The 72,089-nt window shown below is 22.9% G+C and overlaps 8 protein-coding genes and 1 pseudogene across 9 annotated transcripts; 3 read left to right on the top strand and 6 right to left on the bottom strand.

Moving 5' to 3' along the window:
• Positions 1–25,107: 25,107 nt before the first annotated feature.
• On the top strand, positions 25,108–25,321 carry LOC128961093 (small nucleolar RNA U3; annotated as a pseudogene).
• Positions 25,322–33,484: 8,163 nt separating this feature from the next.
• On the bottom strand, positions 33,485–35,445 carry LOC128957402 (EH domain-containing protein 3-like). The gene has a single exon (XM_054303149.1). The coding sequence runs from the start codon at positions 35,285–35,287 to the stop codon at positions 33,599–33,601; it is 1,689 nt and encodes a 562-aa protein (XP_054159124.1). The 5' UTR covers positions 35,288–35,445; the 3' UTR covers positions 33,485–33,598.
• Positions 35,446–35,900: 455 nt separating this feature from the next.
• On the top strand, positions 35,901–37,341 carry LOC128960019 (potassium voltage-gated channel subfamily KQT member 2-like). The gene is made up of 3 exons (XM_054306084.1): positions 35,901–36,252; positions 36,313–36,748; positions 36,804–37,341. The coding sequence occupies exons 1-3, from the start codon at positions 35,901–35,903 to the stop codon at positions 37,339–37,341; spliced, it is 1,326 nt and encodes a 441-aa protein (XP_054162059.1).
• A 188-nt stretch (positions 37,342–37,529) lies between these two features.
• Positions 37,530–38,054, bottom strand: LOC128960009 (E3 ubiquitin-protein ligase MARCHF2-like). Its single transcript, XM_054306074.1, has one exon. It carries the CDS (start codon positions 38,052–38,054, stop codon positions 37,530–37,532), a length of 525 nt encoding a protein of 174 aa, XP_054162049.1.
• Positions 38,055–38,312: 258 nt separating this feature from the next.
• Positions 38,313–38,789, bottom strand: LOC128960000 (E3 ubiquitin-protein ligase MARCHF2-like). The gene has a single exon (XM_054306062.1). It carries the CDS (start codon positions 38,787–38,789, stop codon positions 38,313–38,315), a length of 477 nt encoding a protein of 158 aa, XP_054162037.1.
• A 1,579-nt stretch (positions 38,790–40,368) lies between these two features.
• On the bottom strand, positions 40,369–41,157 carry LOC128959992 (uncharacterized). Its single transcript, XM_054306048.1, has 2 exons — positions 40,867–41,157; positions 40,369–40,766 (listed from the first exon to the last, which is right to left on the bottom strand). The coding sequence occupies exons 1-2, from the start codon at positions 41,138–41,140 to the stop codon at positions 40,369–40,371; spliced, it is 672 nt and encodes a 223-aa protein (XP_054162023.1). The 5' UTR covers positions 41,141–41,157.
• Positions 41,158–56,403: 15,246 nt separating this feature from the next.
• LOC128958507 (protein maelstrom homolog) lies at positions 56,404–57,846 on the bottom strand. 2 transcript variants are annotated; one of them, XM_054304379.1, is made up of 2 exons: positions 57,832–57,846; positions 56,404–57,679 (listed from the first exon to the last, which is right to left on the bottom strand). In XM_054304379.1, exon 2 carries the CDS (start codon positions 57,574–57,576, stop codon positions 56,530–56,532), a length of 1,047 nt encoding a protein of 348 aa, XP_054160354.1. In that variant the 5' UTR covers positions 57,577–57,679; positions 57,832–57,846; the 3' UTR covers positions 56,404–56,529. The 2 variants fall into 2 exon arrangements, with proteins under 2 accessions (XP_054160354.1, XP_054160361.1); XM_054304386.1 differs by lacking the exon at positions 57,832–57,846 and having other exon boundaries at positions 56,404–57,569; positions 57,619–57,738.
• A 1,674-nt stretch (positions 57,847–59,520) lies between these two features.
• LOC128959983 (testis-specific serine/threonine-protein kinase 2-like) lies at positions 59,521–60,797 on the top strand. Its single transcript, XM_054306037.1, has one exon. It carries the CDS (start codon positions 59,574–59,576, stop codon positions 60,795–60,797), a length of 1,224 nt encoding a protein of 407 aa, XP_054162012.1. The 5' UTR covers positions 59,521–59,573.
• A 276-nt stretch (positions 60,798–61,073) lies between these two features.
• Positions 61,074–62,095, bottom strand: LOC128958499 (testis-specific serine/threonine-protein kinase 1-like). Its single transcript, XM_054304366.1, has one exon. It carries the CDS (start codon positions 62,010–62,012, stop codon positions 61,134–61,136), a length of 879 nt encoding a protein of 292 aa, XP_054160341.1. The 5' UTR covers positions 62,013–62,095; the 3' UTR covers positions 61,074–61,133.
• Between the last annotated feature and the right edge of the window lie 9,994 nt (positions 62,096–72,089).

Genomic DNA, 72,089 nt, shown 5'->3' with positions numbered 1-72,089 from the left:
TAAAATATTATGTTTTGATAAATTAATTTAATAAATAATATATTTTTTGTCATTTATATTGTGTGGCAATTATTTATTTTGTATTTGATCATTATATAATAAATTATTAGCTTTATTATAATTAGATAAATACTATTATTACACATTAGTTTAGACTATATATTATAATAATTAACTTAAAAAATATAAATGTCATTAACTAAGTTGTTGCGGCTTTTAGTTCAACAAACCATAAACTTATAGATAATAACAATTATTTTTTGTTGCATTAAATAATTACAAATTCTTGTCGTTTTTTCCCTAAAAAACTAATAATCAAAATAAATTCATATAATCTTTTACATCGTTTTGATATATTTATACAACAAAACAATGTATTGCATAATTTAAAAGCTAATATAACAACAAACAACTAATAATAATAACAAGACATCAACAAAATTAATCGACAAACTAAGTAAACTAATTTGATAAACAATAATAGTTTAGATAAGCTAATACACGTAAATGACAGCTAATGTCAATTGACTTATAAATTATTATTACATTTTAAATATTATTTGCAAATATCATTGAACTTTAATTACCAGACAAATATGTAATATATTTGATAATTATTATTAAAAGTAATTACAATTTTTTTATAACTTTAGTATAACTAATGCATAACTTAAGTATAAAAATTGTATAAGATATAAGTAGGTATTGATATTTAGGACCAAAAAAATAAACAATTTATAAATAGCTATTTGTAATCATTGGTAATCTTATATTAGTGTAATTATTAGCTTCATTAGTCTCTATTTATTTTATATAAATTAAGCAGTTAGCAATTTATTAGTAAGTTACAAATACATTTATGTATTAAAGTTTAAATGATGAAAAAATCAATTAATTGACAAAACAATTTGTATAATGATAAACATTAACAATTTAACTTATATCGACGCTTAAATTGCTTTACAAACGATTAATAATTGAGGCATTTAATGAAAAATTAATTGTTTTTTGTGTTCAATCAAAGTTTACCTCAAATTTGTTTTACTTTATATAAGATATTTTGTTGTTGGAGTGGCCGTTGTCTTAAATGATGAATGATTTATATACTATACTTAAAAACTAACAATACAAACAAACAAACAACAAGGTCATAGCATATGAAACTATCTAATTAAATTTTAAATTTTGGTTTAAATGTTTATACTTTAAATACATTGAAAATATATACATTAGTATATAAATAGGCCAATCAGGTCCATGAAAGTAATAGTAGTTAATACCAGTGCTGACAAATATTGCTCTCTAACTGTCAATCATTTACGATATTAAGAAATAAATGATTTTAAAATAGATAACGTTAAAAGCAACTAATTTATATAATATATTAATAAATTAATATTGTTAATTGTATAAAATAAATTTATATAAGTAAATTTACATTATTACTTTATAATTAATATTTTTCAATAATTTTTTTTATTAAATTTAAATTATTATAAAGTCTTCTTAAAAATATCAATAAAAATACTAATTATATAATATTTATTATAAATAATTCAAATTATAAAAATTATAAATTGGTAATATAAAAACATTTTAATACATTTTTATTAAAGATATTATATTGATAATATTATTTTATAAATACAATAAAAATGCTAAATAATAATAGAAATTTTATTAAATTATATTATATAATAAAAACAAAGCAAAATGTTTTTGCATCAAACGGAAAAATTACAGAAATTGTAAAATTTATTTAATTTATTCATAGTTTATAAAAATATTTCCGATACTTTAATATTGTATACAACAGTATATTTAATATTAGGATTAGTTTCAATTATTATAAAATGTTAAAGTATTGAAAACATTTTTAGAAACTATGAATAAATTAAGTAAAGTTGACTATAAGCTCATAAATTTATAATTGTTTTGTCGCTGTACTACAGTATATATCAATAATAAATACTAAAATATAAAATATTATAGAATTACATAATCTAATGAAATATATTTAACAAATTTTATGTTTTATAGTTGTTTATTTTATTGCAAAATTAAAAAATAATTTCCGATAATAATAAAATTATATATAAATTTATATATAAGAAAGTAATAAAGAAAGTAAATTTAAATTAAAAAATAAATTAAAATATTATTTATTGATACTTTTAATAATTAATTTTGATTAAAATACCTTTTAAATTGACACAAACTAATAGTGCATAAATTTTTTAATAGAAATAAATAATTATTAAAAAATTTTATATACATATTATAACAATTAATTTTATTTTATAATAATACAATTTTATAGATTTAATAACATAACATTTTAACGACAATTTTATAAAAGTTTCTTTAAATTAGCAAATAATAGTTTTTAAAAATATTCATAAAATGTGTATATATTTTTGATAATATTTTTAATATATAATTTAATTATTTATTAATTTTTTGTAATGTTCAAAAATTATTAATGATTTAAATATTTATAATTAAGTTTTATATTTATAAATAAAATAATAAAACCGTGTTCTACAAAAATGAGTATGACATTTTTTTGTTTATTAATTAATACAAAAAATTAATGTAAGATTAATGTTGTAAATATTTATTTTATCGAAAATAATTAAATAAAATTGTATTTAACAATATTTAAATGTAAAATTTTTTATTATAATTATAGTACAGGTTATACATAAAATAAATTAAAAATTCATATAATAAATTAATCTTATTTATTAAATATAAATTACAATTAATTATAAGATACAATTCATACATTTAAAACAATATACAATACTTTGTCATTAAAATATACAATAAACTAAAATTTATACAAACAATTATTATTACATGTTAAACGTTTGGCACATAAAAGGCTAATAATTAAATCAATAAATGTTGATTAAAATAAATTTTTTATTAAAATAATTGCCTTTTTGTTATTATTGTTATTGTTGTATCTTTTTGTTTTGTTGTTTCTTTGCTTATATTTTAAGCAATTTTAATTTTATAAATAATAAATACATTATTTGAATCAATGCTTTATTATTAAGATATATTTATGGAAATTTTATTATATTTATAATTTTGTATATCTTTTATATTTGTTAAATGAATTTACATTTAAAGTGTTGTATATTTTCAAACGCCATATATTAACTATCATTAATAACTAAGTTATGATTATTGTAAATGTCTTTTTTTTGCTAAATTGTTTTTTCAATTATTGAAATTCACATTTATTTAAATGTAAATTAAATGCTTTCATATATATGAAAGAGATACACATATTATTAAAAAGCTAAATAATAGTGGTACTATTGAATTATCTATTTATTTATTTGATTTGCATTTTTAAAATTATAAAGCTTATAAATATTATGGCTTTTATAATACTGTACTATTTGTATATAATTATATTGTAAGTTCATATTGAATAGCACATACAATCACAGTGTTTTAAAAAATAACTTTTTAAAAGCTATTAATAAATATACAGTACTTTTTTCAATTCAATAGACATTATTAACGCCTATTTATGATAAGAAGTTCCCATTATTTTTGCTGTTTTGTATGTTTGGGCCAAACTTTGTGATTACTAGTTTCACATTTTCTATATGTGTTTTATATGATTGTTTGTGTGTTTGTGTGGGCAGTTGTTTAAACCATCAATTTGTTGCTCTCTCTCTCTCTCTCTCTCTCTCTCTCTCTCTCTCTTTGTATGTGTGTATAGCACACTGTGTACAGTGTGCTATACAACGTTAATCATTGACTTATGAGTTACACAAACAATAATTATTGTCTTAAAATTTTTGAAACCCATGTTTTTGTTGTTTAGTCCAAAGATTGGCAGTCAATAAACCAAAACATATTAAGCCTTTTAACAGCACTTTTAACATAAATATAGTCCGTTTAAAAATATTAGAGAAGTCAAGTGTCAGAAAACAAATCTAAAATCTAATTACAAAATACCTGTGGATTCACTAAATTGTATAGATTTTTATCGATAATTGAGAGCTATTTGGGAGGGCATCAAACATAACTAACAGTGCTTCAATATTTGCAAGTAAGTGTGTGTGTGTGTGTGTGTGTGTGTGTGTGTGTGTGTGTGTTAAGGATTGATTAAATTATTTTTTGGTTATATTTTGAAACATTGTGATAGTGATAAAAGATATTTCTTATGTCATATTAAGATTAAGGATAACTATCTCTATCTCTCTCTCTCTCTCTCTCTCTCTCTCTATATATATATATATATGTTTAGCTATACATTGACTGGACATTCATCCAATCATCGGTTGATTATCTGCCTTTCTGTCCGATTTGAGGGCTAAACATAATGATTGATAGCAATTGAATGGTATCGAAGAAAATCATATAATTTGTTTTATAAACAGTTAATCACAGCAAATACCCCGTATGTCAAAATGTATGCGTTTGTGAGCACAGGTATAACATACATAAAATCATTGGGAGGGATCTAAAAACCATCAAAAAATAACACAAATGTATATATATATATATAATGTAAAACACATATAAAACAATATTGTTTTTTTGGTGGTGATCTTCAAACGTGTCTAATGTGGTGTACATATTTAACTAATGTTAAGAAGTATATCACAATCACTATATTACTAATAGTGGCGCCAATTGTCAGCAGGTGTTCCCCGCACTTGTATCGCCCTCGAGAACAGGCATAACATGGAGAGAGAGAGAGAGAGAGAGAGAGAGAGAGAGAGAGAGAGAGAGAGAGAGAGAGAGAGAGAGAGAACCATTTAACAGTGTTTTCAAGTGTTTGTTACAAATCTAAATGTTTAGCCAACTTTCCTTAAGTCCCTTTTTCTTTAAATAATTTTTTTTTTGAAAACTTCTACTACTTATTAATAACAAGACATACGTCAACCTAACCTCTAACCTCTGTCACAAATAAAAGCTTAAACAGAAAATAATTTATGTTTAATTCAATGATCCATTCGGTCAAAAAAATGTGAACAAATCTTAAGTCAATGGTTACCTCCGAAAGGAACGACACACTAACATAAGCTCATAGAGAGACCACCATTGAATAGAAATCGTTAGCTGACCGGCCAAACCAATTGACTGTTACAAACTTCACGGATCTGTGCCTAAAGCTTGCATTACATGAGCGGACAGTTAGCATTTTTTACAATAGTTGTGCACATGTATATATTTGAGTGAGGGAGTAAATGGAGTATCTGTGTGCACTGGTATTATAATAATGTACTATATTTTAGATGGTAATGAACACATATTAAGACAATATTTTAATACTGAAAAAAGAAAAATAGTAAACTAAATGTTTTTCAATGATTTTAAATAGAAAAAAGTGGTAATAATTTTAAGGCCAAAGTATTATAATTTTGTTGAAAAAATTACAATCATTGGTCTAACACTAGTCTATCATTATATTTAATAAACTTTTCTCTCTTCAATTTGAAGGGTAAATACATGTTTTTAAAATACACTTAAATAGGTGTAGTGAAGGAGCATAAAATCATAATAATAATCTCATATATAGTATAATCACGCACTTGTACTCTCACTCACAATAAACCCTTTCCCTATTTTATCCTCCCTGAGCCTCATAAAGTTCATAAGTGTCAGCTTTAATAATAAACTTTAAAAAGTAATTTATATGTTTTAAACAGACATCTGAGGAGTATTTTCTAAATAATTAGTGATTATTTCAATATATGCTATATTGTAGTCATATATATATAATTATAGATTTTTTTGCTTTTTTCTCAATCTTTAATATTTATGTGTATTTCCTTTTGTTGTCAAACCTAAAGTACTATTAATTTTGTTAATTATTTTTCAAAGTATTTTTTTAATAACAAATCCAAATTCTTAGTGTATATTATATACAATATATACCTTTAAATGTTGTTTATTGTATTGTTGTTTTGAATTGTTAATTAGTTTTTTTTTGCAATTAAATTACAGCGCAAAACACTTATATAAACATTTGAGTCGACTATATGTGTGTAACAGATTGTTATACGATTTTCGGGACTCATTTGACACTAATTTACTTTGAAATAAGAGTATTAGTTATTAGTTTTGTAATTCAATTTCACGCTAATTATGCACACATTTTGACTCAAATTATGCTAATTTTTGCTGACACTAAACGCTCGTGTCTTACAATATCACATATGTTTGCTATTTTGTGTATACATTCATAAATAAAAAATTTTAAAAAAACTGAAACATTTTTGAAACAAAAATATAATTCTCAACACTTGATGACTATTTAGTTACTAATGAATTGGAGAGTCAGTCAAACAAAAATATTTAACTTTTGCAACAAAAATGTTAGTAAAGGCAACAATGTGTTTGGTTTACTGTATAAAGTATTTATAATAAATTATCCAAAACGATAAAAATATTTCAAAAATGCATACTTTAGCTTATAATATAAGTTTTTAAATGTGTGTATTTAACAAAATTATTGGGACTCAAATTTCAGTCACAAATTGATCACTAAGTGAATTAAATTGAGTAGTTTTCATTTTTTTCATTTTTTTGTTGTTGTTAAAATCTGGTATTTAATTTTATTTACTAAATATAAAATGCAATTTCTATAAAAATATTTAAAATAAATATATATAAGTAAAAGTTTCATAATAATTAATTAAATTACATGTAGATATCAAGTATTGTATTCATTAACGTGTTTTATAAAATGTTAATAATTAACTAAATACAGTAGTATTTAAAGTGTTTGTGTTGTCACTCATGTCATGCATTGAATGAATATTTAACTAATGAAATGACTGTTTGAGTGGTTTTAACACAATAACACTTAATTTTATAAAACTCAATGACATTTAGGACTGTAAAAGTAGACGATTGTTATAATAATTTTTGTAAGTTGTATCTCATAATTAAAAATAAAAATTTTGGGTCCTAACGTTCATATGAATATCATCTACTAGTATATACTGTAATGTTGTTTAGTATGCATTGCATATAATGAAAAAGAGTTAGTAAATCATCATTTAAACAATTTTTCAATTGTATAATAAACTATCAAACATGCAATTGTATATATTAACTGATGGTCTATAATTCATTAATGGCTGAGTTATAGTACATTATACTGTATTTGCATACATACTGTACTTGTGTTTCATTGGCAAAACTCATGCAATACTTAAAACAGTGATTTGCTTTACAATCATTAACCCAAGTGTTCAACTATTCTCACATTTATATGTAATGTTGTAATTCATTTCTAATGGTATTTACTTGTGTTTCACATAAATATTATTAACTTCACAATAAAGACCAGACTTTCTCTGATAATAATTATTAGATTTAATGAGACAATACAACCGACGTTTTTATAATTTATTTATTTAAAACAAAACTTTATATATATATATATATCATAAATAGTTTAGTAAAGTATTTAATTTATTTGTAAGTTTATACAAATTTAAGCAACTACAGTATAATAAAACAAATAATTACAAAATTTTATGTAATGCTAAATTACTAATGTATTATGAATTTTATTTAAAGAATTATTGTTTATTATTTTTTATTTATGCCATAATATTCAATATTACTAAATAAAATATTTAACAAAAAATATTATTAAGAAAATAAAATAGTATTTTAATAATTCAATAAAAGATAAGAATTTCTTAAATTTATATAATAAGCATTTGTTTAACTCTTCATTACATTAATAATGCTTTTTCATATTCAAACTATAAAATTTAAATTATTATTTAAATAATTAAATAATTATACAACTATTTAATAATTATATATATATTATGTTTGTTAAATTAATTATTAAAATAATTTTATATAATTGTTTGCTATTATTAATTAAAATTATATTAATGGTATAACTTTTCAAAGAAATTACAATTGAAATAAACTTTTAATAGTAAAAATATAAGATATAAAATAATATTGTTTACACAATAAATATATAATTGAATATTAAATAAAATATTTAATGAAATAACAAATTTCTTTAATTATTAAAGATTACATGTCAGGGACGAGTACTAAAGGATAATTATATAGAGATATATGAATTAATGGTTAACTATAATTACAACAAAAATAATTAAAATAAATAAAAATAATTATTATTAGATTTTAAGTAAAGTTGTAACTAATAAAAACAAATTATTTCACAAAAACAAAGGTTGTTGAAAAAATATTGCAAAATGTGTTAATTAAAAAATTACTAGTTTTCTAGATAACTATCGTCTATATAAAAAAATTTAATCTGATGACTGATATGTTAGAAGTTTTTTTTAAAAAAACAAATATAAACAATAATTTTTTAATCATTATTATTAAACGTGTTAAATCAAGTATGTAAAGTGTTAATAATGTTGGTAACGATATCTATATAATGTGCATGATTTTTGTCTAAGTAACAACATAATTAATATAAAAAACTAACTATGCTTAATTAAATATAAAAAATTACAAAACAAATTATATATGAGATATTGCAATCTTAATAAGTAATTAAATTATGAAAAACATTGCTCTTATATTTTTGATGCATCTAATATGCTAATATAAATAACTAAATAATAAAAATTATCAAATTAAATAATTAATATTTATACAGTATTTATATAATAAAGTAAATTATATTTATATATATATCAATAAAAATAAAAATATTAGATTTCTTAAAGTATTTATTATACAACATAATTCAATTCAATTATAAAAATAAATCTGATTTAATGTAATTATTTGAACACAATTTAATATTAAAAACTTTATATTTATAGTCTTTTAATAGATTTTATAAGCAGTATTCTTAGGTATGATTCAAATAATTTATTACAAAATACAATATTAATAGACAGTTTTAATTTAAATTAATTGGCCACAAAAATTAAACTATAATAATGTTTCTATTTTTATATAATTTAATAATTTTTGATTAATTTCTAAACAGTAACTCACGTTTTAAAAGTTTTGCTATTATTATCATAAAAAATTAACATTAATATAATTTACATGTTTATGCTATATGTTTACTTTAATTAAATTATATGTAAACTATTTGTATGCATAATTTTTTTAATTAAAAATAATTTTCCGTATTTTTATACAAGAAAAATGATTTTCAAATTTAAGTTAATTACTAAATGAGGGGAGTGTTTGTAAACGTTTTTAATCATTTTATTAGTCAAACGTTTAATACAAACTTAATAATAGTGTATAATATAGCTATACTTATTTAAAATTGTTCATTGATTTCAACATACCGTAAAGCAATGCCTCAATGTTTATGAAAAATTGATTCATTTATCTTAATTGACTTAATTTGTTGGACAGTATTTAGAAAACGATTGAATTTCTAATAATGCTTTTTACTCAAAATAAGTCACGTTTTTTCGTTTACATAGATTTACGCAAAATATTAATTTTTTATTCAATGCTAAAACAATATAATTAAATAAAAACTTATGTAATAATAATATAGTGTTTATAAAAATATAATATTGATTGGTTGCGTGTAATTTGCCAAAAAAATATATAATAAAATTTGTTTAATATTTAGCACAATTAAAAATTATTAAAAAAATTTTATTTTAAAAACTTACACGACTAAAGTCAATATATAAAAACAAAATATATTTAATATAAAATTTAAATACATAGAATCTATCACTATTACATTGTTTATTTAAATATAATGTAACATATTCCCATTTGCTAAAATTAAATTTTGTTATTACATATTAATGTATTTGTAAAAAATTATTTAAAAATATTAGTTATAAACATTTTCAGATTTACTAAATTAACCGAAAAGTTTTGTCAAAAATAATTTTAAAATGATATATAAAAAATTTTAATATGTTTAATAATAATTGTAAAATATTATAGTAATCATTAAATTTTAGAAAAAATTAAATATATTATATATAGATATTTATTTAAAGATAGTTTTAAAATTGCTCAATTTAATAATGATTTAACTTTTTAATAAAAAAAGTTAGTTTGTAAAACAATAATTAATTAATAATATAAAGGTTATCTAGATGTGTTAATAAATTTTTATAACCTTTAATTTTTAAAATTTTTATAGCTCCCAATTTATATAATAAAGCACTAAATTCCAGTGACTGCACAAAAATAATTAACATTTGTTTAAACTTATACAGTTTAAACTGCATTTAAAAAAGTAAAGCAATTTTCTCATAATAAAATATATGACATTTTTATTGATAATTTTTCCTAACATAACCTTAATTAAAGGCAATTTAAAGGAGATTCATGTGTTTGTGTTGTTGGCTAATGACAGACGTAAACCCCTTTTTAGTCGTTTTATACATCTATTAGTCAAAAGTTAAGAAATACGTGATATGAAGGCGTTTATTATTATTTAAAGTCAATTGTTGGACCAAATATTGCCAAACAATTATTATTTATAATATTATTTAATGTCATAAAAAAATAAACTATTTTATAGCCTATTATCACAATATTGTCTCATTGCTTAATCATATATTTGAATAACTCAATATTAGATAAATTTGCTATTTAATTTGTTTACTAATATACCAATGAAATAAAACAAATAAAATTTTTATTGCAAACTCAATAATAGTAATTCTGTATCAGTAATAAACTATCTATTAATTTGTTAATATATGCTAAAGTCATGCAAACATTGTTCACAATTATAGTCCAAAAAGGATTTATTTTTCTTGTAATTGATGCGTGAAATTCATTGATTAGTTTGCAATTCAAATAACTAAAACAATAATATCATAAATAAATTWAAAAAAAAGTCTATTGGATTGCCTTTTGAATAACATTTTCATTGCAATTAAATTTTTAAAAAATACTAACTTTTAAATGATAATAATACATTGTTTTCGGCAATACAATGTGTGTTATCCAGTTTTAATCTTAATTTAATAATATACTTATAACAAATTGTTTGGTTAATACAGTATATTAAGCACTATATTATTATATTATTATTATTAATATTATAACAATCCATAAAAACAAAACAATTACGGCGCTGTAGTTTTGTATGTGATATAAATTCGTGATTGCAATAAATATATGTGTGTTTGAATTTATGCCGTCAAATGCAATCAAATTATACTAATTTATAACACTTAAATTGTGTAAATCTATATATATATATAGTTTATATAATATGTGATATAATTTGATATTGTTTAGGGGGTCTTTCCTATAGGAATCTTACTTTTATATCAAACAAATTGATGCCATATTTAGATGTTTTTAGTGATAATTTTGTTGGCCATTAAATTATAGCCTTTTAACTAAAGTCTCTCTCTCTCTCTCTCTCTCTCTCTCTCTCTCTCTCTCTCTCTCTCTCTCTCTCTCTCAAAACATTAGATCCTGGATTTTGATTAATAAATATTTTATACACACTTTTCTACAGTTGCATACCATATATATAAATTTATATATAATATATAATCCTATATTATACTCTATACAATACATAATGTAAAATTGTTGCTCTATCGGTGTGATAAATATCAAACTAATAATCATAATTATAATATTACTCCTAAATAGCTAATCATAAGTTTAGCAAATATTTTTACCCTTAAATTAAAGTCAACACTAAAATCACTATGAATTAGAGGCCAAAACAAAAAAAGTAAAAGAAAAACTTTTTAATATTATAATTACAACAATAAAAGTTTAAAATGTTTTTAAACTCTCAACACTTTGAATATAAAAATGGATTTAATTTAATCAAACTTTTTTACATAAAAATTCTTCAAGAGATTAAGTTTTTTAGTATTTAGTTTTTATGCTGTTTTTATGTTAATAATAATAATTTTTTAAGTTATAAATGCAGAGTATTATATATATATATATATATTTATAAAATATCCAATTATTAGCAAAAAATAATTAGTATAGACATAGATATACGCAAACTACATGTCCTCATATTATTTTATTAGACGAATATTTTCTCATTATATATGAATCATATAATATAATAGTTGTTTACCGAGATATTAGACAAAGAGACAACTAATAAGAATAAGTTTTGAAAAAATAAAAATTTTATATTTAAATTATTGTCTTTTAACAAAAAAAAAAGAAATATTTAATAGCACTCTATTTGGACCTTAAATTATTAAATTACATAATAACTAAATCAACGTTAAATTGCCACATAGTCTCTCCCATAAAACAACAGTAAACTATTAGTTAAAATTGTTTTTATTTTTCGAGAGTCTGAAAATTATTACTATAATCATCACTCCGGTATATATCCTATTCCCTATGGGCCGGGAGTGGAGAGACGATTATTTGTATGTGAATAGAGAGAGAGAGAGAGAGAGAGAGAGAGAGAGAGATTCATGTAATGCTATACATCCCGGTGTTGTGCAAGTAATCACAGTTTTTAAATATACTTTTGTCTGTAATTTTAAGTATTACCACAAATAAGACATTTTTGGGGCCAAACGACACTTGAGTTAAAACTGAGACATTAATTGAGTTTTAAAAAATAAGAAAAAAAATTATTTTTTCTTTATTTTGTCATTTCTAGTGTACACACATTTGATTGTATAATTTAAATCTCAGGAATGGCTATTAAGAGATGTCTTAATTTGAGATTAGACTCTGAATTTTATTGCCTAATAAAAGCAATACAAACTAAATGTATTCCTAAAACATATAAATGAAGAGTAATTTGTATTTTTATTATTATTATTATCATTGCTTTTCAATGTATAGTATTATGGCTTTTCAATGGGTATTAAATAGCAAATTCAGAATTAGTTTAAAAACATAAATATGTAAATTATGTGGAAATACTGTACAAAGTATATTGAATAAATACCGGAGCCTTAAGGCGCAACCAATCATTGGCTTAGGCACCGGGCTTTAGGTACCGGGCATTAGGGATCCTTAATAGCCGATAATTTTTATTTTCTCTACTTATATAAGAGATTATGTTTTATGTTTTACGATAAACCCATATCTATGTCTGTCTCTCGCATTATGGGTATATTACACGCATATTTTTAAGCGATTAAATGTTTATAACTTGTATATAATGAGTGAGTGAGAGAGAGAGAGAGAGAGAGAGAGAGAGAGAGATCGGCAATGTGTATGTCTAATAATTTTGTTTATTGGTATTAACAATAACCATTTAATAATAATAATGATACACTGTGTTGTTTTTGCAGACATAAGATTTACAAGTATTTTTTTAATATTAAGTTATTATCAGTTTGTATAATATACAGTATATAATTGTCTAATAGTAGTGTTATATACTCCCGGAGCGGTTATTTTTTATCGGCCGAGCATTTATTCACTAACTTAATGGTCAAACATAACATATATTTTATAAGGAAATAAATTATGTTACATCTCTAATAAAACTAATATCTATTACTAGTTTAGTGAAAAAACTAATTTTCGTGTTATTCACACTTTTATTATAAAAATTTGCCAATAAAAAAGTTTATTTTATTATTATTATACACTACTAATATTTAAATTATTTTTATTATAATCATTATTAGTTTAAATTACTCTTATTTTTAGTAATCAGATAACTTATATTTAGTACATAGTATTTTGATACTATTAGTATTATTACAATGCATACTAATAATTTGCTAACAATTTTGTATAAATAAGATTAATGTTTTGTACATTAAGTGATTCAATCAATAGATTAATTTTATCAATAATAATAATATCAATCTAATAAATGTTTAATATTATAACATTATGTTCAATATATATATATATATATTTAAAATTTTTGGTCAATTTTGTGCTCAATTACAAAGATTTTACTACAAATCCTTTGATATCTGTTTGTAAGTTTGATTTCAGTCTTAGTATTGCTTTTGAATAATATGTAATTTAAATCAAAATAATAGTCAAAAAACAGTTTTATTTCATTTAATGTTTTATTTTGTTGTATTGTATATATTCATAGATAATAAAAATTCAAAATACAAATATTAACAAGTTTTTGTAATTTAGTCAAATATAATGTAATTTATTTTTAAATTTTCATTTTAATTTTTTAAACAACTGAATAATATGTTTACTTAATAAAACCATTTGCTTTTAATTTATAACAAATACGTTTGAAATTTATTGAACATTAGTTTTTTAATAAATTAAATTAAAATCAATGAATCTTTTTTGAAACTAAAATAAATAAAAAATTTTATAGCATATAAAAATTATTTTTAAAATTTATCGTTAATTATAATAATCGTGACTTTTTCTAAAGTCAATGTTTTTTTAAAAAATATATTCACTAAATACAAATCTATTTGCTAAACGTGTTTACATTATAACTCTTTTTCATATAATATTAGATAAAATTTATATACACCAGTATTTTGCACATATTTAGTCTTGATTTATAAAAACAATAATAATTAATTGTTTTTTAATATTGATGAATAGCATCATAATTATGTGAAATTTTGCACAAATTAACATAAAATATTGATTTCATGAATATTCTGATTTATTTTAATTTGTTAATTGAAAAAAAAACATAATAACTATTTATTTGTTAATAAACATTAGTTTAATTTTTTATATTTCAAAATATTTATGTTTCTATGCTGTAGATCTGTTAAACTAATTAAATTAATTTTTATTTCTTCACATTTTTGATACCAAATAAATCGCAAATTTAATTATAACTATTTGTTTGTTATATTTCTTACTTAAAATGTTCATAAATTTGTTTATCGCAAACTTAAATCTTTACAGAAATTTAAAATTTATCAACAATTTTATTAAAGTAAATAATTTATTATTTAGTTCAGTAAATTTAATTTATTTAATATTTATTAATATTAATTTACTTTAAATAAAAACAATACTATTTCAACTTTTTTAATTTTGATAATAATAATAATTTGAATACAAAGAAAATGTCACTAACCGGACACTAACCTAATAAAAATATCTGACTATTGCTTACAACCACTTATTACTAAACTCTAAGTAATTTATATTACATATTGAAGTCAAATAATTATAGCATCCGTTAAGATAATTATTAAATAATTGAAGCAAACTTTAGTTAAGTTAACAAAATAAAACTTAAATCATATGCAATATTAAATGATATTTAGGTAAAGAAAATGTTTCAATGAATTTAATTTACATTTTTTAGATTATTTTAATCTAAGTGTTACCTCACATGGATGTGCAATGCATTAGTAAAATAGTAAATAAAAGTATCATAAAAATTATATAAAATGTGATATAATTATAGTTTAATTGCTATAATATTTGATTAAATCTGAAATTATTATAGAATCATTAAAATCACATTAATTTATATTTTAGATTTTAAAGTTTCTATTTTAACTGTTATAAAATTTTATAAAATTATCGTTTTTAAAATATAAACAATATATTTTAGTACTGTATTAGTAAATATTGATATATATTGTATATATATATATTTTATATATATATATACAGTACATACATTTCTTTAAATGTTATTTAGATTATATGAAGTGTTTTATAAAATTATACTTTAAAATGTCTAATTATAAGTATTATCTCATAGATAATTTACGAAAAATTTATAAAATAACAGTTTAATATTTGTATAAAAATGAAAAAATAAACTTATTAAAATTAGTAAATTATATAAACGCAAAAACATTTAACTAATTTATAACATATATACACTAATTTATACAATACAATTGTACTCTAAATTTATAATACATAATAAAAATATTATTTAATTATTTATTAAAAGTTAAGATTTTTTTTAATATTTACGTTTTAGTATTAAAATTTAATATTGATAAGATCTTTATAAAATTAATATTAAATATAATTCAGATTTATATTAATTTTAATATTTTTTAAACAACAATTATTAAATTAAAACTTACAAAAATAAAAACACAAATAAAAAAATATGAATTAGAATAATAATTATTTATTTTATTAAATTAATAATAAAATAATAATACGCTTCCATATCAGATATTATCAATAAAATGTAAAAATTATAATATTTAAAAATACTAAAAATATTTTTGTCTTAAATTAAGGTGAGTCTATATTAGTAATAATAAAATATTTTTTTGACATTTAAAAAAATACAAAATTAATAATTTAAGTTTGACGCAAAATATTTTAATTTAATATTATATTATTGTTATTTACAATTTGAAATTACGAATAATATGAAAAGTCATCTCAACACTAAAAACAACTAATATTCAAAACATTATACAGTATTTACTTATAGCTATGTTTGAAATTTAATGTGTATTTTAAGGCAAACGCCCACACCTTTAATACTTTAAAATGCGTTACTTATAAGATATTTTAAAAATAATTTTATTGCCGCTAAATAAAGTGTTTTTGTTTAGTGTAAAAATCATAATTTTATTTTTATTATCGTGTTTTTGCTTATTTTGAATAAATTATATATGATATTTTATACTCGCATTTAACTTAAAAATATATAGTATATATATTTCCATAATATTTTTATCATTTTATAATGTTTTAATTTATTTTATATATATGTTTTTATAGCTAAAAAGTAAATTGAAATAAAGGGCGTATAATGTGTTGATAAGAGTAAATCATAAATTTTATAATATTTATAACATTTTATAAATTTAATTGCAAACATTTAAAATATTATCTTTAAATTGCACATTTTATAACAATATTTGAAAACCATTAAAATAAATTTTATATAATTAAATAATTTGCACAAATATTTTTGCTCTCATTTGATTACAATCTAATTGATATTTTTAGCCATCATTGCTATAATGTAACACAATTGCTGTAAATTATATGTATCAGCAATGGATATGATTTATTAGTTAATTGGTTCTCAAATATCAGCACAGGTAGGCATATCATAAATACAGTATAATAATAATATTGATAAATAGTAATAATTATAAATACTTGTTTGTAACTTTAATTGGCCACAAACATAATTAGGTCATTTTGTTTCCTAATTATCTATTAAATTAAGTTATTTTTAAATTTATAAAAGTATATTATAAGTTATGCTAATAAATAAATTATTTATAAGATAAATCTAAAAAATAATAGTTTCCAATATAAATTTCAAACATCTGTTTAGTACAAATGTCAATAATTTGATTTATTAGTTAATAATAAGTTTTTATTGGTAAATGTCATTGTTGAGTAATTTTTTAAAATATATAATAATTAACAAATTTAATAAATTTAAACTAAAAGTATTATATTATTAATCTTTTATCTTAACCAATAATGTAAATAATTTTATGTATACTTAATAATAATATAATAACTAAATCTAAATGGATTTGGTTAAATGATTTAATACAAATAAAATCACATTAAATACAAACAATTGTAACACATTTTTAAAAATTAAATAACTTTGCAATTGAATGTAATTTCCAACAATTTTTGTAAAACAAAATTTGTCATCCAAATTAATAAAATATTTAAAAATTTGTATTGATATAATTTTTAAGTAATGTTGAACATTATCTCAATTAACATAATTTCTCAATTATTTCTATCATATTATCAGATGTGATATAAAGTTATATAATAAATAGCAAATTTGTGAAACTGCTGCTAATACAATATATACTGTACAATACTATACAATTGTTACAGTAAAATGTAATTATGTTTTATATATACAGTATACAAGTGATTGTATTATAATTTACTTGTATAGCAATAGTACTGATTATTTTATCAAAATTATTATCAAACCTTTCATCTCATATATTAATATAAATTATCTTAAAGACCCAAAATATAAATTATAATTTATTTTACTCATGCAATTAAAATAATTTATTATTTTTATTTATTTTATAAAATAAATATATTTATTAAATTCTGTTGAAATTTTAGAATTAAAATAAAAAATAATTTATTTGTTTCACTACAAGACGAGTATTACTGTAAATACCTAATAATAATAATAAGCAGATGTTATGTAATTTATAGCAACAAATAAAAACATATAACATGTAATCCTTAAACTCAATGTCATAAGAGGTTTAAAGCAATTGATAAGTAAGTATGTGATGTTGTTTTTTGGCTCAGGTATGTTTGGATAGACCGACCGATCAACCGACAGGTGCACTAATTTAGATGTCAAAGACTCCCATTTTGTCGTTAATTGCCATAAATTTAATATTTTAGACGAGGATTGAAGCCATAATAATATAATATATTTGTCATATAATACATAAATGTAGTAATTATTTAGGAAATTATAAATATTTAATAACATATTTAGATTATTAGTTGAAATAAAGATATTATACATATTTTTTAATATCATATATATTTATATAATCTCCGATTTATGGCGTGTTCATGACATTTAAATTATAAATGGTATTTTAATTTGCAATATATTGATATATATAAAGCAATAAAATTATCAATAAATGGGCAAAAAATTTTATTTTTACGACTTTTAAATATTAGCTTTTAATATATAAATATTATAATATTTTTATATTTAATTGAGATTTCTTAATATCTCATACTTAAAATGCTTATAAATAAATAAACCGATATAATTACATTATTTGTCTAAAAATATTTTAACTAATATTCAATGTCATATTTTTCTAATAATAATATAAATTACATTATATAATATTATAATAATAATACTAATTTATCATATCTATAAAATAATATCAAATGTTATAAAGTTATTTAATAACATAGATTTTACTAATTCAAATATGCATTATTAATATTAATATTAAATATAATAAATTATTTTACTTTATAATTAAATTTGATTTTAAAAATTATCATCGATTCACACAAAATCACATTGTTTTATAATATTTATGTAATTGACAATTGATTTTATTTAAAAATTGACAAAACTGTAAAAACTATTTTCTAAATAACTAATTACAATAATAAAACAACTTGAATCATTATGATTGCGTTTATTATATAGTTTACTTATTATTTGTTTTAATTAATTTTTTAATATTAAAAAACATTAATTAAAATCAATACAGTAAACTATTATCATTATAATCTACTCAACAATATTAAAATAAGTAATTTAGGTTAAATTTAACAATTTTGAAGTAATTAATTTGTCATTAGTATTAATGAAATATTGATTGCAATGTAAATAAAGTAAATTAATTGACATAATTATTCAATTTAAACAAATTACTTTATAACTATATATGGCATTTAACAAAATTATTAACTAATTAGTATTGAAAAATATAAAACATTAGTAAATTAAAACAATTATTTGTGGCAAATAGTTTATGCAAACATTACTATAAATTATCTTTATTTAACAGTTGACTTGAGTTTTAGTACATATAATAAAAACACAAATTAGTGATAATTTAATTATATTAATAACAATATTATTTATTTTGATTACATATTTTCCTTAACAAATAATAATAATAATTTGATATATATAAAGTATACTATATTGTATATCTTAAAAAGCAATTTTTCTATAAAATTTAATGATTAAAATTTATTTTTAATTACTGTTAACTATTAAGTAAATATAACTGCTTTTTAAAAGCAACTAATTTTAAGCTAATTTTCTTTCTCTAGGCTATTGATTATTTGGCTGAAAATATAGCTTATATTAGAGTCAATTATAGTTAATTGCTTGAAAATAAAACAATAAAAACAATTTACGAATATTTTCTTATTACTATAACTATTGAATAACACTTTAATTACAGGCTATTATTGACAATAAATATGTTTTTTTTAGAAAAATAAACTAAAATGTTTCAATTTTAATAATTATTTAAAAAATCAGTATGTGTGGGGTTAATCTTTATAACAGAAATAATTATTTTTTGCAATAATAATTATCATAAAAATATTTAATGAAAATATAATGTTTATTATACTATTTTGAATAATTAAGCCATTGATCGCATACATCGATAATTGGTTTTTTGTTCAACTCTTTAATTAAGTTAAACTTATTTAATAGATGCCAAACAAAAATAGTTAATATATTTTTATTTTTTGTTTATTTACTTTGTGTTACCAATCAACTAAATTGGTATTTCAATAAATTTAATTTATATTTGGTTAATTAATATTTTATAATATATAATGTTTAATAATAGTAATTATATATTATAGTTAAAAATAAAATGTAATTATCTCTAATATTGCATTAATAACTAATATATATCTAAATTTTTTTATATTATTTAGATCTTAATTAACGCAATATGGATTCATTAATAAAATATTTTAACAATAATTTTATTAACAAATGTATCAAAACAATAAATGATAAATTTTTATCAATGTTTGTAAAGTTGTTAATTAATTAATTTTATATATTAAGCAGTTTACAATAATTATATTAATTATTTTCAATTTAATTTCATATTAAAAGTAATTTCAACTAAATAAAAATTCTAATATATATATAATATTATAGTTAAATTGTAGTAACTATAGTATTAAACTATAGTTAAATTATATATCAATAATATGCTTAACAATAAACATTGATTACATATTATTTGTTTTTAAATTATAAGTAAAAAACAGTTTATTAATACTTTATATTTCTAATTAACAGTAAGTAATACTAAGTATTGATAATAACAATAATAACATTCAATCAAATGTTTAAATAAAGTGATTTATGAGATTGTTATTAAAAAAATTATCTATATTATCTATATATTTATACTGTTTATTATATATATAACAATATACTGTAATATAGCAATTATATTGATCAAATTATCAGATATTATGCACTTAATTGAGTTATTTGTATAAATAACTATAAATGTATATTTAAAAACTTGTTTTGATAGCTAAAATAGATTTTTTTGTGAAAATTATTTGATAGAAATTAAAGTTTAGGTTAAGGCTATTGATATATTAATGTGTTTATTATACATAATTGAATCAAATTACTGTAATTTTATTTAAATAAATTATAAAAGAAAATCAAAATTTTTAAAATATTTACTCTAAAATTAATGTTGAAGTAGTCATTATAATGTGTTTAACCTGAATAGGCATTACTCAAAATTAAATATATACAGTACAATACAATTAATGTATGCATGTATTAAAAATATTATAATAACATTTAATATATGAAAAATTTATATTGCGGTTTTGAATATATAAAATTATTTTGTTTTTTATCGTATAACGTAACTTTTGGTTATTATTTTAATATTAATTTTAAATACAATGTTAACATATAGTGTTATAATAAACTAATACTAATGAATATGATATTTGTTGTAAATAAAAATAAAATTATTGAAGATTATTATTAGTGTTGTTTTTATTTGATTTTTAAGAAATGCATATATAGTACAGTGTTATTAAGTAAAAGATTGTAATGCAAATTACATAATCTGAATTTGTAAATGTTTTTAAATATTTATTTATATTCAAATTATTAATATTGAATATCAAATTTAAAATACTGTAAATCATATATACTGTATGTCTCACGAAATATCATTTAAGTTGATTGTAATCATGATTATAGTCTCTATAAATAAAGACGATTAACACAATTGATATTATATTTATACATTTTGTTATTTAGTATTAAATATATTCAAATCATTAGATATAGATTTAAAATTTTATGAGTATTAGATGCTGTATAAAAAAATTAAAATTCATAATCAAATATTAAAATGTTTTTGAATTCAAATTATTTTACATAATGTAATACTGAGTAACTTTCAAATAATAGTAATTTTATAAATACAAATAAAAACATTCAGATAAGTTTATCATGGTCATATTACAATTATTGTATTTATTGCATAAATTATGAAAACTTTAAAATAGTATTAATAGACTTGAAATTGAATGCATAGACTTAATGATGTTAAATGTCGTATTCAATATTTATAATATATAATTCAATAAATAATTTGTTTAATAACTGATCAAATTTATTATTCAATCAATTTTTCTGCAATTTGTAAATAAATAATATACAGGTATTATAAATATGAAGTTTTAATTAAATTGAAATTACTATTTATTGTTTTTAAAAACAATTATAAAGTTCTATAAATTAAGTTTAACTAAAAATTAAATATTTTTTATTTAAAATATATGAAATACAAATCATTCAATAACTACTGATTAGGATTTGAAAAATACAAAGTTTTGACTTTTGACTTTGTATAATACAGTATAATTTGATTGCATGTAGTATACATTTTTTAAAAACATATATTATATTAAAAAATTAATAACAATATAATTGTTAGAAAATTCATTAATTTTATATTAATATCAGTTTTCTAAGAATAAAAATGAAATAAATTAAGATATTGGATAGAAATTAAATAAAAAAAGTAATATCATATTTATATTATTATGTGTTTATTTTTGCTTATATCAATGATTTTGATTGTAGGTGGCGCTAACTTTTATATTGTATGCCAATATTGGTCATGTATTATACAAAGATTTTGTCTCTGCCAAGATTAGTAATAAGTAATTTATTTCAAGTTATAAATAACTCAAAGAGAAAATAAACAAAAATTAATTAACGAAATAAAGTTATTTTTATTTATTTTTTTTAAAACTCAATAATCTTTTAATGGTTTAGACATTATTTATTTAAAATGAATTTATTGTCACATTTAATGTCAGATCAAGTGATATCATTAGCTCTTAATTGGATAGTCATTGAATGATAAATGTTTTATTATATAAGAGAAGATCACTTTAATTGATATCAAATAATAAAAAATCATAAGATATATACTATATATATATATAATGTTGAATATAGAAATATATAGTCAACATATTTGTGTTTAATTGTAATTTCATATAATGTTGCTGTTATACCACTAATTAAATTAATAATAGTAATTATTATTATATAACTTATATTACATAAAGTATCTCATATTTATGATATTCAAAACATTTTATTTTTATTCATAAAATAACCATTAATCTGCATATTTTTTTAATTACTTATTTTTTTATTAATTAATAATTAATAAAAATATTAAATAATATATATAAATTTATTGGTATTATTAATGGTAAAATATTTTAACTTAAATTGCTAGAAAATTTATCATTTATATTATTATTATTATATTTTACTATACTCTAAAGTATTTTTCATAGTATTTATAAGTATTTGATAAAGTTAATAAAAGCATTGAAATACTAAGTTATATAAAATTATAAATAATAATTATAAATAAAAGAATTCTTTTTAGCATGTTTAAATAAGTAATTATTTTATAATTATTATATTTATTAAAAATATGCAAAATTATGTAAAATTAAATAAAACTTTAATATTATTAGTTTTTATTAATGCTTAAGTGTATTACAATTAAAGATAAATATTGATCATTATTTTAATATTAATTATTAATATCATAGATATTTTTGATTATATGTAATTAGTTTATAAATCATTTTATTTAAATACATTAAATACACAAAATTGCATATAAATTATAATCAAATTAAAATAGAAAAACGTTAATTTGTATCTTACAAATGTCATGGAAATTATTCATGTAATTAACCCAAATAGCAGTTATAATATCATTTAAATTAGCCAGGATAATTACCAATTAATGTTAATATTTGATATTATTTGGTTACTTAATTGGTTTACTTTATAAATTTCATTTCATTGACCATAATATAAATTATACAAATTAATTTTAAAAATCAACTAAAATAGTGTTATTACTAACATTTTCTGAGTACTAAACTAATAATTTTAAGCAAATAAAAATAAAATACACGAATTTATTTTAACTTATTTGTGTAATTGATTAAAAAAATTAATATTTTTAACTTATATTTTGTATATTCGTTAGTATAATTAATTATTATATTATACTAATACTGTACTATTATACTTAATATTAATAATTATTAATATATTTATGTTTAATATTAACTAATAACTAAACTTCAATAAAATTTATTATACATGTATTATATTACTTATTTACAATAAGTAAAATATAATATATGAATAAAGCTATTGTCATATAACAAATAAAATTCAAAAATAATTATAATAAATTATGTCTAATATGTACACAACTACTTGTTTTTTTAAATTAATCAAACAATGTAACGATAAATACTAAATACTTGGGATTAATATTTGATTATTAATATATTGATAAATACTAATTTTATTTTATAAATTAAAAGTTTATAATGGCGTGGTTCACATATTACGTTCGCACTTGAGGGGAGGGGGGTTAGCCAAAGCGAACTTTTGCGAACAAGGGGGAGGGGAGGGTAGAGACTTTAAGAACGTTAGCATTTAGATAATATATTATTTCTTGTGGTGGGGGGGGGGTAGCGGTTAGGGATAAGCGAACGTAATTTTTTAAATGACTACATGCGAACAATTGCGAACATAGGGAGAGAGGGGGTCTAGATTTCTTAAAAAGTGCGAACGTAATATGTGAACCACGCCTAAGTAGTATTATAACTTATACTAATTATAAACTTTTAAACTCAAATGTAAAATGTTATTTTCACGCATATTATAATAATTATCAATTCCTATGTATTAAAGTCTATTATATTTGTTTGATATACAAGTTATGGTTAGGTTTGTGTAGGTTTTAGGTGTTTCGCACTTTTATTTTTATCGATATGTTTTAAGGACCCAAACAAATGTTTTCAGTTAAAAAAACATTGTTCAATGATTGGCCGACAAATTATAATTTAATCGATTATTTTTTTATTAATCAATATGACTATTATGAGGGATAGATATAGAATACAAGTCCGGTATAATCAAGTATATTAAAACATTATTTTTTTTAATTAACAAAATTTAATTATGATAATCACTATATAATATATAAATAAATTGCTTTATAATATATTTAAATTATAATATAATATTTAGTTATTTACTTCCATTCTCTTTGTTTTAGTCTTCAATCGTTTCAATTAACGATTTATAAACTGTTTGATTGAAGTGATGTGTTGTGTAAGTGATGTAATGTTTGAGATCATACACCACTTCATGCAATCATTTCTATAGTATGTGTCCTCAGTTTCACATCCAATATGTGAAGTCAGTCTTAACTGCGATGACCAGTGTATGACATACCTGTCTGAGCGCGATATCAACTCAACGCTGACCACAGTGTCGGCAGTTGTGGTCATTGATTACCGTTTACTAACATTCAATGTAATGGGAGGACAGGTATGGGTTGTGAGAAGTGAAAACATTTTCAAAAATTAAATACTTTAATTTAAATTAAACAAAATTAATGTTTATTCAACAAATTAAAAATCTAAATTATCATTTAAGCAATTAATTAATTTGCTTATTATATGATTTAAAGTTTAAATCAATTTCTAAAAATAAATTTATATAAATTTATTTTAGCACATAATTTGATTATTATAGTTGAAAATAATTGTAATTTTCTTTTATAATTATGTGAATACAATACTTTACTTTATTTAAAAAAATTTTCAAACATTAATATTAATTTATATTATTTAGTGTCTTATATGAACAGACATCTGACGGCTAGTATTATAATTAACTGCAATAATGTATAAAATAATTTTCATTATTTAGTTATAATTTTTTATTTTTTAAATACAGTATCTATTAAAAATAGTTAATAATAATAATAATTAATTAAATACAGTAAATAAATAATGTATGTATTACAAATAAAAAATAAATAAAACTAATATAAAGTTTTATAGACAGCAAATTTGTTAATATTTGTTAGATTAAGAAAATGATGAATATATGATATCTTATAAATTAATCAAATGTTTGAAAAATGTTATAACAATCATAAAGTTATTATTAGCTGTCATTCATCGCGACCGCACTGACCCGCAAAGTGTTCAAATTGTTGATGACATTCACGGGAACAGCACTCCCAGTGTGACCAACACTTAGCCCGAGTAGTCAAACAATTTTTTGTCAACATTTGCCGCTTGTATTCAAAATTATTATTTGATAGCTTAGGTGTTGAACTTTGTAGTGTTTGATTAACTTTTAACGACTTCACAACTAAATTGTTTTTATAATTCATGTGTTGATTATAGAGATTGTCGTCAACTAAATCTGAGTTATGTTTCTGTGAAATGTATTTTTGTACCGAAAGGCCGTCTATTTGTTTGTGACGTCCAATCAATAGTACAAACATTAGTATAAATAATAAGCGTTGAAAACTATGATATAATTGTAATCACATTAAGATTTATAATACATATATTACAAAGTTTAAGTAAAATAATATATTTATAAATATATTACAGTTTAATATAATACTTACATAATTGGCATAATATTTGTTTGAATTAAATAATAAATAAATATTATTATCAAACAAATAGAAAATAAATTTTTGTTTTTTCCCGAAAGTTACAAATTCTTAATTTTTAACAAAATATAATTTCACTTTCACTTCATATGTGTGTTGAAACTCAAGGTTTTAAAACTTAAAGATGAAAATCAAGTTTTTTTCAATGAAGTTGTGATTTATTAGAAGTTTTTGTCAAACAGTAAATCAATTAATTTCTTTCTTCTCTCTCTCTCTCTCTCTCTCTTTTCATTTAACTGTCCCATAATTTCCATTTTGACAATAATAAAGATATATTATCTAAAAATATTTTTTCAATTGAATTGGTAGTAAAAACAACGCACAGTATTATATAAACGAATTATGGATTTAAAAACAAGTATCGAAATATAATGTTAAAATTATTAATAGTAATATATGGCTATGAATTTTAAGTAAATTTTTATATATCTATATACGTGTTGTATACTATATTGCATACTACAGTATATTGTATAATATATTGTATATTAAAGTATTGTCAAAATAATTTAAACTCGTTTTTGCTTTTAAATTATATTAAGATATTGATATATTAATAATATTCTATTTTAGTATATTATATATTAAAGATCTATTAAGATATTAAAGTTTTAATAAGTTTTATGTTTTCGTATTTAAACGTAATTTATAAATTAACTAATAATTTAATTTTGTAAATAATGCCAAAACATGTATTTATATCAAATAAATTTTAATTACGATAAATTGTTTTCATCAGCTTTTCTCTACATTTTTTGGGATATGTAATGCCTATTATGCATATCCTTGTTCTAACATACCTGAGCTGACATTTTTATTATAATTTTTCACAAATTACATATTTTATAGTTAGAAAATAGTTTAAGTTAACTCAATATTTGATTATACTTTTACAGAGAAACTGTATAGAGAAAACTAGTCTAAACTATTTTGAAAATGATTACATTATATATTATTAGGATTTTTGATCTCATAAATACTTGAATTAATTAAAATTTATAAATTATAAAATCTAATGAATTATTTGAAAAGTTTTTATGTTGTAAATAGGATATAACATTATAACGATTAAACAATTTTTAATCTTTAAATAATATCAATTGTTTTCTAGTATTAACTAGACTTTAGATAGCATTAATTAGTAATATTGATAGCAGGCATAGAAAGTGTCGGCTCTTAGAATAATTTTTTAAACTTATTTTATTAAAAAGTTACTCAAAATTAATTAATGATAAAATAGCCATTTTGTACAATAATATATTGCTATTTATTAGGAAACTTTTCAGATTATTCAGTGAATTACTTTTTAAGTTTTAAATCGATAAAGTTGTTGACTGCCATTTTGACTCCTTCGCACATATTTAATTTTTTCGCCATTCAAGAAATTCACATTGATCAAACAAATTTTAGTTTGTTAGAGCAATATGTGGTAAAGATAATGATTCATCAACGGCTTCAATATATCTTATAAATTTGTCAAAATTTTATTATAAAAAAATCATGTCACATTTTCATTAGGTTTATCCATATATAATTGAGTTTTATTATAAAACATTTAATTTAATGATACATATTTTCTGCCAATTAAAACCTTATTTCATTTTATTGTTAAAAAATCAAAGGCCAATATTTCTCTCATTTATTTACATAAAAACCTTCGATATATCTCTACTATATTTTTTAATTTTTTGATTTTAAATTATGATGATTTTTTAAACTTATTTTTGTTTTTCACATCAACTCCTTTTACTTTTAATTTTTTTTCTTATGTCTGATAAGTCATTACATTTAAGACTTTAAGATAGGATCATTAAATGTTTTTAATCCCCATTCTTACATTAATTACAAAATAATATTTAAATTTTCTATCTTATCTTTAATAGATGTCATGTGACGTTAAGTAGTGTAACGGACTCATTTCAATATATATTTTAATTATTCAATTTCACACTTAAAGACTAATAATAAATTTATTATTTTAACAAAAAATAGATAGGTAAATATTGCATGGGGCCACACAGATAAAACGTTACTTTTGAAATTTTTATTTCCGACAGTTTCTTTGCCTGCTATCAATATATATCATATAAGAAATAAAATTTGTTTTACAAATAGTAAATTATTTATATTCAATGTTTATATAAATTATAGAAATAAAAGATTATTTAATTTGTTTTAATTAATTAAATTTTTTAATTAAATTTCTATTTCCTGTTATAAAAATCACTATATTATTGGCTTTCAAGGATTTTAGTAAATTATATCTAAATTAAAATCATCTTAATTTTAGAATTATTTCAATTAATAATTTAAATTATAATTTATCATTTAATTAAATTCATAACATTATAAGTTATTTAACCAGTTTTATCTACTTAATTTTATTTGAGATTTAATTGATTATAAATTTAAGTTTATTTATTAATACTTAAGTTTTTAATTAAAACTAATTTATCTTAATTGTCAATCATATAACACAATTAATATATTGAAAAACGTTTATTATCTATTGCATACTTAATATGATAAAAATATTTTAWTAGTAAAAATAATATTGTTTAGTATTTAATGTATAGTAAATTTTATTAATTATTAATAGTAAGTTTATTACTTATATTTATATTATTCTATGAAAGTTTTGTTTTGTACTAAATATAAAACTAAGTAATATTAAGTTCATAAATAGTTGACATTTTAATTATTAATTTATTTTAACAAAGTATTTAAAATGTTTCATAATATGATTATTTACATATATCATGTAATCATGTACTAAATGCTTATTTATTATAATTACTATTTTATTTTTTATTGCAATTAATTTATTACATAAATAAAAAATAAATGTTACATAAAATACTTGTTTAGAGCCAAAAAAACAGCGCAAAATGCAATGACAAACMTATTGTATATTAAATGACTTTATTATATAATTATAAATTTTAATAATATAAAACAATAATTAAAATGATAATAAATGTATGACTTATAATTGTTATTGTGTTATAATGAAATGATAAATTAATATAATGAGTTACTTTTAATGATAAAACATAAGTATGAGACAATTATCACAATTATTTTTAAAAAATAAATATATTTTTCAACATATAGTATTATTTATTATCTAAATGATTGTCTATTTGTAGCTCTTGACTATCGCACATAACCTGAACACTACTGGGCATCGATAGAACTCTGGAGTCCAGCGATGAGTCCCGGGAATGGGTGGGCAATGATATGGTACCGGATCTGCTCTGGTATTCAACGTATTGTTGCGAATAGATATACGAAATCATGGGATCGTCGATAATGTGCGTCGGCTGAGAACGGCGTCTAATAACACTATAGACGGCAATGAATATGCCGGCACATATACATAGAGAACCGGTAGATACAAAACTGGTGCCGTAAACACTTTTGTCTTTTTCTTTATCATTATCTTTATATGACCAATACATTAACAGTCCAAATGTAATCATTATAAATCCTAATATACATAACAATAATGTTAAGTTTATTATTCTAATATTTCGTCTCGAAATCATATTAACTATTTCTTAAAAATGATCCAGTTCAAATTCATAATTTTATATTATACTTATAATTTGCAGTAAAACATTAATATTAACGATTATTTTAAGTTCTTTTTTTGTTTAAAAATATTTTTTATTATACAAAACAAATTTTGATGAAAATAAAATAATTATTCAAAACTAATGCATATTTTAATAGATGATTGACATAAATTTATGTCTAAAAATATATAATAAATCACTATTTGTATTATTTGTATAAAAGTTAATTTTGTCACATATTTTTTTATAAAAACGTTATAACATTTTTATATTGACATTCATTTATATTAAACAATTTATATAATTATCGCTAATATTTACATTAAAGTAATTATGTACTGAATTTCAAGTTCACTAAAACAGAATAAAATAATATGAAATTAATTTTATTTTTGAGGCCAAATAGTTTCCGTTATATCACAACAACAGCACATATATCTATAATATACAGTATGTATAGTATTTTAACTCTTATAGACAAATGTTAATATATTACATAAGAAACTCTCTTATATTGCAATAGAAAATGTTATTTATTTACGTTTTTATTACATGTTGTATTATATGTAATAAGATATTTTCAAAAATGTTTTTTATTTTCAAATATTGTAAAAAACTTTATACATAAGTGTTGCACACAATTATTATAACATGAGGACAAGCATTACACAGTTATATTCTGGACTAATATTATTTTATATTTTAGTCAGTCATAAATTAATATTATACTTTATGTTAGAAATTAAAATTTTTATTGTTTGTGTGAATCATTAATGTAAATTCAAGTGCTGCCTATGATTAGGAAACGGTATGTGATAACTAAATGTAATTAATTGACGATAATTGTTATGCCGACTACTATTACATAAACGAGTTGCACAATGATTACTATTATTACTATAATATATTACTATAATATATTAATCGATTTTATAAAAGTATTTTTTTAAATTTTATATTGATATAATATTTTATTTATTTTAATATTTATTTCTTATAAATTTATTAATATTTTCAAAGATTAGTATTTTTATCTTTATTTTTTTTAATAATTTAAATAATTTTTAACTAATGTAATTTTAATAAAGTTATATATATATATATATATTTTTTCAATGTCACAATGATTATATAATAAAATCAATGATATCAATCAATTAATTATAATTTATTGTTTATGTTTCTTTTTGCTTAATTTCATTTATTAGTGTCATATAATATAAAAAAGTAAATTAACAACGTTATTAAATAATTTATTGAAAATATGCATAAATTCAAATTATAATTATAATAATAATAATTAAATGTAGAATCTAATGATTTCTAAAATTATATATATAATTATTATTTTTCTCCATAGTTTTATTATCCAAAAGTTCCCTATTTTTGCTGCTCCTGGGAATTCTCAGGGAATTTATTTCCTTGTTCTACAACCTATTGAACTCTAAATAACAAATATTATTATAAGATTTGAATAACAAATGAATTAAACTTTATTTTGAGTGTTATTGTTAATAGTATGATATTACTAAATTTATTGAGTTGAAATTGATTTTTAAATATTTAAATAAAATTTTATGAAAAATATTAAATTTTTGGTACTATATATTGTAAAAATATAATATATATTTTCCTTTCTAACGACGAAGGGATGGAAAATTGGGATTTTATTAGGGAACTTCCCTCCCTTTGAAAGTTGCCCGAACCCTACTTAATTATAATAAATTAATTGCAAATTCAATCATTATCACAAATTTAAACAACTTGAATCATTAATAATAATATAATTTTTATATAAAAAATAGATTTAAGAATAATTATTTTTTTTAATTTTGTTTTGCAGTATTATGAAAACTTATATTACACATAATTAAGTTAATAAAAAATAATTATAAACATTACAATGTATAATGATACTTTATGATAGTTTGATAACTTTTTATGAAATGTTTATATTTTGTTTATATGTTTGTGAAATGTAATTTTAAAAGATAATAAAGTTATCCATAAAAAATGAAGTCCTATTCAAACAATAAATTTGACAAAAAAATAAAGTCCGACATTTCATATCATACTAAGTATTCATTTAAAGAAAGATTTAATTATTATTTTTTTGGTGATATATTAGGAACAGTTAAACAATTAGAAATATTTTCGGCAAAGTTTTATGCTTTAATTGCACCGACATTTGGACAGTATGTGTCACATGAGAAACACCCGTTCCGTACATTTGTCAAGTATTTGCTTGTTATCAATGACTTTCTAGTGGCCTCTCGGTTTGTAATACTGGCCTACATTAACGAGCACTGGCTATTTAGCTTACTGGGCGACTCATTTTATGTGTGGGGATCGAGTAGATATGTGTTTTCAATGTTTTTCAGTCTAAGTTTAGCCGTATTTTTAGGTGACATAACTTTGCTTTATTTTGAATTAAAATATAAATTATATTCACTTGAATTTATACATAATTTACGGTTAACGAGCAAACAAAGTGCATTGAGTCCCAAATATTATAAAAAATTTTGCGCTAAACTAAAGTTATTCAACAAAATCTCTTATCCGTCGCTATTTTCCGCAGCCATAATCCCGGTGTCGGTTCATATGATAGCTTCTGCCTATTGTTATAACTATCACTCAGATGTCAATCATTCAATTATTGCTTACATCATATCAAACACAATGCTAGCCATTTGGTTGACACACGCCGTGGCCTACGGTTATGCCGTCTGTTTTTTATTAAACTATGCGGTAATAACTCATTTGAAATACCAATTTTGTCAACTATGCGATGATATGCGACTAACTATTTATTTGAAAAATGAAAACAAAGTCATCAAACTTATTAAAAAACATCAATCAATATGTTTAGACATTGAAAAGATTAACAATTATATGAAATTTGTTGTATTTATCTGTTATTTTTGTTGTACACCCGGTATGGATATTCTGGGGTTTCTATTGTTTGAACGGGAACTTCATTTTATTATAAGGATCGCATGGGTATCGGCCGGACTATTCCTGTTTTCTATACAATTAGGTATAAACCTGATGTGCGCTTCTCTATCATCGACAGCAATCAAATCAAAGAATATTCTCTATTCATACATCAATCAGAAGTGTCTGTCGCAAAGGTCACGGCTAACGATAAGCATATTTATTGAGCAACTATGCGATAATAATACCGGTATCTATTGTTTAGACATATTTATATGTAATCACTACGAGTTTTATCAATATTTATCGTTTGTTTTTTTCACTTATTTTCTAATTAAAGAGTTTATGTCAGTACTTTAAATACTGTTATATCCATTATCACTTAAATGCCTCTAAATTATAGATATTTTGCTAATATAATAATAAAATTTTAAAATTATATACATATAAACGTATCTTTATATATAATATTATCAAATATATTTAAATTACGGTACAATAAAAATCTCACAAATTATTATTATTTTGTATATTTGATTATAATAAAAATCCAAAAACAAACATTTTCACAATCAAATTGTTTTAATAAGACATTTTTAATATAACAATTGAGATAACATTACAATAAGTTTTGCATTACATTACGGGTACATCTTTTTGTGGCCTTTTGGACGGCGGTATGAGATGAGCCGGTAGTTGAATAGGTAAGTCGTGTCCATCCAATTTCATGGCCATCAAATACATGGCCAGTGCAAATTCATCCGAATCCAATAGAGTATCTTTATCGACATCAGCCAATCGGTAAATCTTATTGAGGACACCATTTGGTAGCTTTGACTTAATCATCTGTGATTTCACTTTATAACTGGTAATCTTGTCGTCAATAGGTCCAAGAGTTGCAAACAATTTGTCATATGATTGCCGATCCTTATCGACAATCCATTGTTTATCCTGAGAGCCGGCTTCGATACCTTCGCTTTTATAATAACCAAACGGAGACTTATTTAACAAATCAAACTTTCCGCCGACAATCTTGAAGACATCATCTGATAGATTCATTTGTTCCGCAATTATCATTGACATGAGTTTTGGCACTTCTTTAGTCATCATTTCATTGATTTGTTCAAATAAAGACCATTTGTATGCTCGAAGACGACTGAAATCGAAAGACTTTAGTTTTGCTTTCATTAACTGAAGATCAGGAAAGTCGCCAATTGGTATGTGATATCTATTCCTAATTTCAATGTAAATTGTATTCAACTTTTGGATGAGTTCACGTTGTTTGGTCTTCTTGTTGATGGTAACGATAGGCATAGACCGGTGCAGTTCACACATAAGCAATGCGTGAACTTTGACCAGTTGTGTCCGTTTGATTAGATCATTCAAAATCCTTAACCGACTGTCTTTCGCCAATGACTTAAAATCGTTGAGCAAATCTTGTTCTTCGGTCTCAAAGAGACGTCTATAATAGTCGTGTTGAAGCGGTTGATCCCAAAATGTACCGATATATACGCGAACTGATTCAGGTGTGCGCATTACTTTGGCCAATGACCACATGAGCGCACCGTATACTCGCATCAATTGTGTCGGTTCAACGGTGTCGGCCTTATTAAGAATAATCCGCATTTTGTCGTCGTGTCCGCGCAGAGCCTCAATGGCACTCTTCATTTCATCAGAAATGTCCAGTTTGTTGGCGTCAAACATCAGTACAATGCGATCAACTCTTTCGGCAAACCATTGGAGGACACCCGTAAAGTCATAGCCTCTATCAGTGCGCTGTTTTTCACCGGACAATATGCCGGGTGTGTCAACAAATGTCAAATTCTTAAGTACTGAACAATCAGTTTCAGAGATTTGCAGTCTATTGAGAAACGGATTACCAAACTTTGCCAATTGTCGAAACTGTCGGTTGGCGTCAATGGCCAATGCATTGCCCGGTATTAAACCTTCCACTGTGTTATACATGACAGAAATAAATCTGTCTGTAGTGGGTTCGGGACCTATTCTTATGCCGGGGTATTCGTTCTCCAGAATATATTTAATAAATGTTGTCTTTCCTGTCGAGTACTGGCCAACCATTAAAATGCTGGGTTTGGCCTCAAAATCGGCCGATTCGAGTGGCGGTGAGTGAAACTCATCGAAGTGGTAGTGCTTCTCCAATGGCAACACTTTTGTTTGGTACAGATGTTTGAGACAATCGATAACATTGCCATCATTTCCGTCACACTTCATAGGACTGCTCTTTTGGTTGGATGTCTGATGACTATCCGTTTTCTGTTGTAACCAACCGACCATTTTTGTTGCAGACGGAAGACAACAGTCCATACACAACAACTACAATCACTTCAATGTAAAAGTAACCACAAACTATGTTTATCACTAAATACAGGCCAAGGATGTAATGTAATGCAAAAACTTTAGGCAATGTTTAACATTAAAAACATAATTTTGTAATAACTTTTTAAACGACAGTTTTAAAAGAAAATAATATTTGAAAAAAATTGTTTCTCGCGTTTTAACACTTTTGTTATCTAATCATTTGCCACTCACTTTGATTTTTATTAGATCATTAAATCAATGTTTCATTCATCCAAATATACAAAAAAATCTGTGAACTAATAAACTTTGATTATATGTACATAAAAATGATTTATTTATCTCTTTTTGTGCAAAATTTACTATAAAAAATATTTGTATTCAAAAGGTTAATATAAATATAAGATTAGACAAACTGCTTAAAACTTACAAAATTAATACTATTTATATATAATAAAGCTATCATTCAAATTGCATGCATAAACACTATAATTATTTATTTATACTGTTATCAAATGTATTTAATATCTCAATATATCGAGAATTTAAGCAAAATAAAAATTATTTAAAATTATTTGTTTAATAACTGAAATATTTTTATTTTAGAAGACTATCTGATAAAATGTCCACTTCTGCACCAAAACCAGAGTCCAAAGATATCCCATTTTCGGCTAATGATTGGTCAGAAATAGAGAGACAGGATTCGGTGCGAGTCATACAATTGGGTTCCCGACCGACCATTTCAGTAAATGATATGAGAGTCCATACAAAGTGTTTCAATATAAAGATCAGAATATTCTGTGCATTGCATCGACCTCTGGGTTATGCAAAACTCTATCACTATGTCATTGTAATCGCAATTTTATTCAGTATTATTGTCTTAAATTTGATGGCACCTGAAGTGGAAAAAAAGAATATATTCATAAACAAAGGACCCACTTATGTCAAAGTTATCATTGATTTCATTATTGCTGGTAATTAATAATTATAATTATCTCATTTAAATCTATTAATTATATGAATATATCTATTAGTCATTTTAATAACTGAACAATTTGTGAGATTGTGGTCGTGTGACTGTATTATTAAATACAAGGGTCTAAAAGGAAAGTTATATTATGTGAAAGATTATCGGTTTTCCCGATTAATTGATGTCTCGGGAATCGTAATATTTTTGGTCTACAGTTACAATAAATTATTTATTCAGAGTCTTGGTTTAGACAGTGTATTACGTCTCATACATTTGACACAACTCTTGCAATTGCACCGCATTTTATATCGTGTACTGAAGTTAATGATTGAGACAATTATATCCCAAAGCCAACAGATCTATATAGTGATGATCTTTGGGTGGATAACATTGACGTTCACAGCTTTTTGTATATATTTGATTGAAAGGGGAGTCAATCGCAAAATCGATACCATTTCCGATAGTTTTTGGCTAACATTTGTAACATTTGCCACAATTGGGTTTGTCATCTGTTTTGTCATTAGATAAACGTTTAATAATTATTATAATTGATAGATATGGAGACTTATCTCCGATAACAGTAATGGGAAAATTGGTTATACTTTTGTTGGGATCATTAGGTGTAGTGTTTTTTGCATTGCCGTCCAATATATTTGGTACGGGATTGGCCCTCAAGATTGAGGAAAACAATAATCGTTCGACAGTACTGTCCATTCCAGCCGTTAAACTCCTGCAGTCTATCATCAGATTTCATACGTGTAACAAACGCTACGATACAGACATCAATTGGACTCAATATATGAAATCAAATGGTCAGCCATTGACACCACAAGACAGAGCTTGCATTAGATTTTTGCGATTATTGATGTATTTAAAAGACAAAAACAGTTTTAAAAGAATAATTGGATTACAAGACGACGTCTTAAAGGAACAAAACACTAAAGAGGTGTCCAATCGGTTGATACATCTCGAGAAGTCTATCAATGTTCTCAACTATCAAATCAATCAACAAAAACAAATCGTTACAAATATCGACAAATTATTAATTAAAATAACAACAAAAATTAATTCAGACCAGAAAACAGACAAATAATTTCATTAATTTATATTTTTAGTATTTATTTATATTTTTTAATTTAATAAAAGAATAATTTTAATATATTTTCACATATTATCACTTTAGAAGTTAATTGTAAATACAGTATTACTTAAATAAAACTATTTTCTAACAGTATTACAGTATTATATTAAACTATAATTAAACTAAAATAATGATATTTGTTATTTTGTGCACACATTGGTTGAACAAACAGTTTTTCTAATTACATGTATTTCTGCATTAAATCGTTTCCAATGATTAAACTGATCCATTTCAACACCAATTGCATTGATGAGACTCATCGATACAATTGTACAAACAATTAGTGAGAAAACTAAAACAATTGTTGAATGCATTTCACTTATAGTAATGTTTTGCATTAGAAGATAATGAAAGAATCCAATGAATGAGATATAGTAGAGGAATGTGAAGAACACCATAAATATCATAAGTCTTTGCCATTCATTTGTCTCCATTAGAAATGTTAAATAACTTTTGGGTCGATGTGTGAACTCTATGCCTTCATATTTGGTTTTACATACATTGCAAGTGTCGCGACCACTCGTTTGCATCCATTCCTTCACACACTGGAAGTGGACGTAAGCACCCGTTCCCTTACACGAGCAACAGGTCATCAAATTTGTCAGCTCATCCTCATCGCGACAAATACTACACATAAAATCATTTTTAATTACTTTTGAATCCATTTTCTTTGAATTTACAATATTTTAAATAATTATATTACTATTCTTTTAACTGAAATTTAATAAATTTAAATAATAGTTCAGTATTTTGTCAAATCTCGAGAAATACAGTCAATTATAAAAAAACTATAAAATAAATAAAATATTAATATTTAGTAAATTAAATAATTTATTAAAATTTTAATGAATGTAAAAGTTTTAAGTATAAGTTTTTAATACAATAAATAGTTAGATAACATTTAGTTTATTATTGTTCTGCAATTATCTCTTAATGACATCGATATTGAAATTAGTGTTTTTCCACTGCAAGTAATCTTTGATACCACGAGTAATGATTAAATAGCTATAAATGGATGAATCGATACCAAAGAATAGACCCATTAGTCTTAACAAATCTGATCCCACATTATATCCTATTTCATCAGTTCTGACAAGTGATTGCTCCAAACATATATAAGACATATAGTATTGAATTCCCAAATAAAAACAATGCGAAACTATTGTCATCTTATTTTGATTGATGTACGACAACAGTCCTTTAGGACGTGCTATTAGATGAATACCAGTGTAACGACTCTTACAAACGAGACAATGGATGCGACCGCTCGATAAAATCCACTGTTTAAGACATTTAAAGTGGACATTAGCTGCCGTTCCCCTACAAAAACATACATTTATTARATTGAAAACAGTGTCCTCTTCTCTGCAAATTTTACAAAATAATTCATTTGAAGACATCGTATACAAYGACTTAAATATTTAAATTATTTATAACTGAATGAGACTTTATATCTATAAATACGAATAAAACGTATTTAATTTTACTCTATTTTACGTATTTTAATCTAAAAATAATTTCAAATAATTATGTATTGTTATTGATTTTTGAGATTGCATTTATTCATACATTTACTTATCATTTAATATCAATGTTAACAATAATATCGATATTAATTAAAATAAACTAATATTGAATTTTATACATAAATACGAGTTATTGTGATATTTTCAGTGAAGAATTGCAATCAATTCATATAAAAATGCATTGAATTTGTTTTTCTCTATAACTATCGCTATACCGGTAGATATAATGGTTTAACTCATTGATTACCCGATTGTTATAAGTAATAATAACATTGCGACAAAAACGATTCAGATATACTGTATATATGAAATAATAATAAATTTTATTTAATTCATTCATAATCTATTAAAAAACCAGTTAAAAATGCTAGAAAGCATTATCTAAAACAAATTTTTATTGCGTAAATGACTTGTTATTATAATATTATAAACTAAATATTTATTCATGATAACCATTAATCCATCTGAGTCACATGACTAAACTATTAAGTGACAATGTTTATAACAAAGTATTTATATTTAAACTATATTTTTGGTGATGCAATACTTCTGATGATTTATGGATATTTATTTACAATTTTATAATAAAATAATTTATAGTTAAAACTTAATAGTATGTTAAACTAAATAGTTAACTGCATTTAGATGTTTAACTTAAATTTTGTTAACTAATACTCATTTTATAAATTTTATCCGTCATTTTCTCTGTTCCTGAAAAAATATCAAAATTTTAATTCTCATTCTTATACCTTACTTTTGATGCTTTATTCAAATCTAAACTTTAAAATTTTTAACTAAATTTTTTTATACTTTGGCCGCCATTTTCTCTATGTTCCCGAAGAGTTATCAAAATTTTAATGCTGATCCCCTATACCTTATTTTCGATTATCTAACCAAATCTGAAATCAGAATTTCAAAATTCGAAGTTTGAAAACCAACACACCACACACACACACATATAGAATCCATAAAACAAATTTGAAAAATTTGTTTGAAAATATAGTTAACTTGAATATCGCTAGAAATATTTTAGCACTGTATACTTAGTTTAACACATGGTTAACAAGATTTTCAATTATAATAAAGAGGGTATTGGGTGGGGTATAAACATTATAATAATTTTTCAAAAAATTTCAAATTTTATGTAGGTCAAGTGAAATTTCCCTATAAATTCCCAAATATTATAGTATTATAAGAATAAATTTTCAAGAAAACACATACATATTTAATAATCATAAATTATTTAAAAATTTTACTTTATTTTTATTAAAAAATCATAGAAATAAATTGTATACTAATGTTTAATTAATGCTTATTTTGAAAATATGTATTGTAATCATATAAAATATTTTCATTTAAATATTAATTKTACATTAAAAAATTTAAGTTTAAGTTTGAATTTAAGAATTTAGTTAAAATAAATTAATAGCAAATAGTAATAATAGAGATATATTTAAGCCCTGAAACCGTTATGTTTATATCCATTAGTAGTACTCGACTGACTATCAAATGATTCGGTCGGACTATAAGGAGAATCGATGCCATTTCCAGCCTTACTATTGTAAGCCATATTGTGATTATTAAATTTGTGATTATCATTAGAGATGAGATGCGATTGTTGGACATCATTGGGATGTAATTTGGACACAGACTGAGCTCCAGATTTATTGTCTTTAGACTTAACATTTTCTTCTGCTTTCAAATCCTTTTTAATATTTTTCGTTTGATTAGACGATTCATGTGCTGACAGCTCTCTAGTGTAAGCCGTGAATTGAAAGTATAGATTGCAAAGAGTAAGCAATATATAAAATATAGCCCGAGTTAAGTCAGTCTTGTAATATTCATTTGAGCCTTAAATTGTTAATAATATATATATATATATATATATATATATATAATACACTTATTATTTAATAAGATTTACATTGAAATTATATCTAATAATACATACGAATTGAGTAAAAGATAACGAGAGCTATCCATACGATAAGGAAAACAATGGTAACATAATTATAGTGATTAATCAAATTAAATATTGCCAACCAAAACACAACAATTGTGATAAACTGGACAATTGCTGTCACAATATTCATTGCAAAAGTCACGTAATCGCTTCCAATGCGATCATTGACTGACCAGTCGATGATCTGAAACAAAGCAACGCCCAGAATRGCTGAACTCGTCATCAAAACCAATGTACGACTCTTTGGGATATCGATTGCCATGTCTTTTGTGGTCAAATAGTTTCAATTATAGGTAAATATTAATTTTTATAATCTAACAAAAATGCAGATAAAGATAAATTAAATTTTTAAATAAACAAAGAATTGAATATTTTAAATATATTTTCACGCGAGACAACAGTCTATTAATTTGAACTATAAATCAATTACAAAATAATTAATTCATTTAAATTTTGTTTTTATACAAATGAGTTATAAATATGAAGTCGTGTCCATTCATATGTGTTTCATTCATGATTTTTATTGTCATCATTACCACAAAAGTTAAGGCATTAGAATTTTGTGATGCATTTAATGATAACAGACAACAAATCAGTTATGGTTTTAGTCACCAAAAGACCCGTTATTTATCAGATTTATATCTATTTATAAATCAAAAGTATTGGTTACTTGAGTTTATTGACAACAATTTAAATGTATATAAAAAGCTGATTATTTATAAAATGGTTAGTCATGAGAGCAAATGGTTAGGTAATGATTATGAGATGGCTTTTAATGTTAAAGACGATGAGGGCGGGTATGTAACCGGTCTGTTGGCTAAAAAAGAAGACTTCATTTATTGGATCAAATTTGATGGCAGCAATGACTTGAGTAACGCTGAAGGAAGGGGTGGCACTGATATAGCATTTAATGGTTACCGTCCTGTTATAGCTTATCTACCGGTTCCTAGAGATGAGAATCTATCGTCAACTATAGTCTGTTTGATTTATCGCACTAACCAAACATCTTCTGGTTTAGGTATTTATTACTATAGGTTTCACTCAAGTCTGTACTCAAGTCTTGATTGGAATCCACAAGATGTTACCAAATGGGTGACGGGATCACAGATTGAGACCAAATATTGGTTGGAAACTCATGTCTCCAAAGTATTGCGATCACTACAACAAACAGCTTTAGATCAATTGAAAAGTCAATTCAAAGTGATTGCCATTTTTGGACAGTTCAGTCAATTGGATTTTAATAATGATGACAACAATGGCTACGGATTTATAATATTATTTTCAGACAAATATCAAATCAAATATTGTTATACTCATGAAAAAGATTTAAGCTATGATTGTTATGACTATAGACTCCGAGTATTGATTGATTGCAATCCTGATGTAAACCATAACGATACCAATGAATCTGATTATTATCGCCAAACAAATGTTATCTACATAAACATTGTCAACAATTTAATCAATTATATAAAATCAAACAAACTTTTTATTATCGTATCAATACTAATAGTTTGTTGTCTTACAATTATTACATTATATTTTATAAGAAATTATTACTAATATTTAAATAAAAATATTTGATATAATTTTTTTTGAAGTTATATAGAAAAGTAGACTGCTTTAAATAATAACTAAATAATAGCTAAATTTAGTAAATTAGGCTCATTTATCATCATCTGTAATATCAGTGTTTGTTTTAAGCTTTAGTTTCATATTCAACTGGTCCTCCAATTGTATGGGAGAATAGGGATATTGAGTGCTTCCGAAAGGACAATCAGTGCCCACTGTTTGGGACATCACTCGTTTGAATTGATTGTCAGAACTTCCTATTGAAAATTGTTTACGACTGTCTTTAATTAAATAAATGGTTATTTATATTTTTAAATCTGTATTTAAATATTTATAAAAAATAATGACTTACTTATTGGTGATTTTGGAGACTTCATAAAACCTATGGTATTGTTGATTGTCTTATTAGATTCAGTATTGTCTTTGAAAGCTTGCTCTGAATGCGCTATTTGTTTGCTTTTGTGTCGACAACAGAGATAAATAATAATGATTACAATTATCATTATTATTAATACACCAGTAATTGAAACCACAATATAGATTGCATACGATTTCATTTCAATTATAAAAGTGTTTTATATATATATTTGTTATACACTTATACTGTAGTCAACTATTTTTTATTCATTAAATATCTGCAAATTCTATGCACATTTGAATTATATAAGTGCATGAAATTAATAATTTAATTTAATAAATACATATGCAATTAACTTTCCTTATATTGAATAGTGTCTTGATTTTTAATATAGTAGTAATTATAATTTACAAAATATAAATAATTTGGAAAAATTTGTATTAACTATAAATTACTTTTTGATTATTTGTAATAATTTAATAACTAATTATAAAGTTTATATATAACGATAACATATGTCAGGTATTATTGGTGACAACCACATTAATAAGTTAATAAAATAGTATTATTGGACAGTTAGACAATAAATGATAGCAATAGTATGACAAATGCTATAAATAACATGTTTTGTGGACTCATGTATTTGCTTACAATAATACACACCAATTGACTGATAGAAAGTGCAATATTGAGGCCACTGGTCATAAAATCGGCCGTTTGTTGATTTATTTCAATACTACATATAATTATAATAAAAATTGTTTTTGTATTTCTAATTTTTAATTTTAATTTTTAGTAGAATAAAATAATTTAATTAAACTTAAACTTATAAACTTAAGAAATTATATTTATTTTAAAAGTAATATTTATTAAATCGTTGGAAAACTACTGTAAATTGTTATAACTTTATAATATTTATATACATTTGATTAGTGTATTGACTAGTGTTAACTGAAACAAAGTGTGTATAATACAAAGCGTATAATACAATGTAAATTACATGACAATTTAGGTTTACAAAAAAAATTTAGCGCCACCTAATTACAAAAATACTAAGATTCTCAAACAAACACATGTTTTGTAATAATAATTATTTTTTTATTTTTAAAAAATTAGAAATTAGCTATTTAATTTAATTCTGGTATTGAAATATATTAATAAAATAATTAATATTAATTTTTAATAGTTTTAGAAAACAACGATTCTAATAACGATATTGAAATTATTTAATAATAATAATAATTTTAATAAAAAAATAAATATTTTATCATTTTAATTGTAATTTTTCTATAATTGTAAAATAGATCTAGTACATTGTATTTTACAAAACCAAAATTGAAAACCTTGTATTTTTCCAACCATAGTATTGACAATATAATTGTTTTTCTAATTAAAACAATTGATTCAATTTGTCTGAACTCTTCCTATAATTAGTTTCAAATGTAATCCTTGTGTTTGTTATCAGTTGTCATTGGATACCAAATATTTATATTATTGAATGACTCAATCATTTAATTCAATCAATTTATTTCGTTATTGAAAAACACATGTATTTTTGATAATATTTTTCTAACAACTAATGACTAAATCAAGTTTTACTTCTTGGGAACCGATCGGGTGATCCATTAGTGACTGACAATGAATACAACTCGTGTACTCAAAGTATACGATCAGTTGGAAGTGATGTTCAAAGATAGAGTCCGTCGAATCAAACCTACTTTTATTCGTCCTATTGATCGACAAGACTATCACCAAACACTTCCCATCATTTACTTCAAGAATTGGACTTATAGTAAGTTTAATATAAAGAAGATAWACAAAAATGAAGACTATTTTGTTGTGATTGGCGCCACAAGAAGTGCACAAAATGTTGATGAATATGTCGATGAAAATGAGGACACAAATGATGAAAATGAATCCGTTGACAGTCTTAAGGACACAAAGAGTATAATAGTTGAGTCGGACATTGAAATAATTGATTTGATTTCAGACTCCGATAATAATAATGATGACAACATTGATCTCTCTGAAGATATTTTCGTAATTAATGAATCAAACAAAAGATGTCTAAATAATAGTAATAATTCAGAACTTGATATTCAAAACAAAATTGTTATGAATGTGTCATCAGATAAAACAAAGAGTCAGGTATTGGACTCATCTATAGATAATAGCGATGAAAGTCGAGTACATAAAGACGATAGTCTGATGGCATCACAATCTGTGACATCGAATACTTCAGCGAATGATATAAGATTACCGAAGAAAAGATGGCGTATGACTCATATAAATGATAATACGATTAATAAAGTTGTAATAAAACAGTCAATTAATGAAGAGCTGATGGTTTCACCTAAAGTTAATATCTGTCCTTTGAATGACCAGATAATAGTAACTGACATACAATTAGACACTTCAAGTGATAAATCATTTGTAACGCCAAAGAAAAGATGGTTAAGAATTAAGTCTAATAAGGAGTCGTTTAATAGCTATGAAAAGATTGGCGATCAGAGTGTTAGCAATCAATTAAACAATGAATCGATTAAAATAAAGTCAAATGATGTGAAAATTAAAGACAATAATCAACTTTTGGCTAAAGAAAAGTCGACAAACAGTTTAACAAAAACATCAAATGAGTTGAACTTTAAGACGACCACAAAGAGAGAGACATTTTGTCGATTTGGTGATGACTTGACTGAACTATTGTTGTCTTATCTATCATTTGAAGATAAATTCAGATACGAATGTGTTTCTAAACACTGGCAAAGACTTATTTTTATCAAACAAAACAATTTATTATTTGACAAAAGTTTTACATACAGTAAGTTAAAGTGGAAATCATTTGAATCAATATTAAACAAGTGTTCAAATGTTACACGAATTGAGTTTACTTACAATGGATTTTATTTAAACAATTCAATGTTTGATTCAATTATTAGAAAATGTCATCACATAAGACATGTAAATATTGTCTATTATAGTAAACTAAAGCCGACAACATTGAGACGATTTTTTCAAAAATATGGCAAACAATTGAAAACTTGTTTATTTTCATTAGATTTTTCTAAAACTATTTTTAAGCAATTAATAATTGGATTGTTTCAGACATTTTGTACAAATTTACGGTCAATTGACTTATTGAAAATATATGATGAAAAATTAACAAAATCAATAGTTAATAATAACATATTATTTTCTAAGATAACCAAAATTTCTATTCATTACATTAATGAGTCCATAGAAATGCTTGAAAGTTTTGTAGCAAATTATTCACAACAAATTAAATTATTTAATGTTAATATTGAAAGAAAATGTACTAAAAGCTCAATTGATATACTAATGAATAGTTTGACAAAAATGTCGGTTTTAATTGATTTAAATTTAAAAGATTGTTATTATTATGAATTTACTAATTATTATAATGTTATCGAAGACAAACATAACGGTGCACTCATACCAAACCATCTAAACATTGTTGGCTTTAAATGTAGTCAACTTACAAAACTAACAGTTAGTTACAATATTGGTTCATCAAAATTGTTGAAAGATATTTTGAAAGCAATTAATATTAATTTTAAGCATTTAAAACAATTACATTTAAATATTAATTGTAATAAAGGAACAGAATTTAACTTTGAATCTTTAAATRGTTTAAAACATTTGACACATTTAACAATTGGTAAAAATAGTATTTTTATCCCAAATTTAAACTATGATTTTTTGTATCTAAATTTTCCAAAACTAATCTATATATCTATACCTGAATTTGATTTATTAGATAAAATGTGTGATAAGTTATTGAAGTTAACAAAATTAAGATATTTATATATTTCGCTTAATTATGGATCAACTAATTATAACTTAAGAAATAATGATATTATATATGATACTATATATGATAAATTTAATAATTTAATACATTTTGAATATTTTATCAGTTATTAAAATTAAAATAAATATCGTAATACTTGTATTAATTTTTTATGCTACTTTTTAATAATAATTATTGCTAAATTTAATGTATTAATTATCTGAATTTCTAAATATAAAGTTATTTATAAAATATTTGTTGTCATTGAAATATGAAATACAGTACATATCATCGGTAATGTGTTTAACTCACGCAATATGGTTTAATGAATTATTGTATAATATTTTTTAAGATTAWTAATATTTAACTTATGGTAATTATTATTTTTTTGATAAATCAACAAATATATTTTTTCTCAATTTTTTTAGAAAAATAGTTATTATATTGAAGAAAATGCTAAAATTTATTTCTTAACTAATTTATGTCTAATTTTCAAATTTATTTAATTTAATTGATTTAATAATGAAAATACTAAATTTTAGAGATCATTACAACAGATTTTTAAATAATATTTATGAGTTGTCATCAATAAAATTGTTGCAAAATTTTTTGTCTAATTGTCACGTATTGATTGCACCGACTTTTAATGATTATCAGAATCGTGTGAACCATAAGAAGCGCAAATATATAGCCATTGGTATCAATATTGTTAACATTGTTGTTATATTGAGATTTGTTATCATTTCATACGTGGATAAGCCATGGATTTGGATCCTATTTGGTGATGCTTTCTATATGTGGGGCAATAATAGATACTTTGCAGCAATGATGGCCTGTTGTGGCTGTGCTGTGGCCACATGTAGTGCTGGTTATATGATATTTGAAGGACAGCATAGACTTTATGCCATTGATTTTGTTAACAAATTGACATCTCAATCAACGAGACCTCATTTGAGTGAAAAATATTATAAAAAATTTTGTTTTAAAGCAAAACTTTATACACAAACATTATATCCATCTTTAATGATATGTGCAATCATACCATCTGTGGCTCATATGATAACATCAGTTATCTGTTATATTAAAACAGATATCAATCACTCAATYATAGCATTTATAATATCTAATACAATGATTATCCTATGGCTTCTCCATGCCGTTGCTCTGGGCTTTGGCGGCTGTTTTCTACTCCATTACCTAATGATAACTCATCTTAAATATCAATTTCTCGAAATCAATGACAAGATTACAGTTGCCATCAATAATAAAAACAGTCAATTATTGCTCAAATATATAGCTAAACACTATTCAATGACAGTATTTGTTAAAAATGCCAATCGATTCATATCTCTATACATAGGATTTTGCTTTTTCTGTTGTACTCCTGGTCTCGATATAATGATCTACCTGTGCTTTAGACCTAATTTGAATTATTTAGTTAGGATTGTCTATATATTAGCATTTACCGGCACTATTACCGTACAGATTGGCATAAACTATATGTGTTCAGCATTTTACTCGTCAGCTCACAAATCATTGTGTGTATTATATCGACATTTTTATATCGATTGTCCGATTTATTATAAATTAAAATTAAGTTCATTTATAGAAGTATTAAATGCAAAATCAATTGGCTTTTATTGTTTTGATTTGTTTATATGTAATAACTATGAATTTTATCAATATTTAGCATATTTTATGTCAACTTATTTTTTGATATTGTCATTTGTAAATTTATTTTAATAAAATTTATGTTTAATGTTTATAACTTATTTCAATAAAATATATAATTATTTTTAGAAACATTAAATTTTTTGACTTAAACAACATCTTAAATGAAATGAACTCAATTAAGTCAATTAACTTAATACAGTATATTTAGTACAATCATTATGATAACAGATTTTTATTTATTATATTATAATATAAACTTTATTTTTCAAAAATATAAAATTATCGATTTTTGTTAAAACTACTATTTTTTATATAAATACATATAAAACAAAAATATGAATACATTATACATTAAATATTTTCGTCATTTTTGTCTAGTCTTGTAATAAATTTTATTTAAACATGAAATAAAAATACAACAATTAATTGAAATATAATAACTAATCGATTGATTAATAGTTTACGTGATTTATAGTATAATATCTTTTTATTTATGATCAAATATAGTTATGAACTTAATATTTTCACAATTAAAATATATAAATATTTTTTTAAATGTTTCAATAATATATTTTTAAAAAAATATTTTTTTTTGTATATGTACTAATATTATGCGACATCGTATGCTTAATTGACAATATAAAATCATTTATAAAACATAGTATATATTGAACTGTATAGTTTATAAACAATTTTGATGAATTGTATGTTAACACGATTAACATTAGAAAATATTTTTAAATATAACTACAATTAATTAAATAAATGACAATAGTTTTGAAAACTTTTGACAAATAAAAAGAAACATTTATATAAAATAAATACTATATCATTGATTGTTTTAGTAACTAAAATATAATTAAGAAAAATATTAATTATCATTTTTATATACTAAGTGTCAAAATTAAAATGCTTGAAATTTTAGCCCAAAATGAATTAAATGTTATTTTCAAAGGAATCCGACATAAAGATAATCCACGAAATAAATTATTTCAAAAAATCGATGATTTAAAAGGATTGTTAGTTTTGGAGTCAATTTTAGTTAAATATAATGTATTGATCGCACCTTCATTTGATGGTTATGTCAATGGAGTCAAACCATTGAAACGRCGAATCATTTCGTATACCATTAATATATTGGATTATCTTATGGTTATTAGGTTTGCTTTGTTGTCTTATATTAACAAACCATGGATTTGGGTTCTGTTGGGKGATTCATACAATATGTGGGGATATAGTAGTGCCATAACAGCACTGTTTGCTTGTTTTGGATGTGCCATAGCTTTGCTCGATAGTATGTATATTATATGTGAAGAAAGACACACTTTATACACAATTCAAGTGATCGACCAAATAATGAAAAAAATGATTGATTTAAATCAAAAATATTATTCAAAGTTTTGTTTTAGAGTAAAGATTTTGACCAAATTTTTGGGACCGTCAGTCATTGGTGCCGGTATTGTGCCCATCATTGGCCATATTATTACATCARTCATTGCATTTTTGCAGCCAAATGTTCAACACTCTATCATTACTATGATTATCTCAAACATATTAATTGCCGTTTGGATAGTGAGAGGAACTGTGATGGGATTGGGAGGTTCGYTAACCATTTATTTTCTCATTCAATATTTTAAGTATCAGTTCCGACAATTAAATGATACTATAAAAATCAGTGCAAATCAATTRTTAAATAACATTTTTATTGAACATATTAAGAAACATCAGTCTATAACAGTTATGATTAATAGATTGAATGGTGTAATCAATTATGTGTTTGGTGTCACCTATTTTACTTGTACTCCTCCCATATGTATTCTGTTTTATTTGAGTTTTAAACATGATTTAAATACAATAATTAGGATCATATATGTGGTGTCAGGCATACAAATAGTGGGCACTATATTTATACTCAACTTTACCGGCTCATCGTTTGCTGCCTTAGTCCACAAACCATTGAAGATAACATACAAATTCATTATAAATAGTAAACCATTTGCAATCAAATGTCTTAAAATAAATTCATTTATTGAGAAACTTAAAGCTAATACAATCGGATTTTATTGTTTTGATTTGTTTTTATTAAATAATTATGAATTTTACAGATATATCTATGTTTGTGTATATACTTATATACTAATTGTTCAAATTATTGATTTTACATAATTGGTGTAAACCTTAAATAATTATTTAGTTGTTTTTCAAGAATTATTATTTGTTTTAAATCAATTTGAATTAATTTAATTCATGATACTATGATATTTTAATAGACAAATATTTTTAAGTAAAAAATTATAATTATTAATTTAATTATTATTAATAATAATAACTTGTAATAGAAATGTAAATAACAATAATAATAATTTAATTTATGAAAAATATTAAACAAGTAATCTATTATTTATAGTGTTGTAGTTAAACAGTTTGCGTCTAAAAAATAGATATAAACCGACACCACATATGATGAAAGACATACCACACGATATCATTATTGTGGACACTGTCCTCTCGTTTCGGGCTATGATTGCGGCCAAACCAAAGGTTAACAACAATATGCCCAGAGATGTGATGAGCACAGACACCTGTTGTGACACAATTTGCGAAAATACACCCATTTTATCATTTTTTATACAAACATTTCATTGAATATTTAAATATAAACAGTTATATTAAATAACTGTATACAAAATAATTTTTGTTATATAATATACTGTATTTTTATATTTTTATATTGCTATATTGTAATTTATTATACTGTATCATAATTTACTTAAACACTCTATGCTATATGTTTACATGTTATTATTTATAGTATAATTAAATATGAATATTATCATTACATTTCAAAAATTTATCAGTAAAGATCTCATGTGCTCACTGTTAATGTATATAAATTTTATATTTTAATAAATATGATAAAATTATTTATTAATTAAGTWAAACTATTTTCATCATTAATCGAAGCTTCAATTTAAAAAATAATAAAATAGTAATAAAATGAATTATATATTATTAAAAGCAAAAAATTTCAAAAATTTGTTAAATAATGGTAATAATATATTATACATTATTTATATAATAATTAATATAATAAGTTAGGATATAATATACAATATATYTGAGAAGTCAACCGATGGCTGTTATTATAAATACTATTATTATTATTATTATTATTACAGTATTACTATTATAGAGTAGATAATAGTCAAGTGTTGCGTTTAATAATATCAACATTTTTCACACTATTAATTACTTTTAATATTTCAATCGTTGCTATAGATTTCAATGCAATTAGTTTTATTTATATAAATTATAATAAAGTCAGACATTAATATTTATATTATTTGCCACATACTCTATATATTTGATTTTGAAAATATCTAACATAACTAAATAATTTGTTGATTAAATTTTACTAAATATTTAAAATTGGTTATCAGTGTCAGTATTAATAAAAATGTTTGACAAAGTGAGGGCCTGGCATATTGGTGTTGTCGCTATCATACTGTTATTAATTACAATTATTTTATTTGTAACGAAAGCAACGGCAGCCGGCATTGTCTTCCTATTGATTTCTATAGCCATCGCTATCTTCGCATTTATCAAGTATTGGAAATATGAAAGACTTTAATAACACATCATTTTATTTGATAATTCCGGTCAACCGTCAGAATATCCATTACAACCATCACTTGATCGACATTTTTGTGTATATTTTATGAACAAATAGATAAAAATTATTATTTTTTGTAGCATAACGTTGTTTTATAACTAATGCTTTTTAAACTATATAAAAATTGTTGTATTAATTTCCTGTTTACACATATAAAAAATTATATAATACTTGAACTTTATATCCGCTATGATTTGTTATTAATGCTTCATAAAGACACAATTTTTTCATATGTTTATGTATTAATGTGTTTATTAAATAATTATTTTATATGATATATTGAAATACTTATTTAACAATTATACTTATTGATGATATGACATATWTATTAATACACAATGATTTATATTAATAGTTACTAAATGTGTTCAAATAGTTACTAAACATCTAAACATACAGTATTTAGCTTAATAGTACTGTACTTATACTATAGTATCTATTTTACACGTAATTACTACTAGTAAATTGCTAATTGTTAATTAAAAGTTAATTATTTATAATTATGATGCATTAAATATATTGTTAAATATATTATTTGTTGAAAACAATTAATTATATAATAAATATTGATTGTAGTTTGACTAAAAAAATTATCAGAAAAAAGTTGTTTAATAATCAGATAATAAATTAATTATACTGTGTATATACCAAAATGTATAAAATATTTTTATATGTTAATAATCTATTAGACGTAAATGTTTTTTATACCTGTTTATCATAATCATAATGATTCATTGACTCTTGAAAATTTTATTATCATACATAACTTCAATAGTCATTACATTCAATATTTTATTTTGTATTTAAAACTATAAAATAATGTCTTAAATGAATATATTTTTTTTAATTAATATTTAAACTAAATGCTATTTTATAAGATGTTTATTTTTTAATATTTATAAACATCTGTAAACTATTATTATTATCTATTATTGCAAATTATATATAAAAAATGGTGTGATATTTTATTAGTATTTTTACTTTACTAAAAATTCTAATGGATAATAATAAAGTAGAAATAATTTAACAATTAAATTAATTTTTATATTGTGTTTTGTCAAATATAAATTACAAAACAAAGTGCAATATTAACTTATATAATATAACCATAGGATGACATTACAGTTAATGTTATGTTATTAGTAGTTATATCTAATCACCACATATTCAGGCGTTTCCAAGACATCCCTTGTTAAGTGATTTTTTAATAACTAAACAATTAATTAATCATTCATTCAGTACTTTATTTACTAAAAAAATAATAATTGTTTCTCAAATTTAAATTATTAGTCATACAATTTATTTAGTTAGTAGACACCAAAAACTATTGTATCATTTATTTTTTGTGTATATATCATATATATATAATATCGTGATATTAATAGTGATTACCTGATGGATACCATCAGAAACATGTGGTACGAACAGGTGAGGGCCTGGCATCTGGGTTTGGCAGCACTAGTAATAATAGTGGTCAGTGGTCTGTGTTTCATTGCATCCAATGCCGCCGGTATTATATTTCTATTGCTGGGACTCATTGTGTTGGCCTTAGCAGTCTATAAGTGGTATTACTTGGAAAGGATACCAACCTATCCTCATATGTCCAACACTACCACCACAACTATTACACAACAACAACATGTATCCACTGTTAACGTGCCTTAAAAATATCGTTTTCGTTATAAAAATGTTTTTTTTAAATTAATATTTAATTTTCTTATTATTTATTAACTGTCAAATAAACATTGAATATTTTGTTATTATTAAAATGTCAATTAATGTTAAAATTTTTTATATTAGTAAATTTTATACTAATTAAGTACAATCTTTACAATCATTATTGTTTTTTTATCAAAATTACTAAAAATCTATTTTAGTTAACTATGAATTGTTAAAATAATAATCTAATTATTAATATATTTATTATTATATAAAAATTATTATACAGTATTAGTTATATGTTATTAGATATATTATATAACATACTGTACATATTTTGTTTATTTTATTTCATAATTTTTATAAAACAAATTAATAATGTTAATAATTGGGTTTAAAATAATTTTATTTGCATTATTTTGGCTAATATGCAGTATATTATGGTTTACTTTTGGTCACTATATTTTGGGCGCATTTTTTGTCGGCATCGCTGTCTCTGCTCTCATGTTTGGTGCCATTAGATTGAAATACGAGACAATATGTATAACAATTGAGAGGTCAAACAATATTGAATTTGACACTATTTTGACACAACAAACATTACTTATAGCAAATCGTTAACAAATTATTTAAAACTATTTTTATATTTTATTTAATTATCCAAAAAATATTATTTTAATATACTGTATATTATATACTAATTTTTATAATTTGAAACTTTTTAAGTTGTGTTTAGAATAGTTTCTAATTTTTAATTATGTATTTAATTTCAATAATATTACATGTTATTCAATAAGAAAATTTTGATATTTAATAATGTCTATAAACCAATGTTATATATTGTATGAATTTTTATTTATAAATAAAATATCTTATGTTTGTTTATTTAATTTGTCAATACTGTATAACCAAGGTAATTTTAGTTAAAATTCAAATAACATCAATACTTTAGATAAATTACAGATTTATTTTCAATCTAGTACATTTGTTAAAATATAAAGTAATTACTATATTGTTAATTGTATAACATTATAATTTAGTATTGTCTGTATTATACTAACTCTTTCAGTATTGCGCACCTGTAGTCAAGCGTCATCAGAGACGGCAACTTTTGTATACATTATGCAACTCATCATAAATATGGTTATCACTAAAAACGATGGTAACACTAAACAAGTYAACACTTAAATAATGTGTTTATTATAATATTAAAGTAAATGAATTAAAAATGTTTATCTCAAATACAAATACATTATAAATGTTTGAATCATAGAAAAAATTGCAAATTTGTATCAGAAATCATAATATAATATATAAGGCGTTATATTAATTAATGCTTAATCAGTAGTGACTCCATATTTTTTATATCATATATGATATATATGTGTATTCAATAAATATATAATTTTTTGTTTTTGTTTGAATTAACAATTTTTTTATATATGTAAATCAATGGCCCCATCATTGCGGGGCTGGCATATCATAGCGGGCGGTCTCATATGGCTAACCAGTTCTATACTAACTTATATGAGTCTTATGACTTCAGTAGTGTTGGGCTCAGTATTCTTGTCATTGGCTGTATTGACCATTGGTTTAGGTATTATTAAAATTGTCAAATTTGAGAGATACGAGGGTCGCAACAAATTAAGCCAAACAACAACAACACCTACGCGTGCAAGTAATGGACAAAACTATAGCTCATTCACCAATGAGGCGGAAATTAATTCAACTGTCGGTAAAAGAGAGGTCGACCCCAACGAAGCCTGGAATAAACGGGTCCAACAACAACACCAACAACAACAATGATTTCTTTTAAAATTATTATTATTTTTTATGTTATTACTCATCAGTATTTATTAATATATGTAAATATTATATGCAATTTGTTGTTTTAATAATTAACTTTAAATTCCTATGATTTATGTTTTTTTAACTATCATTTTGTTTAATAAACTTTCGACTAAATAATTAGTTGAAATAACTGACACCTATTGGTTGAAACTAATATTACTATATTAAAACATTAAAACTTTGGGTTATTTAATTATACCCATATATAACAATAGCCGTATATGTCAACATTACAATTTTTCATTTTTATTATTATTGATACATTATTATCAATAAACTAATCTAATATAATACTTAAATCTAATATAAACCTAACCCTAAATAAAACTAACATTTAAGTGAATCTAATATTAATTTATTTGACTGTTAATACTGTTTACTAATAGACTAAATGTATCTAAACTGTATGTATTGCACTAATATAACAATATAATCTATTGCTGAACCGTATATTAATAACTAGTATAAACAATATGACTTAACTATGATTTATACTAACGGTTAAACTGATTTATATAGTATAATGTCGATCAACCAAAAAGTTTCTATACTTTACATTAAATATTAAAATATTATATAAAAAATAATACATATTATGCGTTGTACTTACTATTTGTCAATAATTTAAATATGAAACTTGTTTACTTTAAATTTTGTTTATATTTTTAAGTGTCAAATTTCAACATGCTAATATTTAGTCTTTATTATACAATTAATTTAATTAACATATTTTATATAAAAAATGTTGGAAATTAAAAATTTTAATGATTTTATTTGTAGTTAAAAAACAAAGAAAGTATATAACTTTCTTTAAACAATCTATAAATAAGATATTTAATACAAAAAAAAATTATAATCAAATGTCTAAAATATTTAATGATATAATTTATCAGTTATTGATTTATATCAATAAAATACACTAATTTATGTAATATACCGGTAATGTAAAAATACTATTAAATAATAAGTTTATCAAATTTAAATCATATATTTACGGTAATATAAAAGTTATGAAATATATAGATAATGGAAAGGCAAACAAATTTCAAAAAATCAATTATAACGATTGCCACTATTTTTGGACCAATTGGTAGACCTACCCCTTCCCATACCAGATCCAGGAGTCGGACTTTGTTTGTTTGTAGTCACCTGATTGTTGACCACATTAGCATACGGTGACCGAGTATTATGTGGAAATAGTTTATAACTATTTAACGGCACACGTGGTATCTCCGAACCCTTAAAGATGGACGACTCGGACTCAATCAAAATGTTTTTCGGTATATGAGTGTCCTTTGGTTTCACTTCGTACTCGGTTTTGAATCCTATTGATAGTATGGCATCGATAAGCAGATATGCCGTCCGTTTTGTGGCAAAAAGGGCGCAATAATTGTTTTCAGTTTCGTCGTGAAATTCACACCTCATGTTAGCCTTATAGTCATATCGGCAACTATTCAGGTCATCAATGAGTAAAGCTTTTGCGCGATTTTGTCGACAACATGTTTTGGTCATCAAAAACAATAGTTCCACGATATCGATGACTACAAAATCACGGCATAGACTACGGGCGCCTGGCTTTTGACCGGCGTTTACCTTATTGTCCATCCATTCAAGTGAACCAATCACTTGAGGCATGTCTTCAACATTGGATCGACTGTCGATAGTTTTACAGAAAACAATTTTGCGGCCTTTTCTGTCCTTAAAACTCGATGCGTCCATAAATAGGTAAATCTCATTAAACAGTTGATGATAATCACCACAAAATTCCGGGACATCTATCGTATTGATGGGTATCTTATGGGTATCTTTGCTGAACTTGTCGGCCGTTCCATAGAAACCTTGCGGATGAGTATTTTGTATGAGTTTGCTGTAGCCGTGTTGGACACCGTCGGTGATCGACATTCTGGTCATTCCTATTTCGTTCGGGTAGTACTTGTCATTAATATCTTTGACCACCACATTGAACGTCACAATCACTATTGTCGACTCATTTGTCTTCTCGGGTGACCATTCGGTCAGTGATTGTTCGATGTCATCGACGGCAGTGTCTTCGCAATCACTATCGCTATAATTATCCATCGATGGTATGCTGTCTGTCATATAAGTGATGGTAAATAAGTTAATCAATTGATTGATACTAACAGTGCTTTCAATACAATCCAATCACTAACTAATAGACCAAACAGTGTGTCAACCAATTGACCTATAGATACAAAAGTCATTCATATATTATGTGACATTAGTTTAACATTTGATTGGTTTAGTGTCTAATAAACCATTAAATGTCATACAATATAATACTAATCACTAAACCAATCAAATGTTAGAAATAATGTCATGTCTTATATGTATTACTTATGCAATGAATTAAATTTAAGATTTGATTAAACTCTAGTCATTGAATAGAAAATGACTGTTAATATTGAATATTATCTCTAAATAGTATTATTGTGTTCATCCATGTTATACACAGTAGAGGTCGCAAACGGTTTTGATTCTTAAAACCGACTGAAACCGGAAACCAAACCGAAAAATTTTAGTGCGTTTTCGTTGTTTTAGTAACGGTTGGGTTTCGGATAACTTTCGGTACTTTGGTTTTAAAACGGTTTCGGTTTTAAATAGAGTTTGGGGTTTAGATTGCTTTTTAAAGTATACGATGTAATACAATATGTATTTAACTTTCAATTATTTAATGTTTGTCACAATATATTTAAACTTAGATATCATTTATAATAATAAATAAATTATATATTGATTGCAGACAATAATAAATTTCAATTTTTAAGTAAAATTTTATATTTTATAACAGTTATAACAGAGACTTACTTTACATTTATCTAAAATAATTAAGTTTTTTTTATAATAAAATATTAATATATTTTGTAACATTAAATGTGAAATCATTCAATTTGTTTGATATATATAATCAATGATATAATGAAAATATATTATTTTTCATTGATTTATCGATCAAATCAATTGATTTGATATTATATTTGAAATATATTTTATAAATGTTTTGTTTGATTGCTTTTAAACAAACAAACAAATTGTATACAAAAAGTATAGACTATTTGATTATAATTTATAAATAATATTAATTAATATTATATAAGAATGAGATAAACAAATATCAAACTAATAGTGAAAATAATATTTAGAAGAGTTTATCGTTCGGTGGTTTCTCTTGTGGTTCAAGTGTTAGCCTTTTAGACACTTTAAACACTTGAGTTCCAACTCTTTTGACTTGAGATGAATCACTCGTATTGTTATTACTGTTAATGTCTTCACTTAAGACTACCTCTTCTGAAGACTCATTGATGTCTTTGTTTTCTTCTTTGGACTTAACTTTATATTCGTCTTTTGTCTGACTCTTATTTGTCGTTGATTTTCGTTTTTCAGTTGGTTTTGTCTTGTCGTCCATCGGTTTGTCTTTTTTGTTGGTCATCACCGATAACTTAGTACTTTGTGTTTTCATCTGACTTTTACGTCTTCTGCGACTAAATATTATGTAACCGATGACACAAATAATGACAGCGACGACAATGAAAACAGCGATTAAAATAATATAAACCCATAAATAGTTTGTCTTTTTTTGTGGCGAAGTCTTCGTTGTATTAGTTTGTTGACTGAAATCAGTCAAGACTTCATCAATAATTATGGCCACAAAAAGTAATAATAATATTATTAAATGCATTACTACTGAAACTAAGAAAATCTGATAAATATTAACAAAAACGGTTTGATTTAGACCAACAAAATTGGTTTAAAAAATAAAAAATAATTAAATAATATGCACTACAATATCACTTATCATAACGTAATTTGAATTAATTTTAATTTTATTTGTACTAAAATAACGTATAATTTGTTGATTTTGGAAATTTTGAATTTTTATTGTTTTTACATAAAATGATTTATTACTAGTTATAGAGTATAATTGAATTTTTCAATTGTCATAAATAAAATAAAAACACGAGATATCAAAAATAGTGACAAATATGAAGATAAAACAAAAATTAAATCAATTTTTTATTTGTTTGACTTTTCAAATCAATAATAATAATAACGTATTTGTGATTTGATTAATGATTTGAATGATGTGTTGTTTGTGTCGATTCTTGTGTTGTTTTAGTTGTTGTAGTAGTGATGAAAAGTTAGGACATAAGCGAAGACATAAAAACTACACAGAATTGGGTCGAACTCGAGTCTCGGGTTTCTCTAATCGGACAACAGTTTCATTTGACAGACAACAGGCTCTTCAGGCGGCTTCCAGTCCATCAAATTTGCCGACCCTTGATCTCACCATTATGTATGACTTGCCCGACAATAAGTACAAGACAGTGGACAATATCATCGATTATCATGGATTTCAACTTTTAAATGAGGAATTAGGAAGGGGTGGCGTAGGTGTTGTCTATAAAGGCCGTAGAAAAATCGACAACTCATTTGTCGCCATTAAAGTGATGGACATAAGCGGTAAATACTATAAGAGCCTTAAAGCGGACGCCAAAAATGAGTTGTTTGTTATGCAGAAGACATCGCATCCGTATATTATTCAGATTTACTCGCATTTTATCGTCCGATACACCATTGAAAACATCACTAAAGTCTATATAATGATGAGATTAGCCGAAAACAAATCGCTGTCTGAATACGTGCGACAACTCACCACAGGTATGGATGAGATCAGAGCTAAGCGCATGTTTGCACAGATCGTTTCGGCGGTCAGTCATATGCATAGCTTCGGTATAGCGCACAGTGACCTCAAAATGGGTAACATATTGTTAGACAAAGACATGAATGTATTGGTATCCGACTTCGGTCTGAGTCGTGTCAACTTTCGCGAGAAGAAAGGCGGTGTTATAATGTCTACAAAATTTATGGGAACCGTACCATATATGGCACCAGAAATATTAAATCTCAAATTGAAACGAAACACACAATACAATCCGTTCATTACAGATGTCTGGGCTCTGGGAATCATACTTTTTATAATAATTAATAGATATTATCCTTTTGGCGGTGAGAACTGTAAGCCCGGGGCCGGCGGTAGACTCGATAAACCAAAACAAGAAAAACAGTGTTTCACAGAAATGATAAAAAAGATGCAGTCGTTTGACAAAAACCCGTCCCAACCATTCAATCGATACATGAAGGCATCCCCAGAGTTTGAAGACATTATTAGACGTCTATTTACATTCAATCCGGACAAACGCATCACTATTAGAGACTTAAGTCGTCACCCGTGGATCAGTCAAGAAATTGATTCAATTAAATTGCAATTTGGACAACAAGTCATCAATAAATATCTTAATTAATTTTTTTTGTTTATCAAAATCAAATGACAAATAAGTGAATTTTAACTTTTAATTTCTATATTGAAATAAACGTTTAATTTTTAAATTAAATTGTATTTTATTGTATATTATATTAACTACTGTTTAATGTTGTCAATGTTTAGATCTATTATATTATATATACAGTATTAGATATAAATATTAAAATGTATTAGTTTAAAGTACAACTTAAGTTTAATAAACAATAAATTAATTTTAATTATTTTATTTATAAATAACTAATAAAAGTAAATCGTGTAAATGTTTTAAATAATAATAATACAGTAAAAAATAAATAATTGATAAAATAAATAGTGATTAACTGTTGTTGAGTTGATGGAAACAGTTGGGCACCCAGGGGTGTTTGCATACATTGTCTATGGAGATCCTAATATCCGAATTGGGTTCCAGTAGTTTTTTCACCAGATCTTTGGCCAATGGACTGAGCTTTTTGTTGACATTGACATTAAACTGATACTTGCGCTTCATTTGGTTGTCGATTACTTTTTGATTGTCTTCGTCACTATTGAACGGGTAGTCGTAGTTTAACATAATGAACAAACAGATACCCAAAGACCACACGTCATACTTGAATGGGTCGTACGGTCGCATCATAAGCACTTCTGGTGCCTCATATGACGGCGTTCCCACATAGGATGTGCTCCGCCGAATGCGTCCAGTCGTGTCTTTTACCACAAATCGACTGAAGCCAAAGTCACACACTTTGGCGTTATAGTGGATATCGAGTAATACGTTGTCCAATTTGAGGTCCCGGTGCGCAATGTTGTGTCGGTGCAGATAGTTGATGGCACTGGCAATCTGAGTGAAGTATACTTTTGACTTCCATTCGCAAAGTGGCGCCATTTTGGTGTCCACTTCATCGCCAATACTTTTGTTGGGCATAAACTCCATAACAATGAAAACCTTATGTTGTGTACGAAACAGATCCTCTACTCGTATGCAGTTTACATGTCTTACATTCTTAATGATAGCCAATTCGCGTTTGAGATCTTCCTCCAGTTGATGATTGTTGCGATCTTTGTCATCGATGTGTACCACTTTGACGGCGTACACAGTCTTGCCTTTCATCGTCTTATAAACGTTTCCCTGACCTCCAGAGTCTAACGGATCAAATTTTGTGAAACCACGCCTACGAAGAATATCCATACCATCGCGATTCTTGTCTTTAGTTGCCATTTAAACAACAAATTCAGTTAAAACTTATTTGTGTTTTTGCTTTTAATTTAAATGTTTTGCTAACTTATTGTTTCCTTGAGATTAATTACAATCATTTTGGAAATTCATTTTCTATTTAAAGATATTGTATTTTTTTTGTATTTTTGTATTTGTTTATAAGTTATCAAAATACAAGTTATAAAATAACGTTAATATTTTAATACTGTAATATCATAGTTAATTAAATTGCAATTTTTGCAAATAAAAATTTATCTTAAATCTTAATTCTCATTTTCTATTTTAGAAAAGTATTGCCAAAATATTCATTTTAATGCATATAATGCGATAAAACTTTAAAAACAATATTATGAATTTTTATATATTTTTTACTTTAATTTTATTTATTTATTATTATTAAATATTTATTACACAATGTTTTACTGATGAAGTATTTTGGAAAATTTAGTTTTAAAAATCTAATTTAATATAATAGTGTCAACTCAATAGTTTTGTTAAAATTTTTTGTCTTTAAGTGATTAACCTTTAAAAGAATTGATTTGTTATAATTTTTTGATATAATGATTTATTAGAAATGATAATTAATTTATAGTTAATTAATACATCACAATACGTGCTTCTGTATGTAAGCTTATGGAGTACAACATCACCAAAAATATAAATAGATTTTTTTTAAATCTATACATTACATTTAAAATAATGAAAAATATTTGTACATAAAAGTAAAGTTTAAAATATTTTAACAATACTAATAATTTTTAAAAAACATTTTACTTCAAGCTATAACATCTATAGTAGATTGACCTCAATAGCACTTTTGGCTGAAATTAAATAGAAATTTACAATTAATAAGTTTATTATCTATAAAATAAAACAATATCTTAACAAACTTAATGTTGATCCGGGTATATACCGGTATAGTATATAATGTATAATCAATAATACGTTAAATAAGTTCAGCTCTTATATTCATAAATGTTTTGTTAAATACATTACCAGTATATCAATTATATTCTAAATAAATCTTAATACAAGTCAAATGATAATAAAATGTGATAACAATTAAGTTAATCAATTTGTGCGATTGCAACACAAACTGATTAGTCAATTAGGTTGTAATAAAACAACACACAAAGTAGTGATCACTTGATAATCAAATTATGTTATATCTAAAGGGGTAAAAGTCAAAATTGTATTTATGATAAGTATTTTTATTTTATATAAAAAACTTTATATATGCTTTCCTGGCAACAGTACTAACAAAATTGAGAATATTTATTATATTTTAAGATTTTAGTACTTAAAGTCTCTATAATCTTATTTTAATTGTTTTGATACGGGTGTACAACATTATTATAAATTATAAGCAAAATTAAATAGACATGTTAGCAAATTTATAATACAATATTATTAAATTGTAAAATTAATAATTTTATTTAAAAAATAATGATATAATTTAGATTATAATTTAAATTAAATTAAGTTTATTTTTATTTAATTAGAAATAACAATATAATAATAATGAAAATAATATTAAAGTAAAATGAGAATAAAATATGAATATTACACAATTGTTTAGTCTGGTATTTTATTTTTGTCACAATTTCACTAATAATAATAAATAAGAGACACGGATATCATATTATGTTTTGACTCATTTATGTTTGATATAACACGATATAAATATGTATCAAATTTAATGGTCACAATCTGTGACAATCTGTGCGCACATCCAGAGTCGGGATCTGTCACTATGGGTACTCTTGAGGCGTCTCATTGATGGTCTGAATGTTTTTTGTGTCCATAATTTGATTTTCACATGAATACTGAAGTAAACCAAAGTCAACATCTTTATAGCTGTTATTACTGTTATTATTATTATTATTAATATTTATATTATTATTATTATTATTATTGAAAGCAAGAGCCGCTTGAATAAGATGAGTGTCGGCGCAGTTAAGTATATCGTTTGTGCTGTAAGTTCGGACATTTTTGAGAAAGACAATCGTCACGACCACCAAAACTACTTCAGCCGCAGCACAGATACAGCCGAGTATTAACAATACGAGTCCCAGTGTTTGAAACGGTGTTTGACTAGAGTCAGACTGTTGTCGATGTGAACTATTATGCGTATCGTTTGCCGGCAGTAATGTTAATAAAGTACCGCCAATAAGGAACAGTAGGGTCAGTATCAAGAGTACGGCAGCGCACCGGCAGCCACGGAATGCCTGTGCCATTTGTTTCTTGATGGGCGACTCATAGCCATCAATGCTGAACAAGTTGTTCATTATTTTTTCAATTAATGTCGATATTATCATTAATAATATTATTTTTATGACTTCAGGTATTGTTGTGTCGAATATATAAATAATCATAAATTCATTTTATAAAAATTATTTCTTGAATGCATTAAATATATTATTATTAAGAGTTATTTTTAAATTATGTAATGATTTATACAATACAAGTAGTTATAATCTAATTTGCTATTAGATTATATAACACACAATACACACGTATAGTCAAGACTATCAACTCATATGAGAGAAACACCAGAATATTGTAAAATAAAATATTATTTGATTACAAAAAAAGATTGATTTAAAGTAAACGTGAATTTAGTCACACATGTGTTGAACCCTTGATATCGGGACTATAAGTCTCTTTCTTTTTATATGATTTCTCAAATGATATTCATTTACACTCAAAGTTAAGATACTGTGTATTGAGTAGAGAATTACATAACATTACAACTCCAAGGATACGACAAAATGCTATCGTATTTTATACAATGATATAATATATATGTATATATTAGACAAGTATATAACAGTATATATAATTTATAATATACTGTATATACTGTAGTCATATAACCAATATAGCATATAAAAAATTATAATAACTTTAATTCACTACAGTTTATTATATAGTATACTTGAGCCAAAAGGGCTCGTATTATGACAGCTCTTGAGCCATAATTTTTTCTGTCAATAGCACCAAACTCACCATGAACATTTATTTATTAATATATAAATTATATATTTGAGTGTAATATACTATGCATACAATTTATCACTAAACACCAGACAACTTATACATACGAGATAACTTAGTTTTACATAATAATATATACAGTATATATGTATATACGATATACTGTAGTATTTTTTCATACAATATTAAATAGCGCTGATATAAAAACTAATATTTTATATAATATTTTATATAATACTTTTAGTAAGTATTTAGTAAAATAAAGTACTTAAGGAATTACTGCATATGTCATATCAAGTGAGAAAAGAGAGGGTATATACAGTATATGTTTGAAAATGAGATCAATTAGCAGATAAGCGTTAGTGTCATCAAACTTTTATTTGAAAAAAGGTTAATTGAAATCAACTTTTTAAATATTTTCCTTTATACAGCTTACATACTTATTTGTTGAGTGATTATTGATTGATTAGTGCAAAAAAAATAATACAATAAAACTACTGTAAAATTGCACAATAATGTAATATAATAGATAATAATTATTTGTTTTGTTTCAATATTAATTTTATTAAATTATTCTAAAAAATATTAATACATTGTTTAAAGCTTTAAGATTACCTATAATTACTAAATAAAGTTCAGTTAAATTATTTTAATATTTTGTAAGCTATTGTAAGTATTTAAAAATTCTAATTTAATATTGTAAGTATTGTAATTTTTAAAATTAATTATTTAATATTTTAAATTGAGTATTTATATATATAATTGTAATAAAAAATCTAATGACTCTTTTAGTCTAATAAATTATTTAAATAATTAATTTACTCAAGTGTTCACTAATCACTTATAAATAAAGTATGACCATTAAATTTGTCTACCAAACCATGTGTAGTAATGTAATTAATAAAACACTCAAATGTAATAAATTAATATTTGTCACAATTAACAGCCCAGACATCTATATATCATTTTACAGTATATAATACAGTCATTCAACAAAAATGTTTAAACTCAAGTACGAACAGTTAACACACTATAATATTAATTAAAATTATTTATGTAATGCACAGAAAATAAGTATTACAAAAATTATTAAAATAAAAATACATTAGAAATTATTTTAATAAATTTTGTTTTTTTTCTATTAAATAAATAATATTTTGCTATAAAATAATTAAAGTAATTTTTATTGTATAAATAATAAGTGATATCTGCTAACTATAGCAATAGACAAATATAACTTAAGATAACTTGATTTATAGAATTAAAATTTATCTGATAATTGAATAAAACTAGAAAATTATGTATTTTATTGCTTTTTTAAAAAAAATATATCTATTATATTCACTATTATCTATTTAAAATTTTAATACATTTACAAATATTTTAAAATTGTCTAATAAATTTCATTAAAATTGATTAAAATACTTGATATAAAGTGTTTAATATAATCGATAGTTAATTTTCAATTTTCTGATAAATCTAAAATAAGAAAGCATTTATTAAATATTGTGTGAATGATTTAGGCGTGGTTCACATATTACGTTCGCACTTTTTAAGAAATCTAGACCCCCTCCCTCCCCTATGTTCGCAATTGTTCGCGTGTAGTCATTTAAAAAAATTACGTTCGCTTATCCCTAACCGCTACCCCCCCCCCCCCCCCATCACAAGAAATAAGATATTATCTAAATGCGAACGTTCTTAAAGTCTCTACCCCTCCCCTCCCCCTCGTTCGCAAAAGTTCGCTTTGGCTAACCCCCCCTCCCCTCAAGTGCGAACGTAATATGTGAACAACGCCTTACTCATTTTTTGCATATAAATTAACTATGAGGTGATTAACTTATTTAAAATAAAACTTATGATTTTAAAACACAGTGTGAGCCCAGACCTTGAAACATATAAATAATTTATTTGTTACATTACTTATTCATTATACTAGAGTTTATTTATTGTACTGTATATACTGTATATATTTACAATAAAATGCTGAAATGGTCACAAAAATTTAATACTGCCTTAACGTAGTTAAAACATTTCAAATACCACTTACAATATAAAGTTTTATCCAAAAGATGAAACGATTAATTAATTGCAATCACTTATCATAGTTAACAACAAAAGCGATAAATTAAATCACATGAGTTTTTGCAGTCATCTCAAAACGTTTAAAAAATAATTGCTTAGCTTTTAATTTTTATTACATTAATATTGATACTATTTTCTAAATCTATAACTATTTTACTATTTTGTGTATTATGTTTGTATATTTAAAATATAAAATATACAATTAATTTTAAAAATATTTGATTATGTAATAATTAAAATCATTGCATTTTATGGAAAATTTTCATAACAAATATTTTTGTTGTTGAAATTTCTATTAATTATTTTTTTAATCTTTTACATATTTAAATATTTTTTTAAATATTGTTAATTTGTTTCTGTCTATAATTATTCTAATTGATTAGTCTTTTAAATTCAAAATTCAAACATTTATTGATTTAAATAATAGAAATTAATTAAATAGAATATATTGAATAACAACTAGTTTTAAATTACTAATATAAAACAAATTTCAAGTATTAAATAGATTCATGAAGTTTTATAAATAATTGCAATATCATACAGACAACACACATATCTATCTTATTTATAAATTGACATTACTCAATATTAGGCTATAATTACATAATATAAAATACAGTATTTTATAATTATATATCATCAGTAAATTAGTAAATATTTTACTGAATTAAGTAATTATATATATATATATAAAGCTAAAAGTAAATTATATAAAAACAATTATGCATTTTAAAAATAAGATGCATGTGGGCTGTATGTACGGTACGATATTAATTCATAAATTATTGATCAACACTTTAAAAATATACAATATTTGCGGTACTTTCTAATACATTACATACTATTTGACTAAAATAAATTTAATAAATTATTATTTATAAATAGCATTATTTTATATATAATTTCCTAAATCTATTATCAATTATGTTTAAAATAAAATTATTCTATATTTATAGCATGTTTAGATTTGTAAAGTAAACATATTTAATTTATTCAATTAATAATAAATTTTTATATATTATTTATTTAAGTATTTAATATATGTATTATAATAATAAAATCAGTTGAATAATGATGAAATAAGATAACGAAAAATTTAATAACATAAAATAATACTTTTTATTTGTACTATATATAACATATAATATAATATATATTGTATAAATAAATACTGTATTCATACATTCCTATAAATTTGATTTATCTAAATTTAGTTAAATAAATTTAAAATATTAACAGATTTTGTATAATACTAATAAACGCATAAAAAATTATATTCAATGTTAGCTAAATTTATTGAGTAAATAAAAAAAGTTTGTAATCAATTAAATAAAAGATTTGATAAAACATTATATAATGTGAATCATATTATGTACAAAGTTTTGATTAATACTGTTATCGGACGTGTTGTCTAAATATATGATATTAAAGTCTAAACAGTTAGGGTATGTCTATGAGATAATGATAGGTATGATATATATAAACTCAGACATCAACCGAAAGTGATAGTATTGATAATTAATAATTTATGACATTTACACTCAAATATAATGGCAAGTGTTATATAAATAACTATTAATAACACACAAAACTGATGTCTTTCACTCTTTGTTATCATCACTTGGCTTATCAATAATGACTTCAATTGGATGATTGACATCATTGACATCGGTTTTGTTGCGATCGACAACACCTGCAATGTCTATGTTATTAATTATGATTTCCTGTAATTCCTCTTCAGATAGTATAGGCGTATCGGATGTCTGAGTTGTTGGATCTTCCATAAGATTCATCCAGTTTTCTTGCGGTGGACTTGTTTTTGTTTTCAGATACATAAGCGACGAATAGAAAAATAATAGGATAGCCAACGCTATCAACACTAATCCCGATATCAATATAACATATCCGAAGGTTAGCGACATTTTGGCGTTGCTTTGGCGCACATCAGACTCGGTCGCAGCTCTCATATAGTTCTCGGCATATGTGGTCACCATAACACCCGACAACACCAAAAACATACCTAAAAACATACTACCGATACAGTATTGACACGAAAGATACACTTTTAGTAAACGAGAGTCTCCTGTTATGAACTGAGTCCGAAATAAACCGTTTCCACTCATTACTTATAAAAATTAATTTACAATTTCTATATAAATAAATATTATATATATATTAAAAATTAATAAAATAATTTTGTTTAATTAAATTATATAAAATTTTATTATTATTAATATTAAATGAATTAAGTTTCCAACACATTTTCGCTGATAAAACTGACAAAATATTTTTGTGTTTGTATTGTAACATCACATTAATGTTGTGTTATTTTGTTGTAATGCAGTGTTTAGTGTTATCCTAAAAATGTTGGCAAAAGTTATATAATTTTATTTGAGTTAAATTATTATTAGTAACACTAGTCTAACATTTTACTCTATAATTAGCCATAATTTTATCAGTAGATATAATAATATAAATATATAATAATTTTATCTATTTGATTTGTATCAATAAATTATTTTGATTATAGCTAATTAGTAATTWGTAATTTTAAATTAATTAAATTATTTTGTTAGTTTAAAATATTTGCTAATCAATGTTATATATAATGAGACATTCCTTGAAGTACTCCATATATATTGCAAATAAACTAAAAATATATTTTATGAGACTGTCTTTTGACTAATATTTGCATAATATAATGAAACGATTCACAGTTTGTATAATATATAGACTAAAATCCTAAAATATCTATTTATGTAAATCCCATACAAACAGAAACTATAAATTTCATCAAAATTTATGATTTTTACTAACAAAAACTATTTAATTATTTTAATGTAATTTTTTGTTTGAAATACTTTATTATTATTATTATTTTACTTATTTATCTGAGAATATCAAGTTATCCTATTTTAAACTTTTTAATCAACAATATTAACCTATGATATTTTATTATTTATGGAAAATAAAATATTAAATACAGTACACAATTTTTTACTATTACTAATACCATTACTATTATTTTTACAGATTAATATAAATTAATTTTATACATGAGTACTATATCACAAAAAAAATAAAAGAATATTATTCCTAAATTGAAACCTTGAGCTCATGAGATGCCATTAAAACTCAATACAAAAGTTTATTTTTGTAATATCGTATAAATATATGTTAAAAATATTTTGATGATTTTACAATACTTAACATTTGTTTTCTAAAATATCTTATAACAATATTTATTTTTTTTAATTAAGTAATGTTAAATATTACATCATTATTATAAAATTTTTACAATAAATTAAATATTATTAATTAATATAAGAAATAAAATTTTTAAGAAAAATAACATATATTGATTTTAATTGATTTAAAATAAATTTTTAAACTCCAATAATTATTGACATAATTTTTAGATTAATCATTATATAAATTAGTAGTTGGAATAAATTTTAAGTTGTTTGATAAATGCAATATTTAAATTTTTTATTTAAAAAAAACATTTTAGTATTATATTAATAGCATTTAAAAATAATTCGCATTGTTTTTTATTATTATTATTTTATTACTATATTTTTAAAAAATAATTTAGTTGAACTAATTTTGATTTATTATCTCAACAACATCTACAACAACTCCTAATACTGTATTACCAAAAATAATAATAATCACAATATCTATTAATAGTAGTACAGGTAATACAAAAAAAATCTAAAAGTCTACTATGAATTTTGACATACATTTTAATTTGTTTTTAATATTTTAATTAAATCATTAATTTATTTAGTGATAGATAAAGTGATTAAATTATTGTATATAAATATTGTTATTATATTTGTTTTCTAAATCACAATAAATCAATATCTATTATATTAAATTATGAGTCAATTGGGTCTAAATATGGTATTGAAAATGTGTTTAATACCAAACGATGCTTTACTGTTGGCCAATACTGTAGTTTAATAAAATTATCTAAAGAGATAATATTTAGGCAAAAAATTAACAAAATTTAAGACCAATTCCAGAAAAATTAATTAAAAAATAATTTAGTAAACAATTTTTGCAAAAACTTTTGTTTCAAAATTTTTGTTTACAATAAATTTATTTTAACATTTTTATTTATAGCTGTTTATATTATTTGCTAAAAATATATACAGTATTTATTATATTTGAATTTATTTTCATTCAACATTGATAATATTATAAATATTTAGTATTAAAGTTATTTAAATTAATAAATCAAAATAATATATGATTGCATTTAAAATGTTTTATATTACAGAATTTTTGAGCTTTTTATGTAAAATAAACAATTATTTGGTATTATTATTATATATTAAGAAATTTGTTTTTAAAAATAGTATTTAAGTTGTATTATATATATATATACTGTATATAATATTATATGTAATACAAAATTGGTATATCTATCCATTAACTTGTTTATCATACAGTAATAACAATAATTTGTTGTAAAAGAAATTATTAAATATGTTTTTTGTGAAATATGTTTAACAATTTTTTTGTAAACTTTTAATTAATTTATATTATGTAACAAATGTTTTTAATTGTATTATTTTATCTATATAAAAATTGGCAAAACATTGCTAAAATATATTTATATAAATAAAAATTGCAAAATAATTTTGTATTATTATTTATAATAATTATTTTCTGTATATAATAACTAAGTTAATAAAACATATTTATATGGATGTAAAAGTTAATTTAGTTTTATTTAATGTTAACTTCACTATTGYCTAATAAGTTTGTATTTTAAACTTTTGTCWRATAAACACAATAAGTTTAAAGTTGTAATAATTAAATTTGATGTTTATAGCAATGCTAAGCACAGTTATGTGCCAGACATCAGCTCCATGTCAATCATGTAATGATGTTGGTCAACCCTGCTTAGTTTATTCAAACACTTGCTCTATTAAAATAATAATTCAATCAATTGAGAAAAAAATAGCGCTAGAGATCCTCATTTTAGTATTA

This window comes from Oppia nitens, unplaced genomic scaffold (genome assembly GCF_028296485.1).
Source record: "Oppia nitens isolate AA-2021 unplaced genomic scaffold, nextdenovo-longstitch-racon4-pilon3 scaffold13_pilon_pilon_pilon, whole genome shotgun sequence".
NCBI classification, from domain to species: domain Eukaryota; kingdom Metazoa; phylum Arthropoda; class Arachnida; order Sarcoptiformes; family Oppiidae; genus Oppia; species Oppia nitens.
This window is presented reverse-complemented; position numbering and strand designations above follow the sequence as displayed.

Excerpts from the sequence above, each read along its gene's own strand:
- LOC128960019 (XM_054306084.1), top strand. The coding sequence starts at position 35,901 with ATGTCCACTTCTGCACCAAAACCAGAGTCCAAAGATATCCCATTTTCG. Across the intron at positions 36,253-36,312 it reads CATTGATTTCATTATTGCTG|TCATTTTAATAACTGAACAA; the intron begins GTAATTAATAAT and ends TATATCTATTAG. Across the intron at positions 36,749-36,803 it reads GTAACATTTGCCACAATTGG|ATATGGAGACTTATCTCCGA; the intron begins GTTTGTCATCTG and ends TATAATTGATAG.
- LOC128958499 (XM_054304366.1), bottom strand. The coding sequence starts at position 62,012 with ATGGCAACTAAAGACAAGAATCGCGATGGTATGGATATTCTTCGTAGG.
- LOC128960009 (XM_054306074.1), bottom strand. The coding sequence starts at position 38,054 with ATGGATTCAAAAGTAATTAAAAATGATTTTATGTGTAGTATTTGTCGC.
- LOC128958507 (XM_054304379.1), bottom strand. The coding sequence starts at position 57,576 with ATGACAGACAGCATACCATCGATGGATAATTATAGCGATAGTGATTGC.
- LOC128957402 (XM_054303149.1), bottom strand. The coding sequence starts at position 35,287 with ATGGACTGTTGTCTTCCGTCTGCAACAAAAATGGTCGGTTGGTTACAA.
- LOC128959983 (XM_054306037.1), top strand. The coding sequence starts at position 59,574 with ATGATGTGTTGTTTGTGTCGATTCTTGTGTTGTTTTAGTTGTTGTAGT.